Source organism: Hippopotamus amphibius, chromosome 9 (assembly GCF_030028045.1).
Source record: "Hippopotamus amphibius kiboko isolate mHipAmp2 chromosome 9, mHipAmp2.hap2, whole genome shotgun sequence".
NCBI lineage: Eukaryota > Metazoa > Chordata > Mammalia > Artiodactyla > Hippopotamidae > Hippopotamus > Hippopotamus amphibius.
The window spans coordinates 85,541,705-85,613,793 of record NC_080194.1 but is presented as its reverse complement, the minus strand read 5'-3'; the positions used below and the strand labels follow the sequence as shown (position 1 = coordinate 85,613,793).

Sequence of the window (72,089 nt, the reverse complement as noted above, 5' to 3'; positions counted from 1 at the left end):
TGCCAATTCACAGTCTTATTAATCCCATTAACTTGGGCCCATTATGCAGCTCAGAAATTGGAACCAAAAATTAGAGGGTAAAAAACACCAGGGTAGTAATGAGCATGAGAACCATCTCATAGGAGTGAGTACCTTTGAGATTAATTAATGAAAAAATTTTCTTCACAAGGATTCCTTTAGAGAAATCTTAAAGCTTGGCATAAGTGGTAAGAAAAGTTTTGTAAATGTGTTTTTTTTTTAAGCTCTTTATTGGAATATAATTGCTTTACACTGTTGTGCCAGTTTTTGCTGTACAACAAAGTGAACCAGCTGTATTTATACATAAACCCCCATATCCCCTCTCTCGCGCGACTCTTTCCCACCCTCCCTACCCCACCCCTCTAAGTCATCATCCATCATCAAGTTGATCTCCCTGTGTTACGCAGCAGCTTCCCACTAGCTAGCTATTTTATATTTAGTAGTGTATATATGTCAATGCTATTCTCTCACTTCATCCCAGCTTCCCCTTCACCCCCCCACCCCGTGTCCTCAAGCCTGTTTTCTGCATCTGCATCTTTATTCTTGCCCTGTCACTGGGTTCATCAGTACCATTTTTTTAGATTCCATATATGTGAGTTAGCATATGGTATTTGTTTTTCTCTTTCTGGCTTACTTTGATCTGTATGACAGACTCTAGATCCATCCACCTCACTACAAATAACTTAGTTTCCTTCCTTTTTATGCCTCAGTAATATTCAATTGTATATATGTGACACATCTTCTAGATCCATTCATCTTTTGATAGGCGTTTAGATTGCTTCCATGTCCTGGCTATTGTAAATAGTGCTGCAATGAACATTGTGGTTCATGGTTCTTTTTGAATTTTGGAGTTCTCAGGGTATATGCCCAGTAGTGGGATTGCTGTGTCATATAGTAGTTCCATTTTTAGTTTTTTAAGGAACCTCCAAACGGTTTTCCATAGTGGGTGTACCAATTTACATACCTACCAACAATGCAGGAGGGTTCCCTGTACTTCACACCCTCTCCAGCATTTATTTTTTCTAGATTTTTTGATGATGGCCATTCTGACTGGTGTGAGGTTATACCTCATTGTGGTTTTGACTTGCATTTCTCTAATGATTAGTGATGTTGAGCATCTTTTCATGTGTTTGTTAGCTATCTGCCTGTCTTCTTTGGAGAAATGTCTATTTAGGTCTTCCACCCATTTTTGAATTGGGTTATTTGCTTTTTTGATATTGAGCTGCATGTGCTGCTTATATATTTTGGAGATTAACCCTTTGTCAGCTGCTTCATTGGCAAATATTTTCTCCCATTCTGAGGGTTGTCTTCTAGTCTTGTTTATGGTTTCCTTTGATGTGCAAAAGCTTTTAAGTTCCATTAGGTCCCATTTGTTTATTTTTGATTTTATGTCCATTACTCTAGGAGGTGGGTCAAAAAGGATCTTGCTTTGATTATGTCATAGAGTGCTCTGCCTACGTTTTCCTTTAAGAGTTTTATAGTGTCTGGCCTTACATGTAGGTCTTTAATCCATTTCGAGTTTATTTTTGTGTATGGTGTTAGGAATTGTTCTAATTTCATTCTTTTACATGTAGCCCTCCAATTTTCCCAGCACCACTTATTGAAGAGGCTGTCTTTTCTCCATTGTATTTTCATGCCTCCTTTGTTGAAGATAAGTGCCCAGATGTGCATGGGTTTATCTCTGGGCTCTCTATTGTGTTCCATTTATCTATATTTCTGTTTTTGTGCCAGTACCATACTGACTTGATCACTGTAGCCTTGTGGTGTAGTTTGAAGTCAAGGAACCTTATTCCTCCAGCTCCATCTTTCCTTCTCAGGGTTGCTTTGGCCATTCGGGATCATGTGCATTTCCATATAAATTTAAAAATTTCTTATTCTAGTTCTGTGAAAAATGCCATTGGTAATTTGATAGGGATTGTGTTGAATCTATAAATTGCTTTGGGTAGTATAGTCATTTCCACAATGTTGATTCTTCCAGTCCAAGAAAATGGTATGTCCCTCCATCTGTTTGCATCATCTTTGATTTCTTTCATCAGTGTCTTGTAGTCTTCTGCATACAGGTCTTTTGCCTCCTTAGGCAAATGTAGTCCTAGGTATTTTATTCTTTTTGTTGCAATGGTAAATGGGAATGTTCCCTTAATTTCTCTTTCTGCTCTTTCATTGTTAGTGTATAGGAATGCAAGAGATTTCTGCGCATTAATTTTGTATCCTGCTACTTAAATTCATTGTTTAGTGCTAGCAGTTTTCTGGTAGACTCTTTAGGGTTTTCTACGTATAATATCATGTCATCTACAAAGAGTGACAATTTTACTTCTTCTTTTCCAATTTGGATTCCTTTTATTTTATTTTCTTCTCTGATTGCTGTGGCTAACACTTCCAAAACTACATTGAATAATAGTGGTAAGAGTGGGCACCTTTGTCTTCTTCCTGTCTTAGAGGCAATGCTTTCAATTTTTCACCATTTAGAATGATATTGGCTATTGGTCTGTCATATATAGCTTTTATTATGTTGAGGATCTTCCTTCTGTGCCAACTTTCTGGAGAGTTTTTATCATAAATGCATGTTGAATTTTGTCAAATGCTTTTTCTGCATCTATTGAGATGATCATATGGTTTTTATCTTTCATTTTGTTGATATATTGTATCACATTGATCGATTTGTATATATTGAAGAATCCTTGCATTCCAGGGAGAGACCCCATTTGATCATGGTGTATGATCTTTTAAATATGCTGTTGGATTCTGTTAGCTAGTATTCTGTTGAGGGTTTTTGTACCTATATTCATCAGTGATATTGGCCTGTAATTTTCTTTTTTTTGTGACATCTTTCTGGTTTTGGTATCAGGGTGACGGTGGCCTCGTAGAATGAGTTTGGGAGTGTTCCTCCTTTTGCTCTATTTTGGAAGTTTGAGAAGGATAGGTGTTAGCTCTTCTCTAAATGTTTGAGAGAATTCGCCTGTGAATCCATCTGCCCCTGGACTTTTGTCTGTTGGGAGATTTTTAATCACAGTCTCATTTTCAGTGCTTGTGATTGGTCTGTTCATATTTTCTGTTTCTTCCAAATTCAGTCTTGGAAGGTTGTACTTGTCTCAGAATTTATTTCTTCCCGGGTATCCAATTTACTGACCATAGCTGCTTGTAGTAATCTCATGATCTTTTGTATTTCTGCCATGTCGGTTGTTACTTCACCTATTTCATTTCTAATTTGTTGATTTGCATCTTCTTCCTTTTTTTCCTGATGATTCTGGCTAATGGTTTATCAGTTTCGTTTATCTTTTCCAAGAACCAGCTTTCCATTTTATTGGTCTTTGCTATTGTTACCTTCATTTCCTTTTCATTTTTTTCTGATCTGATCTTTATGATTTCTTTCCTTCTGCTCACTTTGGGTTTTTTTTGTTGTTGTTGTTGTTGTTGTTCCTCTTTCTCTAATTGTTTTAGATGTAAGATTAGGTTGTTTATACAAGATTTTTCTTTCTTCTTGAGGTGGGATCTTATTGATATAAACTTCCTTCTCAGAACTGCTTTCGCTGCGTCCTATAGGCTTTGGGTCATCGTGTTTTCATTGTGATTTGTTTCTAGGTATTTTTTTTTATTTCCTCCTTGATTTCTTCAGTGATTTCTTACTTGTTTAATAGCATATTGTTTAGCCTCCATGTGTTTGTATTTTTTGTAGTTTTTTTTCCTATAATTGATGTGTAGTCTCATGGTGTTGTGGTTAGAGAAGATGCTTGATACGATTTCAATTTTCTTGAATTTACTGAGGCTTGATTTATAAATATGTTTCTTATCTGGAACTTTCCATTACCTACTTTAGGAAACAAAGATCATTCTTGGAGTTTCGAACAATGATGTTAATAGGAATGAACATAGAAAGTGTATGCTATTATCAGTAGAACAAATCACACATTGGATATGAGAGGCATTAGAACAGAGCTGGGCTTGGAAGTGTCTTAGTTTTCAAGGACTATGGTGACAAAATAGTGCACCAGAAACTGCGTGGCTTAAATAACAGAAATTTATTTTCTCACAGTTCTGGTGTCTAATAGTCTAAGATCAACGTGACAGAAGGGTTCGTTTCCATTGAGAGGACAAGGGATTTGTTACAGCCTCTCTCCTTGGCTTGCAGTGGCCACCCTCTTGCTGCCTCCTCATGTGGTCATTCCTCCACTTGTGTATCCCTGGTGTCTCTTTGTATTTGCAGATTTTCTTTCTTATAAGGACACCAGTCACACTGGATTGGGGTCCATCTTAACAGCCTCATTTTAATGTAATTACTTCTATAATGATTCTATCTCCAAATACAGTCACATTCTGAGGTACAGGGTCGGGGGAAGGGATTAATGCTTCAACATATGAATTTGGGGGGAAAACACAATTCAGGCCATAACAAAGTAAGACAAACATAGGGCTGAGTGCTAGCTGAGGTACACACCACATGTATGGTTTTGAACAAGTTGCCAGGCTCTCAATCTCATTTTTTAAACCGTAAAATAGAGATAATAATGATAAGCCTTTACCTCATAGGGTCATTATGAGAATAAAATGAGATAAGAATGCAAAGAATCCAGCACAGTGCTTAACACATGATAAATTCTCTACCAATCTCAACTAATCACAACAAAAATTTACCTATTCTTGATATCTCAAACATTTCCTGGTGGTAGCTTCAGTTTATCCATTTCCATCGACAGTTATAGTTTAATGTCTATCAGCTTGCTTCTTTAATTCTTATTCAATCTAATGTAATGTTTAAGCTTCTATTTTTGCTTCTTTTAAATGGCTTTGACAAAGTCTCAATTTTTGGTAGCAGTTTTAAGCAGCAGCAGCATTTCTGATACTTCCTAAGAGTTTGTATCTTGTTTACCTTTTTTGACAAATTGGAAAAGGGGTCTTTTTTGGCTTTTTTTCTGTCTTCATTTACTTCTCTTTATGATTTGTTAGCTGTAGATAAAGTTGGGTTGAGATAAAATGTATAATTCCAATATTCCAACATTTATCATATATTTGTGGGACCATATATTTAAGGATTCAGCCTTTCAATGACTAAGTTAAAGAAAAATAATTGTTAAAACTATCACAGGAAACAGCCTCATCCAATTTCGCCTCAGTTCAAAATATTACATAATTATTAATTAATGTATAAAATAGTTTATGTTAAATTAAATTAAAACATTTTATGATACTCCATACTGGCTAACATTTACCATGTATTTATTATATGCTTAGCCCTACACTAAGCCCTTTACCGACAATACTCTTCACAGTGACCTGTGAATTGGGTACTTGTATCCTTCTCATAGTGCATTTGAAGAGCCTGTGTTCAGAGAGCCTGCCTAACACCACACGAATGACAAGTGGGAACTTAACCTCTGTCTGGCTGTAAAGCCTAACACACTCTTAAATACTGTTCTTTGCCCATAATATTCTTGAAGAATCGTATCCAAAGAAAAACTTTGTGAACTAAACAGTGCCTTTCTATAGCTTTTTAAGAATTATTACTTGAAATGTATTCCTTGAGAAACAGGAGAGGAAGATGATATTTATCAAATCCCTATTATGTTCAAGATAAGTGTGAATTGCCTTAAACAACCACTCAAGGCAATCTTTACAAGTCAGTGATTCAGGTTTAAATATCTCCATTTTGCTCATTACAATATATTAATTTAAATTAGCTAAGTAACTTGTTGCAGGTCATAAAATGCATACATGTTAAGATCAAATTAAAACCATCTCTGATTCTGTCACTTCTCTTAACACCAAGAAGACACTACAGTGTATTCTTCTCAAAGAAAAGCGTGACTCTGTTCCTAACAGATGCTTAATAGCATCTGACAATTGTGTAGACTTGCCATCAACAAAATGTCATCAGGAACTCACACTTTCATTTATTGTTAACAAATGAAGGGCTGGACAGTTCTGAACTGTAAATACTGTCTCCTTTTCTTCACTTCTCTGCATCTAGTTAACTGATACTCTTGAGGTTCACTTTACCAATCTTATTTTCACATGATTAATTGATGTTGTATGCCATGATGTAAAATTGGAACACAAAGAAATAAGAACTTAACTATGCCTGCGATAGGGACATTTCACATAGAAAATGAATATTTAACTTGGGTTTTGAAGGATGCATAGAAGTTTTTCCAACAGACAAATCAGGGAAGGGCATCCCAAGTGGAGAGAGTAACATTCATAAAGGCACAACATTGTGAATGAATTCGTTTTAAACACTTTTGGAAACCTTCTGCAACATCTGTGCAGGATTAATCATTATGTTTTACATATTTCTATTAAACATTTATTACTTTTTTATTTTCATCAAGTATATATTTACCTCCCATTCAGCAGCTCCCTCAGTTATGAGCTTCTAAAGAATAGGACTTATAGATCTTTGTAATTCCAGTCCTTAGCATAATAAATGCTGAATAAATATGATTTTCTTGAAAGAACAAGTCAATAAGTAAATGAAAAATGAAAGGCATGCCACTGGGAAATGGTGAGGACATTTTAGCTAAATAGTAGAGTGTGTGAGAGTGAGATGTGTGTGCTACTGGGTAAACATATGGCTTTGAGGAGATTATAGAAGTGGGTTGGGTCTGAGTGTTAGTTCCATCATACTATACAAAGTTATTGTTATTTTAATTCATATATAAGCAATGAAAACATTATTGAAGATTCTAAAGAAGCAGAGCAGTATTACATGGTTTGCATTTTGGAAAGATGCAAACTTTTGGAAAGTTGAAGAAGCAAATGAATTATGGGCATAGCATTTCTTACAACCTCTGTTCACATCCCTTCAGCCCACTCCAGAGGTCACCTTCAGACAATGGCCTTATATCCTTAGGACTCCCCACATACTCTGCCTGGCAGAAGTCTCTGGCCAAGGACTTTTTTGGTCTATATGTATGAGGCAGGCCATCATCCAATGTGGGGCAGGGGCTGGTATAAAAATACCCCAGCTTCCTTTGCACCCCAGTGGGACAACTTGGAGGTTGCCACACACCATTTTTTCAGAAACCCTCCAGTGTGGTTGAGCCCAGTTTCCTCACAGTGGTAAACTATTTACTGAGACTTGCTTAAGTGACTATACTTTCCTGCCTCAATTTCCCATTCCCTTATCCTGTTTCTTGAGATCATCTTCCAAATAAATTGGGTTGTACCCAAACCCTCGTGTCAGTGTCTGCTTTTGGGTAAATCCAAACTGAATAAAGTTTTCTATTTTCCCCTAATAGAAGGACGTCTTGTGGGAAGGCTGGTAATGGTGTTTTTGTGTTATATCTGTATATGTTGACAGGTATGAAGAAGACACGAAAACATTATGGGTGTTTAAAAGAGTTCTTGTATGATGGAAATTCATATTATTTATAGACAAAAACAACAGCAGAAAAATAAATGTTGATTTCTTCACACAATGGGATACTACACTTTGGCTAATGAATTACTTTCTCACACGTGCAATGACATAAATGTTGAAAAAGTAAAAATTTCAGTGAAAAAAAGCAAATTTCAGTAGAATTAAATTAATATAAAGATCGAAAAGTTGCAATATGGACACGTGAGGTAAAACTTTAAAACAAGGGAAAAATAAACCCAAAATTTAGGAGAGTGATGACTTCTAGAGGAAGTGAAGGGACGGAATCAGCCCAGGGTTCACTGGGAACATCCAAGACACAGACATCACTCTCCTCCTTAAACTAGGTAGTGGGACCCAGGTGTTCATTGTATCAAAGTTTTATATATTTTACATATTTTCCATTAATATTATTTTCTAATTGTTTACTCTTTAATAAAAACTTTTGAAAAAGACTTCCAACAGGACACTGAAGGATGTCTTGTTAAGGTTATTTTAGAATATTATTGAAACGTGTTAAAATATTATTTTTAAACAATGGAATGTAAAACAAAGGGATGATTAAATAATCAACTACATTGTTTTTCACATTTAGCATCCCAATAATCACAGACATTATTACTCCTCCTACCCTAAGTGTACTAGCAAAAATGGAAATAATGCTATTCTTTTAGCTTGTATAATTATTTTAATAAAAGTTATGCCAGTATTCTTCGCCAAAAAAATTGCAGCTTAAATGATAAAAACATTAATTTTTGACTATTTATTTCAATCAATTCGACTTAGAACAAACCAGTAGGGTTCCAGAGACAGCAAGGAATTTACAGAATGGGCCTCTACGTCTGTGATCAGTCCTTTGAAAACCTCTCTCCAAAATCCACCTCCCACCCCACCCCATGCCATGTAAGTAGCCATCATCTCAGCTCCACTTTTAGGGTCCATGTCCTAGGCTTCCACTTTAGATGCCCACATCATAGTTTCTCACTCTAGGGACTGTAGGTAAAACAAAATACATAGGTGAAATTCAGGATAGGCATGGCTTATGTAACAAATTTAGGGAGACACACAAAGGAATAGTGATTGGTAACTGTAGTGGTTGGGAAGTGTTACAAAGTGTCACGATGAACCTAGAAGCCTTTAAAGGAACTAGAATCTACCTGGAATCAGGTCTTGGATACCACTTTCTAGATGATGCTTGAATCTAATATCTCAGGAAATGCTGCTGCTGTAGCCACTCTGCTCAAAATGTACTCTGAAAATTTGCTTTAATATTCTTGTTCTTCTCTGGCCTCCCTGGTCTTGGACTTTTATTCTCTTTCTTTGTTCTGCTAGATAGTCTACCTGATTTGGGGTTTCTTCCACTGAGTTTTTTTTTTCTTCTGTTCTTCTTACATTGTTCCTTTAATTGTAGAACACGGAAAAGTCTTATCCCACTACCTAAGCCAGCCTGGGCCTCCACCTCCCAGGCTGGACCTGACATTCTGGGCTCCGTCTCAGGTGAAAAGAGAGCTCAGACACTACGTGGAGACATGAGAGCTGCCAGCATCTCTCTGGGACAAGCAGAAAGGTCAGTTTGTTTAAAGAGATGATAGAGTCCTTTTGTGTGAGCATTCCTTCAACCCAGGAACAAAGAGCTGAGCTGAAGGAAGAACCCTGACCACAGTAGTTATCCTGGGATGGTCTAGTTGGTTGTACATTTGTTTTCTCCAGCAGACTATGATGTCATTCAGGTAGGATCATGTATGTCTTCCTCATCTGTGCCTTCCCCACTTCCAGCATTGAGTTATCCATCAAATGACATCTTAATGAGTGAAAGTGAAAGGGAATTGGATCCCATCTCTTACTATTACAAATTGTTCTAGGTTGACCATCTGAGCAGCTACAAACAGGAAACTGAAGAATGGGAAGAGATCTTCAGATGGACTCAGAGAGACTTGAGGAGGGTTTGGGATACACTAAATTTGGAATCATTTGAAATGCACTTGTACCTTCCCCTTTAGGCTCTTCTTTACTGAGAAACAAGGGAGAAACAGCACTGAGAGGGGTTTTAGGAGCTTAAGAGAAGTGACTAGGCAAGAGTTTGTCTCCATTCCGGGAGAAAGTGCTAGCTCACCCCACTGCCTGCAGGCATAGACGCAGTGGTGCTGGTCTGGTCTGGAATGTTCTGTGGTTGTTCTCTGATTCTGAGAAGTACAGAAACAGGGGGAAAAAAAAACGGTCTCTGCCTCTGCCCCCTTCTCTTCCATCATCCTTTTTTCCAGTGCCCTTCCATTTACACATCACTGTTAGAATAAACTTCATAGCAACAAAATTCCCCAAGTGTGATGGTATGCTCAATGAATTCAGTCTTGAAAATGGTAGTTCACTGTATTGAAACAGCACATGTTTCAGCCTTAGCATATTTCAGCCAAAAAATAAAGAAATGTCAGCATGGAGACCAAACTCAAATCCTTTCAGTGAATAGAGAAGCCAAAGGTACAAAACAATGACAGCTTGGATGTAGCATTGCCTCGTGATTGTCCTGAACAATATGAAGGCAAGTTCAGATTTCCTGACAGGGGCATCACAGCATGGTCATTGCTCAGTGGATCCCCCCGTCTGCCCTTTCCACATCTCTATTTGCACGCTGCATGTCTACATCCAGGACTGCTTCTCAGATGAACCCAATGGATAGGGTTTGTAGGTGATACAGTGCACTAGTTCCTCTGCTTCACTCACAAGAGACCGGTCTCAGGACCCAGCCCTACATCCTTCTCTTCACAGAATGCTTTTATGTTTTTTAGGGTGCTACTTATAGCCTTGGGGATGTACCTGTCTCATTTTTTTAACAACTCCTAGACCAAAAAGGCTAAAGCTTATTCAAAGCAGGTATTGGAGGAGACAAACACTGCTGCCAGGATGAAGAAGCACCAGGGTGAAGGAGAAAAGAAGAGGAGGAGGGGATGCAGGAGGATGAAGAAAACAGATATTGAGAAGCAGAAGGTTCAGGTTGTTCTATCTACTGGGGTTATCTCCCTCCTTCTCTCATCAGCAGTATGATATCCTCAAGAGAACACAGGTCCCAGGGTCAGAAAGCCAATCCTTCATTCTGCCATTCACTCCTTATGTGTCCTTCAGCAAGTCACTTTAACTCTTCCAATCTTAGTCCCCATGTGGTGAAATGGAGGCAATTATAATAATAGTCATCCTTTCAAATTCAAAGATTTTTGTGAGAATCGTATAAAAATGTTTTATAAACTATGAAGTGCAGTTAAGTGTTTGCAACTGATCTCTCTCTACAACTGCTCAGGAAGGAAGCCCAGTTGATGCAGGACCTTCCTCAGAGATGATTTCACTTCCTTATTCCTGAGGCTATAGATCAAGGGGTTGAGCATGGGGGTGACCAGGTTATTCAGGATCTGAACAGTTGCATCTATCCAGGGGCTTGGGGTTGGCCTTAGGTAGATAAGGACGACAGGCATGTAGAAGAGTAGGATGGCAGTGAGGTGAGCACTGCAGGTGGAGAAGGCCCGCCGTCGGCCCTCTGCAGAGCGGATCTGCAGGATGGAGTAGACAATGTGGCTGTAGGAGGTGAGGATAAGGAGGAAACAGCTGAGGGGCATGAGGCCCACACTGATGAACCCCACCATCTCCAGGGCTGAGGTGTCTGCACAAGCCAGCTTCAGCATCACTGGGATATCACAGAAGAAATAGTCTACCTCATTGGGGCCACAGTAGGGCAATTGGAAGGTGAGAGTAGTCAGAAAGGTGGCCTGAATACAACCAAAAAATGAGGTCCCCGTGGCCAGGATGGCACACACTCTGTGACTCATGATGGCTGTGTAGCGCAGAGGGTAACATATGGCAACAAAGCGGTCATAGGCCATTACTGTGTATAGGAAACACTCAGTACATCCCAGGAAATGGTAGAAGAAGAGCTGGGACACACAGCCTGCATAGGAGATGGCTCGGCTGTTCCCTGCGAGGTAGAAGAGCATCTTGGGGGAACTCACAGAAGGAAAAAATATATCACACACAGACAGTTTACACAGGAAGAAGTACATGGGAGTGTGAAGCAGAGTGGAGGAGACAATTGCCAGTAGGATGAGCAGGTTCCCCATAAGGGTAAAGATGTAGAAGGACAAAAACAGGACAAAGAGTATGGTCTCCAGATCCTCTGTGTGTGGGATGCCCATCAGAATAAACTCGGTTACCACTGAAGCATTCCTCATAGCTGTGAGGAAGTCAGACCTTGAAAAGGGACCCAAGGCACCAGAGTCTGAACACTAGTATCGAATTATTAAGCTTTTTGCTGATAAATACGTTAGCTGTTTTTAACAAGCAACAACTTGCCTTCTAATGAATGGCGAGCTCTATATAAAAATATAAAAATATAAAATATAAAAATATAAAAATATAAAATATAAAATCAGGTAATAAGAAAAGATGATTTTAGAGCCAGTCTATTCAACTCCTGCAAAGAATGTTTTCTAGAGACTTATGGTTATTTGTGACAAGAGCAGAAGTTTTGAGATATATTCAGAACATTCTCAGGTTAAGTTAGAACCTTTTTACAGTTGTTTGATTCATGGATTTACTCTCTTTAGGCATATTTATATTTTGAATTCTTACAATATCTTTGAGGAGCAAACTTCCACTATGCATTACCTGCTGAAAAATATCAGGAAAATTTGTGTTAGAAATAGAACATTTAATTTGAATCCTGGATTTGCCACTTATTAGCTATAGTAGTTCAAACAACTTATACAATATCTTCCATGGACATAGTTTTATCATACACAAGATTAAAATAATAATTATCATAACAAAACCATCAACAACAAAGATATTCTGGTATCATAGTAAAGTTCACAAAATTTCTGTGAAAGTATCTGGCAAAAACATAAATCCTAATGAAAAGTGTCTCTTTTTTTTTACATTTCTTAAATGTATGTGTTTAAGTACCTTTCATTAATGTTGGCATTCTATAATTATTTGCAAATAAATGTTTTATGAAATAACATTATTTCAAATGTTAAGTATGAAATATGATATAAATAGACTTATATCATATCCTCTTGAGGTTACATCTTTCCAGACTTTCCCCAGCTCTATCAGGAGATGCTGCTCTGGTTCTTCCGGTCCTTTTAACATCTTCTAAGTGGACTTAAGGTGACTCTGAAAAATTAAGCAAAAGAAATAGTGGCAGTAAGTTAAGTATCAAATTCAGGTTACTGTGATGAAAAGAGGAATAACATAACCCACATAGCAGAACAGCTAGAACAAAGAACATCTCTAATGAGGAAGGTTAAACACAAGGATCTTTTCCTCTCATTACTCACACAATAAGAATGAAAATTTACTCTTCCAAGAACTGGGCTCAGCACTTTCAAAGTATGATTCATATTTTTCAATAAACCTATAAGAAGAAACTAATCCTATTCCCATCTACAGATCAGAAAATTGAAGCTTAGAAAAGTTAAGAACGTCACCCAAGTTTACAAAGCTAGTACGTGACAGAGAGAAGACCCAGACTGCTTTCATTCCATTCTGGATTAGGAAACCTGCCTTCTGTCTGCCTCTGTTTTCTAGGAGCCTGTTCCACTGCTAGGCAGTAACACTCTTCTAGGTGGGTTCATGTCACCATTTTACACGAAGGTGGGGGAAGTCTCCTTGTCTTACTTCTTCCTGGTCATTTCCAGTCTTGACTTTAGAGCGCACCTAGTTACTGCCTAATTTAGTTTTAGGGAAGAGACAACAGGCGTTTCCCATCCCTTTGACACTATACCTTAGTATCAACTCCAGCGTAAGAGCTTTCAGGTCACAGAGCCACATTCCACATGGGGGTTCCCATCATAAACGGTGGCAAATGCCACTGAAAAACCTGACTAAGAGAAAGATCAAGCCAAAACCAGTCCCTCACGTACCATCCGAGAACTGGGTCAAAGTGAAGACTGCAAGGGGAAAAACAGTGATGCTTTGGGGAAGAAATGCTGCTGACAGCCTGCTTCCTATCATTAATTCTTGCCATACCTGAATAGTGTCTCTGAGCTCTGGATCAGCTCTCCTTGGGCAGCATAGTCAGAGGTCTTTGGTCCTTGCCAATGATCAGAAACCATAATAATCTCTGATTCTGTAATACTGTTTGATTTTTAAGTCTGTTTAATGGAAAAGAAGCCCCAAGGACCAAGAAAGTCCCTTTGTGTGGGCCCCAAATGTGTGGGCAGCAGAGACTAATGGTGAGACATGGGCAGCCGTTTGAACACTCATATAGTCCACCCGAGAATGCAGTCACATTGTCCAGTGTTCTAACGAGACCTCACATCGACTGCTTTTGTGTGGAGCACAGTGTGCTCCGGCCAAAGGAGTTTTAATTCCCCTACTTATAAAAAACTGAGTCTCATAGGGTTTGTGCAGTCAAGACCTGTACACACTCAAGCTTCCTGAATTGCTTCCTTGGTAGTTTTTTCAGATCCCCTAAAGCCCTATTTTGGACTCAGTGATTGCTCTGAGGGAGCAATTAGTTTGTCAACCTTATTCCCCATCCAGCTACGAATTAATAGTACTGAGATCATCAGAAAGGGATGTTCTAAACTGCAAAATATCTGTGTTCCTCCAAGATTATTTGCACGGTAGAATGAGCTCTAATTTTAACCTTAGATCATGTGCAATGCAATCCCTTTTTTTGATTGCCTCATGCACCTTCAGTCTTTTGCTTGTGGTATCATTTGTCTACTGTTTTTGAAACTATCTTTACATCCATGCAACCACACAGTTATCTCCAGTAAACATCTCTACTCCAGATAGAAACCTAATCAGTTAGTTACTGTTTACTATGCATTTACTATCTTTATGTGTCCTTCAGGTCAATACTCCTAAAGAGAAATACACGTTCATAGGAGGGTGACCAGTTTAAATAAAGGGGTTGGCTGTGAATCTTCTCAAAAGAAAAATGATTGATTAAATAGCTAATGTTCAGTTAATAATTGATAGTAAGCATTTACCACATGCTACATGCTGGACTAATTCTCAACATTTATTATTACATTTAATCTCCAAAAGAAACCTTATAGAGTAGATGATGTTATTTGACAAAGAAACTGAAAAGCAGATTGAATACCAAAGATTGCACAACTAAAAAGTGACTGAGCTGAGGCTGTAATTTTACAGCCAGTTCTTTTAAGCTCAATGCTTTGATGAATTCCAGAGATTTGAGTTTTGCACCCAAAGAGAAACCAAGGTATAATGTGATTTTTCAAATGCTTGCATGGCTGGTACATAGATGTGTATGCACTGTTCCCTGTGGTGATTCAGGAATCATGAGCAGATCTGGTAAAAAGACAGATTTATTTTCAATGTAGAAAGTTTAATTATTAGAAAATGTACATCAATGAGATAAGCAACCCTTATGATGTAGTTATCTCTTTGTCTGGAAATATTCACGGAAGTGTAAAACTAATCATCTTCCAGGAATGCCATTAAGGTTATTCTCAATTTGAACAACTTGAGTTAAAGTTCGTAACTAATTCTGAAGTTATTTGATTTGATTTATACAGGAAACTTTTCAATGATATCTAACACAGTAAATGTGGAACTTCTATGCTGATAATTCTACTAATCACTATGCAGAAGAAATTATGAATATAAAAACATTGGTAACATACGTAGTGATTGTAATAGCAAGACTGTTGTAAAAACATATTTTAATTATTTATTTATTTGTTTGTTTATTTACTTATTTGGCTGCACCAGGTCTTAGTTGCTACCCTGGGTCTTAGCTGCAGCATGAGGGCTCTTAGTTGCGGCATGCGGGATCTAGTTCCCTGACCAGGGATCAAACCTGGGCCCCATGTATTGGGAGCATGGAATCTTAACCACTGGACCACCAGATAAGAAGAACAGGAGTCATGGAGGGAGTCCAGATGTTACTCAGACAGTGTTTCACAAGATGAGAGTGGCCTGTTGCCATGTGTTCATGAATAAACCACATATTTAATAATAACTAACTTTATTGTGTGTTTATTATATAGCAGAATTCTCCTGAGTGCTCTACTAGTATAATCTCTTTCAATTCTCACTAGAAACCTAATAGGCAGGCAATATTATTTCCCCATTAGTAGCAGAAAATTTAGTCTCAACGAGTTTAAGCAGCTTAACCAACCTAATAGAGTTGGTTACTGGATCCAGAATGATATGACTCTTTCCTTTGAGTTATAAAGAAAAATATGCTTATAACTAATTCTGATTTTCAGATATGCATTCATAGCTAATATCACCTTACATTTGTGGTGGCTTGAGTTTTTCAATGCACTTTTGTGTTTCTAAAGTTAATTTTCTCAATAACTATGTGATGGCTCTTATTAACCCCATCTTACAATAAAGACATTGGAAATGTTCATCAACAGATGAATGGATAAAAAAGATGTGGTACACATATACAATGCAATATTACTCAGCTGTAAAAAGCAATGAAACTGGGACATTTGTAGAGACATGGATGGACCTAAAGACTGTCATACAGAGTGAAGTGAGTCAGAAAGAGGAAAACAAATATCATATATTAACAGATATATGCGGACTATAGAAAAATGGTACAAATCAACCCATTTGCAAGGCAGAAATAGAGACACAGATGTAGAGAACAAACATATGGGGACACCGAGTGGGGAAAGCGGGGAGTGTTGGGGGGGAATGAACTGGGAGATTGGAATACCAAATTGTACACTCTAAATATATGCAGTTTATTGTCTGTTAACTGTATCTCAATAAAAGTTCTTAAAAAAAAAAAAAGACATTGGACTCAGAGCAACTGTGACTTTCCTAAATTGAGACAGCAGAGGAGCCCAGGCATCCCAGGCTTAGCTCTCTTTCCACTACATCATCACTGCTTTCCAAAATGACCCCATACAGAAAGCAGCTGTCCCTGAATGAGACGAGAATTATCAATAGATTCAGTTTAGAGTTTTGGAGGAGTCCTATGTACACCCTTTAGTCCTTACTGTTTTTATCGTGTATTGTATGACAAGATTATATGAGAAAGAGAGAGACAGACAAAGAGACAGACAGACAGATAGACAGAGAGACATTCAGTTTATATCCTATTTCACAGGGATTGAGTCCCAGAAAGCACAGTAGGCATTTCTCAAGAGAGTCTTGCTACAGTTCACTTGTGAGAAATTTTGCCTTATACTGGGATCATTCTTATTTTAATCAGAGAAAACAGTCTGCCTTGTTTAACACCTTTTCCCTCTACTCTAGAAATTCAAATAAGTCACTGGCATATTCTAGCAACAACTGGTTTTTCAACTAGTCATTCAGCATCACTTTCTGATTATAAATGGCAGGGCTAAGTCTAGGCATATGTGGCCAGTGACGGGTGGTTTACTGTTTGTTGGCAGGGCTGGGGTCTGGGGTGAGTGGCCTAGTGAAAGCGTCTTCTTTCATGTGCAAAAACTCAGTGGGGAAGAATTGGACTGTGAACCTAAATGGAAGAGTAGGATGATGGCTATTTACTGGATGATAAATTTCTTAAACTGTTATTTTCCTTCCTTCCTTCCTTCCTTTTTTTGCTTTTTTTTTTTTTTTTTCTTCTGGTGGGAAAGTGCTCACTTGCATGTTGGGTTTCCTCACAATTTAATGGTTTCTATGGAAGAGGTGCAACCCACTTAATGGAGGAGCTAAAGTAATAAGTATAGGAATGAAACACATTTTCTGCATTTTTATTGGGGAGAGATGGGAATGACAGAAATATCAGGAACTTGAATCCCTGGAAAGTCGCTTGAGTGACATGGTGTGCTCAGTAATCGCTAACTCCTCAGTGATTCCTCAGGCTTCTGTGTGGTCCTCACTCCCACTCTCAAAGCCTGTAAACTTCCAGGATATGGTTCAGGTAACTCAGCAGGCTACAATACGGAAACAGCCCCTGTATCTGATGGAACAGACCAGGTACTAGTGGGGAGATCTCTAATCTACTAGTTTTGAGATATAGCCCAGTCTGTCAAGCAAACTACACTGTTTCATTTCCGTGGAACAAGTAGAAAAGAAGGTCAAAGTCCAAGAAGAGTAAAACTTTTAGTAAGGAGTAGATATCCTAGAAAATGCAGTAGAGCATCCCTACAAAAGAAAAAAAAAACATGTCTAGAGAGATGTATCTCTGTGTCATATATGTATATAATATATACTCACAAGTATATACGTATACATATATACACATATATACATATATATATATATATATATATATATATATATGTATTTATTTATAGCAGAGATATAACCATACATCCTCTGGACTTGGATCCAGGGACCCCATGAAGGAGGATTCAAATAAATAAGCAGAACCCCAGTCCAGGAGGACCAAAGTCATGACCAAGTGACCTAAATTGGGATATAAGACCAGACAACAAGGGTAAGGTCCTTTCATCAGAGCTGCAGACACAAGGAGAGGGCAACATAACAGGAAGGGAATTGAAACTGAGGTTTAGGAAAAGTTGCTTTGAGGCCCAGTTGCTTAAAGCTTAAATGCTTCCTCCTACAGGGCAGCAATGGTCCTCAAAGCTGAGGCAGGGCTGTGTCTATTAACATTGTTCCAAGAGATCCAGCAGGAAGAAGAGGGCGGTAGAGCTCGGAAACCTCCAGAGTCAGTACCAAAAATATGGTAGGACTGTAACCAAGTCTGTCCTGCTCTATTTTATTGCACTGGATTAAATAGTAAATTCACCTTTGAAAGAACGTACTTCTGGAAAGCTATACAATTAACAATGACTATATTTGTTATTATATCAATTGCTTTTTTAAAGCTCTTTATTGGAGTATAATTCCTTTACACTGTTGTGCCAGTTTCTGCTGTACAACAAAGTGAATCAGCTGTATTTATACATATATCCTCTTATCCCCTTCCTCCCAGGACTCCCTCCCACCATCCCTATCCCAGCCCTCTAAGTCATCACCAATCATCGAGTTGCTCTCCCTGTGTTATGCAGCAGCTTCCCACTAGCTATCCATTTTACATTTGGTAGTGTATATATGTCAATGCTACTCTCTCAATTTGTCCCAGCTTCCCCTTGCCGCCCCCCCATCCTGTGTCCTCAAGTCCTTTCTCTACATCTGCATCTTTATTCTTGCCATGTCACTGGGTTCATCAGTACCTTTTTTTTAGATTCCATATATATGAGCTAGCATACGGTATTTGTTTTTCTCTTTCTGGCTTACTTTGCTCTATATGACAGACTATAGGTCCATCCACCTCACTACAAATAACTCAATTTCATTCCTTTGTATGGCTGAGTAATATTCCATTGTATATATGTGCCACATCTTCTTTATCCATTTATCTGTTGATGGGCATTTAGGTTGCTTCCATGTCCTGGCTATTGTAAATAGTGCTGCAATGAACATTGTGGTTCATGGTTCTTTTTTGGATTATGGTTTTCTCAGGGTATATGCCCAGTAGTGGGATTGCTGTGTCATATGGTATTTCTATTTTCAGTTTTTTAAGAAACCTCCATACTGTTTTCCATAGTGGCTGTACCAACTTACATTTCCACCAACAGTGCAGGAGGGTTCCCTTTTCTCCTCACCCTCTCCAGCATTTATTGTTTCTAGATGTTTTGATGATGGCCATTCTGACCGGTGTGAGGTGATACCTCATTGTGGCTTTGGCTTGCATTTCTCTAATGATTAGTGATGTTGAGCATCTTTTCATGTGTTTGTTAGCCATCTGCATGTCTTCTTTGGAGAAATGTCTATTTATGTCTTCTGCCTATTTTTGGATTGGGATATTTGTTTTTTTTGATATTGAGCTGCATGTGCTGCTTGTATATTTTGGAGATTAATTCTTTGTCAGTTGCTTCGTTGGCAAATATTTTCCCATTCTGAGGATTGTCTTCCTGTCTTGTTTATGGTTTGTTTTGCTGTGCAAAATATTTTGTTTCATTAGGTTCCATTTGTTTATTTTGTTTTTATTTCCATTATTTTAGGAGATGGGTCAAAAAGGATCTTGCTTTGAGGTATGTCATAGAGTGTTCTGCCTAAGTTTTCCTCTAAGAGTTTTACAGTGTCTGTCCTTACATTTAGCTCTTTAATCCATTTTGAGTTTATGTTTGCATATGGTATTAAGAAGAGTTCTAATTTCATTCTTTTACTTGTAGGTGTCCAATTTTCCCAGAACCACTTTTTATTTATGAAATATATAAAAACAAGATATTATTATACCAACATGGGATTTTACAAACAGTAATTATAATAATACGTAATATCTACTTATTAATAGATAATTATAATGAATCTATAAGTTCGAAAATTATTTTATTCAATACTAAAATTGGAAAGAGAAGAGACAGAAAACTATGCTTTAGTGTTCTGACCTCTTTTATCACTGCCACCATAAATTCATGGCATTTCAAACTACTTGTAGTTGCCAGAATTCGTTGTAGTATTTCATACCTTCATGTCATTGATCATCTTTTGCTAGGAATGCTTGCCTCCCTTTTCTTTGCCTAAATAACTTAAGTTTTAATTCATGTATAATTTTCTCTTTGAAACCTTTTCATATCAACTGGGTAGATTAAATACCATTTTTAGCATTATAATATTACCATCCTTCTTATAAGTCCAACAAATGATTTCCCTGGAAGCTAGGATCACATCTTTCCAGTTAACTACTGTACTTTTAACACCTAGCACAATTCACTGTACATTGAAGTGTTCAATAACAATTTATTAGATGTATGAATAATGAACTATCCTTCTCTTATCTCAAAGGGAACATCTGTGTCTTTTCTGGAAGAGTCCAAGAGTAAAATAGTTGTTAGATATTAACACTCTTCACCAATCTGTCTGCTTTTTAACTAAATTCTCTATTTAACCCACTGCAAACTTCTCCACCAAAATAGCTTTCCCAGATAACCAAAAAATTTCAGGTTGGCAAACCTAGTGATCCTTTTTTTTTTTTAATTTTATTTAAGTATAGTTGATTTAAATGTTGTGTCAATTTCTGCTGTACAGCAAAGAGACCCAGTTGTACATATATATGCTTTTTCATATTCTTTTCCATTATGGTTTATCACAGGATATTTTTATAGTTCCCTGTGCGGCACAGTAGGACCTTGTTGTTTTCCAGTGTTCAATTCTAATTCATCTTCTTATCTGATATATCCGAATGATGTATCACAGTAGTTCACTCTGTTCTTTTAACTATTTATTTGGCTTCCTGATACAAACTTTTTCTTGGCTCTATCTTCCCACCTCTCTTCATCGCATTATCCTGACTTCTAAATGCTGGAGTGCCCTGCGGTTTAATTGCTAAGCCTTTTATATTTATATTCATTCCCATCATGCTCTCACTCATTCTCACAATGTTAAATCCCATCTACACTCACACACTTATATTTCTATCTCAGACGCCTCCACTGAATTCTAGACTTCTTATTCTATATCTCCATGTAGGTGTCTGGATATTAGGCATCTCAAACTTTAACCAAACAGGAACTCTTGATGTTCCCTTTCAAAATTCTCCCACAAACACTTCTATCTTAGTAAATAAAAATGCTGCAGAAAAAACAAAGAGGAAAACTTGAAATAAGCCAGAGTGGGGGGAAACACTTTACCCATAAAGGAAAAAGGATAAGAATTACAGTAGATTTCTTGCCAAAAACTATACATGCAAGGAAAGGGTGAAGTGAAATATTTAAAGTGTTGAACTATTTAAAGTACAGGATATAGAATTCTATATCCAGTAAAATTATTCTTCAAAAATGAAGGAGAAAAATACTCTCAAACAAACGAAACCTGAGGAGATCTACTTCCTGGAGACCTATCCTGTAAGAAATGTTAAAAGGAATTCTTCAGAAAGAAGGAAAATGATATAGGTCAGACATTCAGATCTAAATATAGAGTGTCAGAGAAGTAATAAATAAAAGTGAAATAAATCTTTTTTCCTTAATTGATCTAAAAGATAAATTTTAAAAAATACTAATAAAGTATTGGATAATTATAATATATGGATGAGAGAAATGAATAACAGCAATGCCACATAGATGGGATAGAAGAATTAGGAAAATTCTGTTATCAATAACCTGAACTACATGTAAAGTGGGATAGTCTTATTTGAAGGTGGACTTGAGATTAGTTTTAAATATATATTGCAAATTCTATGGCAACAATTTAAAAATATGTAAAAAATATAATTGATATGTTAAGAGTGCAGATAGAATGAAATCACATGAAATGCTTAATTAAAACCAACAAAAGCAAAATAAGTGGGAGAATTTTTAAAAACAAATGTAACACATAGAAAACAAACATGGTAGATATTAAGCCAATTTATCAATAATTACTTTAAACCTGAATGATTATAAATGCACCAACTAAAATTTAGAGATGGTCAAAGTAGCTAAAAACAAAAGACCCAAATATATGTAAAATTGGGTACCAGAGACTTCCCTTATAGTCCACTGGTTAAGATTCAGTGCTCTCAATGCAGGGGGCACAGGTTCGATCCCTGGTCAGGGAACTAAGATCCCACATGCCCCACAGTGTGGCCAAAAAATATGTGTATGTATAGTGGGTACCAGAAACCCAATTTAATTATAAAGACATGTTAAAAGTAAAGGAATAGAGAAATATATCATGCTAACACTAATCAAAAGAAAGCTGGAGTAACTGTATTCATCTGAGACAAAGCAGATTTTAGAAAAAGGAAAATAATCGGGATAAATGTGAGTATTGCATAATGATAAAAGGGTGAAATCTCCAAGAAAATATAATCCTAAATGTGTATGTACTTAACAAGAGAACATCAAAATACATGAGGCAAAAACTGATAGAACTGAAAGGAAAAACAATACATGGGGTGTTGCATGGAATTTTTCTTATTTCTCTTCTTGTCAACCAGGTACTTCAAGCAGATGGACTTGTTTTCTTTTGTTTTTAAGGAAGTAATGGCTGAGTTGGGAGAGAAACAGCAAAGGCTAAATGATCCCCAGCATGACCGTATTAAACTTGGGGAAAACAGCAGTGGATTTAATAATAAGTCTACATAGAACCAAGTACCCTGCACTGAAGGCACTGAGCTCAGTTTGAGTAGGAGAATCTTGAGGCAATGTTATCTGCCTTCCTTCTCGTGGTCAAGTCTGCAGCAGCCAGGAAACAACTGCAGGGTGAGGACAACCAGTAGGAGAGAGCAGCTTCTCTCCTGGGCTCCTTGCCTGGATCATCAGTTCCTGAAAGTACAGATGGTGCTTTATATTTTCCCAAAACATAAAGCACCAGCCTTGAAAGCAGGCTTCAGTACAAGTGCCAAAATATCTTTGTTGATTATGAAGACAGACACTTGTTTAGATCTGAGGAATTTATAGCTGGTACAACATTTTCTAGCATGAGAACAGAAATGGAAAAATAAAACCATGCTGCATTAAAACTGTAGTTGATTTTGCATTTTAAAGAAGACAAAAGTTAGACTGTCCTTTGTGGTTTTTTTTTGTTTTTTGCTTTAGAAGTTCCTAAGCCCCAAGTCTGGAAGCTGAGGGTGAGAAAAGGGGATGTGAACAATAAATGTAATAATAAATGTCCCGCATGATAAATGTAAAGGGCCATCATTCTGAGGGCAGAGGGTAATTCTGCAAGTTTCATGGTCCTTAGGAAGCTGTCTCTTCTGTCATTATTACATCGTTAGGGACTGTCTAGATGACAAACTTGGATACAAAGCCCATTTTATGAGAAGACTAAGCCCTCGTTTCTCTAAGTTTAATGTGCATACAAATCACCTGGAGACCTTGTAAAAATGCAGACTTTGATACTGTAATTCTTGGGGTTGCCTAAAATGCCGCAGTTCTAACAAGCATCTAGGTGATGTCACAACCCCATTCCACAGGTCGCGCTCAGCCGTAAGTAAACTTGGAAGGAAGTCTTGGAAGGTCAGTCGCCACCGTGCAAGTCGGGCAGATCTTTCTAATGCCAGTTCATGGAACAGCTGAACAGAATCTAGCTCTGGGCCCCCCTCTACCTTAGTAAACAGATACTGAGGTCCTGCTCAGAATTCTTTAGTATTCAAGATGCAAGTAATAACAGACTTCTAGTTTAATCCCTCAGTTGTACAGATGGGAATTCTAAGCTCCTGAGAGTGGTATCATTTGTCCCTCATCACATAACTAAATGCCTATTCTATATAGGATGGATAAACAACAAGGTCCTACTCTACAGCACAGGGAACTACATTCAATAACCCATGATAAACCATAATAGAAAATAATATTAAAAAAAAGAATATATGTGTATAACTGAGTGACTTTGCTGTATAGCAGAAATTGGCACAACATTGTAAATCAACATACAGTCAGGATTCCAATAGTGGTTTTCTGGCCACCACCCTTTACTTGCCTCATATAAGACAGGAAACCAACCTAGAACAGAAGATATGGGAGAAAGGACACAGTGTGAACAGTGGAGGCACCAAAAAAAGCTGGGTAGAAAAAGAAGGGATAATAAAACCAATGCAGGTTCAATGAGTAAATCTATAAAAGACCAGATACAACAAAGTACAGTGTAGAGACAGCCATTTTAATATCAACATGATAGTATTTCAGGAGACAACACATCAAATAGGGTCATGTCCACTGGGACAGAGTCTATGGGACATAAAGTTCTGAAACATGGGGGGCTCCTTTCTTCCTCATGGGGTGAGTGGTCTAGGTTGAGGTCTCAGGCAAAACTGCCTTTCAACCTGCTTTTTTCCTTTATTATGTGAGGTCCAATCCTGACTTAGAAGCCTCGTGAGTTCAAGCTAGGATTAAGGATTATTGCCCCTTACTAAGATGTTTAATGATTAAGGAAAAACATGTCTCCATCAGGTATAACTCAGCCCCAAATCCCTGAGGCAGTGGAAGGAAAGTCACGTAGTAGAGGCTCGCAAAGGCCAAGCAGAACCAGTCAAGAAGGTCCCCAACAGTGCCAGCCCTCACAGTGGATCCCTTGAGTCTCCCTCTTTGTGACCTTAAGGTTCTATTCATCCCAGTGTGGGCTTTCTACCTCCCCTCTGACTCTTCCTCCTATCTAAAAATAGGAAACTGCATAGCTCATCAGTCTGGTCCTGATAACTATGTGAAAACAAAAATGAATAGACAAAATGCAGAGAATGCTCTAATCCAGGCATTCCCCGAACATCAACGCGAATATCAACGCTCCAACCGTTAGCTGGGCATCCATGTCACCTGAGTTTCACCTGATCACTCTGGAAAACCTAGGAGGAACATTACTGCCTATGAATGATTTGAACTCCTCCAAATAAGGGAACAGGTTCTGGGACCACTGACGCTTGGCTGAGAGCTCATGCGGGGGAAGGAAGAGCTCATCTGGAGGGAACCTGGCACACACAGAGGCAGGGTGGGGTGGGCGTCCACTACTTTCATGACAAGAAGCTAACAATATAGGTGTAAAATTCAAAAACGCATCAGAGCAGAAGAGAGGGTAGAGGAAAGGACAGTAGCATAGAAGAGGCACTTGTTCTTCTGGATGGTATCTTCAGAGGTCAAAGATGGCAGGATCCGCAGATGATTTCATGAAGGCAATCGCAGCTTTCACAAGTGCATGCCTGACAGAGCCTGTTATGAAGAGAAAACAAGAATGAGGGCTGAGGGACAGCGATGAGAGGACAGGCTCTTCTCCCAGTCTCCCCTAAATCTCCCTTCTCATTTCCCCTGAGCCCTGCTCAGCTTTCTTTGATACCGCTGACCTTTCTTTCCCTGCTGCCCAGATTCTCTTTAATCTTTTCCAGCTCCAGGAGTACTCAGCAGCATGGAGATGATAAACACCCAACGAGTAAGGGCTCCACGTCCAGTCCTACACTCAGTCCAGTACTGAGATGGTGAGGACAATGAATGCCACCTCACATCCTTCTCACAGCTTGCACGCCCCACCTGTGTTGCTTTCCCGCTTCACTCACCTTCCCTGCTCCCCCAGTTTGAGATTTCACCCTCATCTAAGGAAAGAACTAGCTGGGAGACCAAGAAAGGTCTGAACCAGGATGGTCAGGGGAAGGGATTATGGGGATGCTCTCTTGGTGACTCTCTATCAGGCCTGGAGGCTCAGTGCCTGGGATGATGGCTACTTTCCTAAGGAGGGAAAGAGATGGGATCTTAGGACTGTGTTCCTACCTGCATGGATGTGAATCCAGGCCACGGCCTTCCTTTCCAGAAGCTCCCACTCGCACTTCACATCCTTGCCACTGTCATGGAGCCAGAGTACCGCCAGGACTGTGGCCCAGTTTGAGGAATCTGCATCCTGTACAATAGATAGAGACTCCCCTGGGGCCCCCAGGTTGGCAGGAAGCCCCTCAAGGGGATGTAAAAATCTCCACTTACATGCCCCAAACAGCTACCTCATCTACCGGGCCCTGAATCTTGGGGCAATAATCCATTGAAACTTGGGAGAGAGGATCTGAATTTTTAAATCCAGTGAAGCCCCCAGGACAGTGCTTGCAACTCCTAAAACACCCCCAACTAGGATTACCCAGCAGTGATATGAGAAACACATGCAGATGCATAATTGCTTTATATTTTATAAAGTATCTCCAGATATTCTTATTTGAACCGTCACCAAAACAAATGAAAACATGACGAATTATCAATAACAGCATTTTGAAAGAGAGAATACTGATCTGTACAAAATTGAAATGATTTGCCCAAAGTCAGCCTTCTAGCAAACAACAGAGCTGGGTCTGAAGGCCAAATATTCTGATTTGAGTCACACTGCTCAACAGAAAGTCTCAGCCACAGAACAGGAAACAGCCTCTCATGGATTTTCACCCACAGCTCCTAACTTCAGTTTTTAGAGTCAACAGATCAAGAGAAATTCCTCTTTTATACCATGACTTTTAAGATTCAGAAACAGCTATCGCGTCTGCTCTAAGTAGTCTCGTTTCAGACCAAAATTCTCAGTTCCCTTAATTCTTCCTTAAGAGGACTCTTTATGTCGAAGCAGTAAGAATCCCCAAGCTTGTCCTCTTAGTCTAGAAACAAACATCACAGTGATTTTTAAAATATATCTTTTTAAATGGTCATGTCTGGAGGTAAACGTACTTTAAAAATTCTATGACTATAGCCCCCAAATACATCATACATCTAGTTTCTCTGACAGTCCTGTTGCCCTCCACTGATCGTGTTTCCAGTATGCTGACTCACGCTGTTTGTGGTCATCTAAAATCTGATTTTTATGTACAACAGCTCTTAAGTTATTTTGCTTATATTCTCTACTTTTGTATTTGCGAATTAAGAATCAAAACAGTATTTTGGAATCCTGATTGTTTTGTCTAGTACTATGCCCTCCCAGTTTTGTCATATACAAATAGAAAAGCATTGGTCTCCATCTTCCGACCTTCAGAGATTTCAGAGGTTGGTGAGTTTAAAAATGTTTCAAGTTTGAATGAATTTATTATTCAGTGTTATAGGTTTTCATCTAGTTTGTACTCAGTCCATAACCTCATCATTATAAAATTCAAATTCCTTTTTGAACCACTCTTCATTCCCTTGATGTCCTGACCCAGTTACCACATCAAGGAAGGAAATGTTAGTCTGACATACCTTGTTCTCAATGAAACCAAGTTAGAACTTTGTGATTCTCATATCTTCTTCTACTTATTTTTAAATTGTCCTTTAAATTTTTGTTCCAGAATAATATTTTTCAACAGAAATATAATGCTAGGCACATATATAATTTTAAATGCCCTAGCAGCCACATGTAAATATGTAAAAATGAAGGAGGTACAATTACTTTACTAATACAATATATTTAACCTAATATATTCAAAATATTATTTTAACATGTAATCAATATAAAAATAATTATTGATAAAATGGTTTACATTTTTTATGTTGCCTTTGAAATCAGTTTGTATTTCACAAGTATAGCCCACCCCTATTCAATGAAAATTTTAATTCCTTATTTGCATTTGTCGCATTTCAAGTGCTCAGTAGCCCCATGTGACTAGTGGATACTGTATGAGTTTGTGCAGTTATAGGATATCTGACGCTTATTTAATCACCTTCCACATTTTGAAAATTCAGAATGACAGGTGTCCTTCAGGCTTTTGACATTTGTCTCACATTTAACGATTTCTCAATTAGAAGATTTAGTAAATTACCTTGAAATTATTTTATGAAATTTGCCCTCGTCAGCATACTTGAACACATTTGAAATAACTAGGTCGTCCCTATTAATACTTCACCTATCCTGACTTTGGTGAAATTGTGTTAATTTCTGGACCACTCCCTTTAGTATAAAGAGAAGCAAGAATGTGGGTGCTGTCCAGCTCTGCCACTAACTAGCTGGGTAAACTTGGAGACATTATCATACTTCCCCAGACTTCAGTTTCTTCGTCTATTAACAACAACATGAGTAGGATTTACCATATTTAGTTGCTTGATGAATAAATAAGATCATGAATGTTAAGTGCATAGCACAGTGCCTGGCGCAAAGTCATTGCTCAATAAATATTAGTAATTATAACTAAGATGACTGGCAGAGAATGCCACCAAAGCAGAAGAGGGTTTTTGCTTTCCCTTTGTCATCTATCAACTCTAAACCATCAACTTCTACTACTAGACCAATTCCTTATTCTTTCTGCTCTGACATAGCCAGGAAAATCTTCAACCTCTATTTATTATAAATTAATTTAGTCTATGGACTCTTTATTGTCCTTCCCCAGATAAGTCATGATTTACCCCAATTCTCATTACTCACCTCAACCCCTCAAAAATATACATACTCTGTATACATGAGTTAGCATACAGTATTTGTTTTTCTCTTTCTGGCTTACTTCACTTTGTATGACAGACTCTAGGTCTATCCACCTCATTACATATAGCTCAATTTCATTCCTTTTTAAGGCTGAGTAATATTCCATTGTATATATGTGCCACATCTTCTTTATCCATTCATCTGTTGATGGGCAATTAGGCTGCTTCCATGTTCTGGCTGTTGTAAATAGTGCTGGGACACGGGGTTGGGGAGACGGGGAGTGAAGGGAAGCTGGGAGGAAGTGAGAGAGTAGCATAGAAATATTTATACTACCAACTGTAAAATAGATAGCTAGTAGGAAGTTGCTGTATAACAAAGGGAGATTAACTCGATGATGGGTGATGCCTTAGAGGGCCAGGACAGGAAGGGTGGGAGGGAGTCGCAGGAGGGAAGGGATATGGGGATACATGTATAAATACAGCTGACTCACTTTGGTGTACCTCAAAAGCTGGTACAAGGGTGTAAAGCAATTATATTCCAATAAAGAGCTTAAAAATATATATGCACATACTCTTTTTTCTTCTCTGAATCTCACCTTGTCAGGGAGTGAAGCCAGTATGTCTTCCAACTTCATACCCAGGACCAAGGCCAGATCTTCATTCAGATCCCAGGAACCGTCTGCCTTTTGGAGGGAAATCAACTGCACAAGGTGATCATCTCCAAAGACTTTGGGGGAGAAAAAAGAGAGGATGGGAAATTATGGCGCTACTGGCCCCTTAGCATACCTGAGAGAGACAGGTCTGAATTCAGAGACAGGATGTAGTGAGAGCCCAGTGCTAAGCAGATCCCACCAAGATCCCCCTTTCAATCTTTCCCCTAGGACACATGCACTTTCTCTGTGACAACGTAGGTCACTCAGGTGACATACTGACTATAGGGGAGCTGCACTTAAACATTCAGCAACAAGGGAAAGATACGGGGCACTAAAGAACCCAAATGATGGTGCTGTTTCAGTCTTAGCCAGTCCTGTTTAAATGGACCTTAAAACTTTAGGTATATTAAAAATTCTAGGCAAATATAGCTTAGATTTTAATTATCAAAATTTCAAAAGAAAGCAGATATAAAGGAAGCTGTCTGGGACTTCCCTGGTGGTCCAGTGGTTAAGACTTCCCCTTCCAATGCAGGGTGTGCGGGTTTGACCTATGGGGGTGGGAGATAAGATCCCACATGCCTAGCAGCCAAAAAACCAAAACATAAAACAGAAGCAATATTGTAACAAATTCCATAAAGACTTTAAAAATGATCTACATCAAAAAAAAAAAATCTTTAAAAGAGAAAAAAAGGGAAGCTGTCCACAGTCTACCTCAAAGAGTAGCCTAGTGTCCAATCCTGCTGGTATGAAAATTGCTTAAAGATCATACAGTTTCCATAGAAAGTATCTCTCATCTGGGTATTTATCATATGGGATGATGTACTTAGAGCAACTTAGAAAATTAGTAAGCAAGAAAAACTGTAACCAGGAAAACAGTTCTACTCCAGTGGGAAAAAAATATATCTAAGGCTGTGAATTTCAACAGTCTTAGTTTGAATCTCAGTGCTATTAGCACACAAAATGTAACAGTTATTAAACTAATGGGCATCTCAGCCTCTGTAAATTGGGGTCAGTAGTGCCTAACACATGAGGAAGAATGTAAAGTACTTGGAAGGTCACTAATTGGCTCCCTACAAATAGTAGTTGCTAATTAATTAATTCATAAAAACCAGCAGCATTACACTGCTGGGTAATTTTTCTTTCTACTTTGGTTAAAGGATTCATAAGACAGAAAGCTCAGAGCAGGAATATTCTAAGTTACTAAATTATTAGTAAAGCATAGAAAACCAACACAAACTGAGAAACTACTTATTCTGTGGATAACATTAGGAAGGTTCTTGTGACAACACCAGGAGGTGAGTATCTGTGCAGCTGAGGGAGCTAAGGCTCTGAGAAGTGAATTAATTTGCCTAAAACTCCACAGCAATTGGGAGTACAGAGATCTGAATTTACCTTGGACCTTGAAGTCCTCTCTGTAATAGTCTAAAGAGAATGAGTAAGTATGCAGAGAGTAAGTGGCAAATAAGATGTTTAAACCATGAAATAATTGTACAGCACAAACTCTTGCTACAAAAACTGGAGAGACTAGAAAGAAGTTACCTTTGAGTCTATTTTAGTAGAAAAGGCACCCCTTCATGGTGAAATGTACTTAGATTCCATGTGTCATGTGCATGAGAAGCCAGCTGCTTGGAACACAAGGCAGTGACCAAGGAACACCCTTTGGTGATAGACAGAGAGTCAATCACACAGCGTCAGGAAGATCTATCTGTAAACCCAGCTTGTAAAAGGATGACCAATGTAGCAGGGGCCCTAACATGGTGAGTTCTGCAGGAAGAGGGTGCCAGCCTATAGGCAAGGTGTGTGAGCTGAGATGGCAAAGTCTAGGGTTTAACTCGGACTCCACTGGGTAGGTTTCAGGGTCATAAATTGTAGACTAATTAAGCTGGACTGACCCTGGGAAATAAAGGTACTGGACAAATCTCACCCTCTGCCTGATGCTTTTTAAGCAGATTACCTCCTAGGTAGAGAAAGCCACAAGCTAGCAGAGTGTTGAAGATTAGTTCTCCACTCCCATAGATAAGAGGATAGAACTGAGGCCCATCTCACCTGGACGGTGAGTTTCCGAGTTGGTCCTTTTGCTGGAAGAACGAGGCCTTCCCATCTCATGAGAAGTCTCTTTGAAACACATGCGTGTCTTCATTTGTCTGTGACCAGGAGCCTTGGGTGTGGCTAGTCCAACACCTCTGGTAGACAAACACTTCCGAAAAAGACGCTCACCTAGGGAAAACAGGCGCTCATTAAAGAGATGAGGATGATGACCATCCCGCTGGTGTGACATGCTTTCAAAATGAGCGCCCATCAAGGACAGAGGTGCAGGAGCACGTAAGTAGAAGTCCTCTGAAGGAACTGGAAAACACCAGGACAGACAGTGAGACCGAGGAACCCTCTAATCTCTGTTACAGCCAAAAGTTCTGGATAACCTGAGACCCTCCTATCCACGTCAGTTCAGACACTATCTCTAATGTGCATTTTTTCTTCATCCATGATCCCACCTCCTGCACACGCCCTTACCCTCTGAGCCCTTTCTACTGTGTCTTCTGGAACCCTTGATGCATGACAATGATCTTTCCTGCACCTTTAGTTTCATCCTAGGAGGCTTCTTCCAACTATTTACCTTAACTTAAAACTATTTTTACTTCCAAAAAACTGTTCTCTCTCTACCTCTTCAAATGGCAGTTGCTCGAGGTACCATACCCCAAGTCCCCAGGTTTGGGAGGTATGGTTAGAAATCTCTTCAATCCCAATTGTTGCATCCAGATCATCACTCTGCCACCCTCACTGGGATTACCTTCCTCATATCCTCACTGCTGTCAACCTCCAACCTCTGTCACTTCCCCTCACCCACTGAAGTGTCTGAAAGCTAGATCACAGATTTGTACTTCATTGAAAGGTGTCACCACCTTGAGAGATTTCAATACTCATGTAGATAACTTATCTAACAGCCTAAATCAAAACTTCTTGACTTCCTCAAATGAAATGGCTTCAGCCTCCCTTCTACTTCACCACTCCCTCCCGCCATAATCTTGTTAACAAGCAGATTGTTCCACCTGTAAAAAATAACTTTAAAAATATCCTACTTTTAAAATAGTACCCACTTTTTCCAGCTTTCTAAGAGAGATTCCTATTTTCTATGGTCTTTGACCTCATCTGGATTCTACATCTTTTGTTTCCTCTATTTTTTCCCTATATAACAACTTCCTTCTATCTTTACTTTCTTCTCTATTTAGTCCAAATGTCAGGTCCAACACTGTACCACTCTCTTATAATATCGTCAATTCTATGTCCCTAATTTCCTTTCCATCACATCCGTCTGACAAAACCCCAGCCTTAACATAAAGCCAACACTCTACCCACTTCATTCTTACACCAATGCAACTGAGTACTGCTGAAATGAATCACATAAACTGTGGTTCCTTTTAGCAGTTTGGTGCCACTAAAAAATCAAGGTATCTAAACTAAACTGGACCCTCAACTCTCCTTGACAAATCCGCTGTTTCTCCCTGGGTGTTTCATTCTTCAGTTGTCCACAGGGATATTCCAAACTCTTTCCTCAAATTATCTACTCTACCACTTCTAGTCTTATACTCATTAGCTAATCTTGCTGTTGCTTTCATTAAAACTATAGAAAAACTATCATACAGAACTCTAAAAACCTGTCTCTCAGTCTGTGACCTAAAATCTACCCCCATCGCCTTTCCTCCACATCCTGGCAGCAGTGAGACAATGTGTTAATACTTCTACTATTAAGGGCTAGTCCCCCCCACTGCTGCTCTAGATCTCATTCTCTCACTTCCTCAAACTCCCTTTTCAATAAGCTACCCTTTTCTCCCCCAATATTGTCAACGTCAACCTCCTCTACTGGCACTTTCCTATTAGTATTACAACATCCTTAACTCTCTCCCATGCTGAAATTTTAGAGATATAACACACAAAAAATCCACCTCAACTCTACAATGTCCTCTATGGATACTACTCTTTGTTCCTTCTCTCTTTCAGCTTAACATTTATGAAAAGTGTCTTTACAAGCTGTCCCTCATTTCCCACCTCTCATTCATTCTTTTTCTAAGTTATTATATGTGTTAGGTGTACACCATTATTGTTCAACATCTATATATACTACAAAGGGATCACCACCACTAGTCAAGTTACCATGCATCACCATTCAGTTGACCCCCTTCACCGTTTCACCCAACCCCCAAGCCCCTTCCCCTTTGGTAACCACTAATCCATTTTCTGTATCTATGAGCTTGTTGTTGTTTTATTTTGTTGGTTAATTTTGTCTTTTTTTTTTTTTTTTTTAGATTTCACATATAAGTGAAATCAGAGAGTATACATTTCTCCATCTGATTTATTTCACTCAGCATTATACCTTCAAAGACCATCCTTGTTTCAAATGACAAATATTTCATTTTTAGGGCATATATATATACATGCTATCTATCTATCTATCTATCTATCTATGCTATCTATCTGCCTATATATATATACCAAAATTTTCATTATCCACTCATCCATCGATGGACACAGGTTGCCGCCATATCTAGGCCATTTTAAACAGTGTTTCAGTGAACAGAAGAGTGTATATAGCTTTTTGAGTTAGTTTTTGTATTCTTTGGATAAATACCAAGAAGTGGAATAGCTGTGTCATATGATACTTCTAGTCTTAATTTTTTGAGGCATCTCCATACTGTTTTCCATAGTGACTGCACCAATTTAGAGTCCCACCAACAGTGTATGAGGGGTTCCTTTTTCTCTACATCCTCTCCAACCTTGGTTATTTCTTGTCTTCTCAATAATAACCACACTAACAGGTTTTTAGTATGAAATTATACTAAAGTAAGATTTCATTGTGGTTTTAATTTGCATTTCCTCAATAATTAGTGATGCTGAACATCTTTTCATGTGCCTGTTAGCTATCTTATGTCTACTTTGGAAAAAAATGTCCATTCAGATCCTCTGTCCATTTTTCAATTGAGTTTTTTTGTTGTTGTTGTTGAACGGCATGAGTTCTTTTATGTTTTTCATACTGATCACATACCAGATATATAATCTGCAAATATCTTCTCTCAATCAGTAGGTTGCTTTTTTGTTTTCATGCTGGTTTCCTTTGTTGTGCAGAAGCTTTTTAGTTTGATATAGTCCCATTTGTTGTTTTTGCTTTATTATACTGAGGTACATTCCCTCTGTACCCACTTTGTTGAAAGTTTTTATCATACGCAGTAAAGTATTGCCAAATAATTTTTATGCATCTATTGAAATAATAACATTATTTTTATCCTTGATTTTGTTAATGATAGATGTATCACATTGATTTGCAGATGTTGAACCATCCTTGCATCCTTGGAATAAATCCCACTTTGTTGTGGTATATGGTCCTTTTAATATATTATTGGATTCAGTTTGCTAATACTTTTGAGAATTTTTGCCTCTATGTTTATCATGGATATTGACTTGTAATTTTCTTTTCTTATGGTGTCCTTGTCTGATTTTGTTATTAAGGTAATGTTGGCTTTGTAAAATCTGTTTGGGAAGTTCCCATCTTCTTTAAATTTTGGAAGTTTGAGAAGGATAGGTATTAAATCTTTGAATGCCTTGTAGAAATCACCAGTGAAGCCAACTGGTCCAAAGCTTTTGTTTGTTGGGAGATTTTTCATTACTGTTTCAAACTCTTTACTAATAATTGGTCTATTCAGATTTTCTATTGCTTCAAAGCCTGGCTGCAGCTGCTAAAGGGTCCTAGTGGGCAGGGATATCACTTGGACAGCTGTGAGGCCTAAGGCACAGGTAGGGCAGGGGTCTCAATGGAGCATGCCCACTGGTGCTAACAGGCTAGAGAGAGTATTTCAAAATTATGCCAGCCAGCACCAGCATTAGCAGGGTAGCCTGAGCTCACCAAAATGGCTCCTGTCAGGGTCTCAGTCCTGGGGGAGCATCCCTACTGGTTCCTATCTCTCTGGCAGACACTTCAAGATTAATAATTTGGTCCCCTCCATATATGGTACATGAGATTTTCTACCTGGTGTTTCTGTGCTGTTTCAGGAGTCAAGTAAGTCTGCACATGAGCTCTTAGCTCAAGAGTAGGTTTTCCCTTCCCTTCAGCTCTATAGTCTTCCTGGGCATATTCCTCATCAGTTTTCAAAGCCAGGTCTTTTGGGGACTCATCTCTCTTGTGGAGGATCTAGGGTTTGTGATGCCTGAGGTGTAGCTCAAATTCCTTGCTCTTCAGGGAAAAGATCTTCACCATTAGGATCCCTCTTCAATGTGGATCGTGGTGGCTGGGTGTGGATTTTGCCCTGATGAGCCGTACATATCTCTGCCTTTCCTACCTGTCTTGATGCTGTCCTGTCACCCTTTGTTGTGGAGACCCTGTTCATCCCGTTTTCAGGTCCCCTGCTGAGGGATTTACTCTGTATGTAGTTGCAGGTTTGTTGTGTCCGTGGGAGGAGGTGAGCTCAGTATCTTCCTATGCTGCCATCTTGAACGCTCTTCTCTCCTTTACTCTTTAGCATCTTGTAATATCGATTCTTTCCTGATCCAAGCCAATAAAATTGCTCTTAATTAGACTGGCAAGGACTTCTTTGATATTTACCCAATAGCCCCTTTTTCAGTTTTTACCTTGACTTCTCTGTAGTATCTAACACTTTGATAACTCCATCTGAATATCACAGTTTCCTTTTATTTTGAATATGCACTCACTTCTTTTCTTCCCACTTCATTTCTTTTTATTCTCATTTGGAAAATTCTCTGCCATCCATCCCTAGATACTGGGTTTGGACTCAGTGTTTGGATTTCGTCCCTCTTCTCATCTCACTTAATACCTGCCCTCTGAATGATCTCATAATTCTCATGACTTTAGTTATTACCTAGATGTTAAATATTGCTAAATATATATCTTCATCCCTGACCTCTTTTCTGAACACCAAATCTGTCTAACTCAGTTTCTACTGGACATCTTCATGTGCACATTCCATAGAGATGTCAAGTTCAAAATGCTCAAAAATTAATTCAACATTTAACTGCCTAAACTTGTTCCTATTATCTTGTTACTCAACTTAAATAAGTGGTACCATCATCCACCCAGTTGCCCAAACAAAAATCCAGGCTCATCTTGAAGCTTGTCTCTAGAACTAACATCATACATTCCCCTTCAGCCACAGAATTCTGTCCAGGAAATTTTTTCACCTGATATTTCTTCACCTCAAGCCCCTAATATCTATAACCAAGCTTGCTTGGCTTATGCCTGAGACACTCCTAGCAATCAACACCCATTCCTTAGCACTACCAAGCAGTTCATCAGCCACCTATGTAATCATTAGCCGTCTAATCATCAACGGGGTAAATCAGCTTCAAATTTAGACAGTGTGACTGCTCAGTGTTTGTGTGCACTTTCTGTTTTAATTTTCCTTCCTTTCTTCCCTTGGATTATTTTAAATCTCCTTTCCAATGAAATATATTCTGATTCCCTAGAAAAGTTAAACACCAGTGAGAAATCCTAGATATGGTGGGACTTAGGACCTTTCACAAACTTTTTCTTTAAATGTTGTGTTCAGATCTCCAGAGCCCCTTATTTTACATGAGTTTGAATGGGATAAAACTCACCAGCTCCAAGACTTCCTAGGTGGCACAGTGGTTAAGAATCCACCTGCCAATGCAGGGGGCTTGGGTTCAATCCCTGCTCCAGGAAGATCCCACGTGCCACAGAGCAACTAAGCCTGTGCACCACAACTATTGAGCCTGCGCTTTAGAGCCCATGAGCCACAACTATTGAGCCCATGTGCTGCAACTACTGAAGCCCAGTCACCTAGAGCCCATGCTCCGCAACAAGAGAAGCCACGGCCATGAGGAGACTGCACACCACAACGAACAGCAGCCCCCGCTTGCTGCAACTAAACAAAGCCCATGTGCAGCAGTGAAGACCCAACACAGCTAATAAATAAATAAATTTATAAAAAAACCCAAAAAACCTCACCAGCTCCAAGATGCCATGGCATTGCTGCACTAGCACGCAATAGAACTGGCCTTGGAATATCCCGACGAGCCAGTGGACCCTGAAGTGGCTTGTTGAGATCCTTGTTGATGGCAACAAAAGCTGTGTAGGAGCTTATGACTCCACATTCCAAGCTGACTTCCAACACCTCTTTTTTATCACCTGCTGGAGTCTCCCTTAAGCCCATGTCCTTGGTCTGGAGAAAGGACTTGGCTGCAAGTCGGTGAATAGTGAGGCTAAAAGAAAAAAATTCCTATGATTTAGGGACAAGCACACATGGGCCAGTCATGCGGGGCCTTCAAAAGCTAAGGATAGAAAGGGAGGAAAAGGCCAGATTAGGGGAAGAAGAAGAGCTAAATAGGTTAGAAAGGAGGAGTGATTGTACAGACACGATTGAGCCCAAAATTAAGAGAAAGAAACTAACCCTGAAAGACGGCAGAAACCAAAAAAAAGAAAGAAAATAGCAAAGGAAAACTGAATTCTCACTTGGCATCAAGCTTGGGTTGTAGAGAAAATTTCACCTTATTCTCAAAATTCTTGCCTTGGAGCATGTACTTGAGGCAAACTTCTCCTGTTGCCTCTGCTGGCTACAAATTAGAGAAGGGTTAGAAATGATAGAAGGACGAGATTACCAAAAGAAGGGTCAGAATTGGGGCAGCTCCCTAACCCAACACATTAAAATTTCTGCCCGGAAACCAACTAGCTCAGGAAATCAGACCTGAAATGATGGAGAAGGGGGCAGGCTGGCTCCACCTGGCAAGTGTACTCTCTTGATGAGACCCTACCAGCTTTAATGAAATTGTCCAGAGCAGAGTTTAGGGCAATAGCTATTCTGACTGGAGGAACAGACAAGAATGGGAACTCACCGGCATCATCCCAGTCAGTTGGGCATAGACGATTAATCTCTGACCCCTAAAGATGACAGTCTCTTCTGGGGAAAGCATTTTAGCAGACAGACCTTGAGGCAAATCCCAGCTCAGAGAAATATCTACCACAGGCTGCAGAGAAAGTTTCAGGGCTCTAAGAGCCTGGTGGAGGAAAGAGAACAGAATAAGTACAAAACATAATAATGGCAACAATAATACTATTAGCTGAATATCACGTAGTGCTATGCAACACAATCCATGCTATGCCTATTCCTTAATACTGTCCACACCAGGAGATGGGAATTACTACTCTTGCTTTACACATGAGGAAGCTAAAGCTGAGAGATTTAATAACACAATTATGATTGTAGGAAGGAAATGTCAGGGAAAGGAGACCCAGGAGAAGCAGGGATCAAATCTGGGAAAAGAGGGAGGAATTTAGAAATTTAACCAGAGGTGGAAGATGCCCTTCCCTTGTGTATACTAATCAAACAGACTATCAATCTAGCACTTCTTCCAGTCTACCAAATGTATTACTATTGTTCTTTTTAATTTGTATCATTTTCATGGAGGATGGGGTATAGTACCAGAAGAGGTCCTAAAGCAAACACCTGGAATATCAATCATGACATTCAAATTTCAGTTTCTCTGTTTCTGGTCTTAAACACAAAGCCCTAACCAATTCCAGCAACTTGCCTCTGGGCTTCCAATTCCAGATGCCATTTCTTCCAAAACTATACTGGGCCCCTTCTGCATAAGGCCAAACGTAGCCCCACTAAGTATATAGCCCAAGGCCTTGGGGATACAAGGAGATGAATCCTGGCAGCAAGTTGTCTGCACTTGCGGCATGCCCCGCCCCGCTCCACACTCTCTCTGGATCTCCACCTGTAGACATAAGGCCTGTCCCTCACCTTGGCCTGCATCCTTTCCTTGCCTGTGATAAATTCTGAAGTGCCCCGTGATACACGGGCAATGCCTTTTATTAGGCTGGTGGAGGCTCCTTCTCCAACGCCAAATGAAAAACATCTGCAATTGTAAAAGAAGAGGTTAGAGACAGATACTAAAAAATGAAATTATAAAATTAACACAAAACGGTCAAAAAAACATAGAGATATTTTTCTTCCTTGACCAAAAGTGTAATAGCTGTAATTTATTGAGCATATTCTGTATTTCAGGAGGCCAGATGCCTTAACTTAATGATGTAATTTAATCATTCCAAGGTTCTTAGGAGATAGGCTTATGCCTCATTTTTGCAGATAAGGAACTGAGACCCAAATAATTTCAAAAATATGTCCAAGATCACACACCTACTAAATGGTAGAAATGGCATTTGAGCACTAGCCTAACTATAAGATGCCCTTGGCAAACCACTATATATTACACTGATTCTAGAAGCAGAAACAAAAACAAAAACAACAAAATAACAGGACTACATCCTCATCAATTATTTTAATAATCAATCCAAAGAATGAGTTAAGGAGAAATCAGAAGAGTTAGGGAAAAACACACTGCCATCAGCGTTTGACTAACACTTTACCGGAACCACATCTGCCCTCATAAGGCTAGTCTTAGGGTGAAAAAAGTGCCTCTGCTCTTCTAACTGGAGGGTTCTCTCCCCACCCAAGTCCATGTGCACCAAACAGCTTTTTAATCACAGTCTGGATTCCCAAATAGAACTGTCTATAAACAGAGGTAATACAAATATAAGCATTATGACGAAAATAGTTTTCATGGTAACTTAATACACTTTAATTTTGGCTTCCGCACCCATCTCTTTTCAGTTAGTGTGAGTCATCATCCCCAGGTCTAGTGACATCCGCATTGGGATTAATGCTCTAAACTTGTACAGCTAAGAACCTGACTTCTAACTATAGTAACCTAACTGTGATGATGCCCTCTAGAGGCCACAGCCTGCCAGCATCTTGGTACTATCTTCAAATTTCCAACGTGATCTCTAAATTGCAGCCAATGTTCTTTATGTCTTATAACCGGCTTTTATGTGTATGCTTAAGTGTTTCATGTATAAAACTCAAGCTAAAGAATATTTGTTGATGATTAACTACATGCCTAGCACTTTCTTAACTGTTTCATGTGGCTGAGAGTAATAAAGATAATAACTACAAAAATGTCAAAATTTATATAGCACTTTTTCTGTCAAGCACAGTTCCTAACGCTTTACTTAGGCATACTCTTTTAACCTTCAGCGTAAACCTATAAGTACTATTATTATGTCTATTTTCAACTGATGCTTAGAGAGTTTAGTTGATTTGTGGAAACAGGTGGCGAGCAGAAGAAGGGAACTTAAATGGCTTATGGCTTAAAGTAAAACCCACAGGAGAGTCCTGCTCATAACAATGACACAGTAAGTTGTGTCAAGCCAATAGAGAACTAGAAAAGTTATATACAATATTTTTAATAAGCTCTTTGAAAACATCAAAGGGCTACCAAGACAGTAAGAATCTATGAGCCCAGACCTGGGAGAGGAAGGAAGCCAGGAGAGATGAGCATGGTGTCTGCTATCCCTTTACCTCTTAAAACAAGTGCCAAGTTCAAAACAGGTGGCTCAAAGGTAGAAACTCTAAGGGTTTCAGATCTGGACTTTCCAAAGAGAAGGTACCCTTATAGACACCTCAGTTTTTTTAACACAACTCTGTAGAATAAAATCCTCCTAGAACAAGAATGCCCTAGAAGTAGAGGTGAATCAGAAACAAACCAGGCATCAAATGGCTGAAGTTCATTAGATTCTACTTAGACTGATATCTGCTCCTAGTCCAGCAACTTGGCAGATGCAAAGAGTAAACCCTTTCAAAGGAAAGATCATCTAGACACAAAGAATTTCTTTAATATTTCATATAAAATATCTGACACCTAACAAAGAAAGAGAAAATCCCCAAATATTGGAAAATGATACACTATACTTCTGAAACATAGGCTTAAAAAAGAAATCATAATGATAATTAGAAAATACTCTCAAGTGGATGCCAATGGAAAACCACCTAACCAAATTTAGGATTCAGCTACAGATATGCTAAAATGTATATTTCTAATATACATATTAGAGGAAAAAAGAAGTCCAAAAATCAACTACCTGAGTACCCATCTCCAGATGCTAGGAAGAGAACATCCCCTGTATTTATACATATATGTATAAATACAGCTGATTCACTTTGGTGTACCTCAAAAGCTGGTTAAAAAGTGTAAAGCAATTATATTCCAATAAAGAGCTTAAAATAAATAAATAAATAAAATGTCAAGAAAAAGAAAAAAGAAAAGAAAAAGAACATCCCCAAACCCAAAGTACTTAAAAGAAAGACAATAATAAAGATGAGAGCAAACATTATTGACACAGAAAACAATAATACAATGAATGGATAAAGAAGATGTGGTACATATACACAATGGAATATAACTCAGCCATTAAAAAGAATGAAATAATGCCATTTGCAGCAACATGAATGGACCCCAAAGATTAAAGCAACATGAATGGACCCAAAGATTATCATACTAAGTCAAGTAAGTCAGACAGAGAAAGACAAATATCATACGCTATCACTTATATGCAGAATCTAAAAAAAAAGATACAAATGAACTTATTTACAAAATAGAAACAGACTCACAGATTTCGAGAACAATTTATGATTACCAAGGGGAAGAGTGGCGGGGATAGATTGGGAGTTTGGGATTGACGTGTACACACGGCTGTATTTAAAACAGATAACCAACAAGGACTACTATATAGCAGAGAACGCTGCTCAATATTCTGTAATAACCTAAATGGGAAAAGAATTTGAAAAAGAGCAGATACATGTATACGTATAACTGAATCAATTTGCTGTACACCTGAAACTAACAAAATGTTGTTAATCAGCTATGCTCTGATATAAAATAAAAAATTTTTAAAGTTTTATTGTAAGAGAAAAAGAAAATATTCATAAGCCAGAGACGTGAAAAAGACATAGGAGCAAGTTAAAAGGGGCTTCCACTGACCAAATCTGGGCATTTTGAGAATCTAAATAATATTAATATTGTTATTAATATTAAGAGTAATTGAAAGTAATAAATCTTTAAAAAAAAGTAAAAATAACAAAAGAATCCAAAAGTACATATTGATACAACAAAAGGAACAGAGGGAGGGAGGGAGGAAGGAAGGGAAAACCCCTCTTTATATCAGGATGCCACCTAATAAATATGGAAAAGTTGACAGAATTGAAAAATCACCCTTTTGTAATCACTTAGAGTAAAACCTGTGGCAATAATCGTCAGTGAATGCTAAAATGTTTACTCAGTAAACATTTGTTGAGAACAAGATGTTTACCAAATGTCAAAGTTATATGTCAGATACCACCTTTAACTAACTGATAAAATTTATCACCAGGCCTAAATTCACTTTGGAATATTTCTTCCAAAAATATTTAATATTAATCTAAACATGAATTTAAATAGTCAAACATAAATTGAATTTCTATGAAAATAACTAGCTAACACTCTTCTAAAATGTCAACGTCATAAAAGATAATGAAAAGCTGAGAAACTACTCCAGAGGAAAGAAGACTAAAGAGACATAATAACAAAATAAAATACTTGTTATCGGATTTGTTCCTTGAACAAAAACAAAAACAAACAAATATATATACAGGACATTATTTAAAAATTGGCAATTGGCCTATATTTAGATAATGGTATTATATAAAAATTAAATATCCTGAATTTAATAGTTTTATTGTGATTTCTCAGAATGTCCTAGTTCTTAGAAGATTGAATGCATAATAATTTGCATATGAAAGGTTATGATATCTGCAGCTTGCTCTCAAATATTTCAACAAAAAAAAATAGATGAAGTAAATATGGTACAACATGATACCCACATGTAAGAAAGAAAGAAAGAAAGAAAGAAAAAGGAAAGAGAAAAGAGAAACCTGACCTCTACCTCACACAATTCACAAAAATAAATTCCAGGTGAACTGCAGATCTAACTGTAAAAAAAAAATATAATAAATCTTCTAGAAAATGACAAAGGAAAATACCTTCAGGACCTTGGGTAGAGGAAGACTTTTTAACAGAACACACACAAAAAAATATTAACCATAGAGGAAAATATATTATATAATTTAACATAAATTGTTAAATTTAATATATTAAAATTAACAATTGTTAATTTTATATTAAAATTAATTATATTAATTTTACATTGATTTTATATTAAAATTATATATTAAAATTAACAATTATTAATCAAAAGATAACACCTTGAGAGTGAACAGAAAAGCTATAGCACAGAAAACTGTATATCTAGAACACACCAAAAAGTGCTTGTATCTAGGCCGTAGAATGAACTACAGATCAGTAAAAAAAGATCTAACAAAAAAAAAAAATAGGAAAGAGACTTAATATCACAAAAGGACATCCAAGTGTTCAATAAATATGAAACTTCATTAGTTATCAGGAAAATGCAAATTAAAACCATAATGAGATACTACAAAACTAGTTAAAATTTAAAAACACAAACAATGCCAAATTTTGGATAGGTAATGGGGCAACTGGAATCCTCATACAATGCTGGTGTGTATTAAATTAGCACAGTAACTTGGAAAACTATTTGGCATTCCCAAGAAATTCCACAACTGTTTCAGTGTGTTCGTGTATGAATTCTATATTGTACAAATATAGTTATGCATGCACTCATATATATGTACACACACATGTATATCCAAAAAATTGCATGCACAAGAATGCAAGAATGTTCTTAGAAGTATTATTTTTAATAACTAAACCAAAGTCCATCAGCAGTAGAATCAATAAATTAATTATGGTATAATCATCCTATGGAATATTATGCACCAATGAAAATTAAGGCTTCATGCAAAATACATATGAATCTCAACATACTGCTGAAGGAAAGAAGCAAGATACACAGAAACAAAAACACACTGTGTAACTCATTTATTTTCTTTCAAAAACAAGCAAAAATAACACATGTTGTTATAAGTCAGGAAAGTTATTTCCTTTGGAGAGGAAAAATTGAGTAGAGATTAAAAATGGTTTGTGATGGAAAAGGGTAGAGATGGAGAGATACTGGAAACATTCTGGTTTTAGACTTGTGTAGTATTACACATGTGTCACTCTGATAATTCATCCAGCTCTATACTTAAAGTTGTGTCATTTTCTGCATGTATTATTCTGATTAAAATGTTTACAGTAAAACAAAAAGTCTTACTGTTCAATTTTGTTTCCATTGTGGTTCAGAGAGACTATAGGTGAATGATTTTGTTGTGCTGTTGATGTTATTTAGAAAATTACTTTTTCCTTTTAGTAGGGAGGGGAAATTATATAGAAAAATATTGTCAGCTGGTGAAACTAAAATTCTTGAATCATTCTGCTCTCTGAAAGGAATGTCAATACTGGTATCAGAGGGCACTAGATTACATATGACGTTACATGAATCCAGTCACCCAGAAATCACATTCGCTTCATACCTGTGCCTTAGCCGGTTGCTCTTAACTTCTTTAATGACACTAAATGTGTTGGAAACTTCTCCGTCTGTGAAGACAAAAACCTGTAGAAAGAAAGAAGACATTCATCAAGTCTCTGAAGTTTATCTAAAGATACCAGAATTTGCCCTTGAAAAACCCAATTATTTCATTCCAGAGACTCCAATGCCCCTTCACACGGGCATGAGATTTCCACTGTTCCACTGTCACTTTCGCCACGCTCTCACATGGTCTGTTCACAACCCTGGCAATGTTCAGCATCTCCCCGACTAGTTTCATGCAAGGCTTCTGTGGCAGTTCCCAAAAAAGCTTCCGTATCTACTGTCCATAGCATGGAACTAAGGAAGAGGAATTCTATCAAATGCCTCTCATCTTAGTCTCTTTATCATATGATATAAAACTAAATTATAATACATACCACATTTCAACAATTCTGTAATGAAGCCCAGAGCTATGGATTCTTGAACACAGATTTCATTCTCTCTGTCCCTTCGGTTAGCTCTGTTCCAAGTCTTACCTGCAGCGGGTGGCCTGGGATGGAAGGCGCCCTATAAATGTGCCGGAGTGGTGTCAAGATTTCCGTGCCCCCTAGGTTAGCCTGCATAAGCTTAACTCTCCTCAGTGCCTCCTCCATGGTACTCTGTGTATACTCCACACTATTCCTGAGAAAAACAAACACCCCTAGTGAGTGATGGCTACCCAACATGGCCCAGTATTAAGTCCCTGAATTGTGAGGTAAGGTAAAAAACCATACCTGAAATCTTCAATGCCAAAGTCAATTCTGCAGTAACCCCTTTAACAATCTAGTCCTTTCTTTAAAGTAGTTTTTGGATTCTCTATGGCCCTTCTAGAAACTTACTGAAAGAATGCCTCATAAGAAGATCCAAATCCGTAGATGTTGAAATAACAGCCTAGAGGTAAACTCTTCAGAAGCAAAATCAGTGTTTCCTGAAGGAAGAAAGCATGAGGAGATGGTGAAAGAGGATCCTTTCAATCACACGGACCCTGCCAATCTAACTCTTGCGAAGGGGGTAACTCTTCTCACCCCCTTCTATTCCAAGGCTAGACTCAGAGTGGTCCCATCTCTAGCTCAGATGGGAAACAGACCCACAGCTCCAGATGGATCCTAATTTAATCCCCAAGATTCACTCCCACTGGAGCAAATGACCAGAAAAAGGAAGAAACTAGTTTTACCTTGGCTGCATCTATGCGCTGCTGAGATTTATTCTCTTTACTCATGGGGCCCTGCATACTTCCTGAGCGGTCCATGAGGAAGACAAATTCTCCACAGGTATTGGATTGCTGAGCTTCTGGGATATCCGGGTAGAAACTCACCATTGCAGCTGGATCTCCCATCAGACAATCTACTCAGAAAGGATAAGGATGCTGTAAGACAAAAGGGAACTCAAGAATCCTAAAGACCCCAAGAATCAATTGTAGTGAGTTACATAAGGAGCTGAGAAAATGCAAATCTAAAAAAAGTTTAATCTTTATATCATGTCTGCTGGCAAAAGGTTTGAGGTGAGTTATACATATATAAAAGATACAGAAGTAGCACAGATGTGAAAGAGAAGAAAGAGGGTAGAGGTTATCACATACAAGCAACAATTAAAATACTATACCTGGATGCTAATCTCCTAGCAGCTAGGAGTGAAATACATCAAGCTAAAATGTTCCAGCATTTGCTAGAGGAATCAAGCTAATTTATCTGCAGAGACACCTTCTTTTTGAATCAAATCAATGGGAAATTTATTATACGGGTCCTTAATTCTTAATTACAGCTTTGAAAAAATGGCACTTGTGTGGACAATGCTTATCTTGACAATTTACAACAGCTGAGAGTATAAGTGTCATACATGACAAGGAAATCCATCTGCTCTGGAGATGAAGCACTTACTGATACTCTCCAGAACAAAGAAAGATAACCACTTGAATGTGTGTTGGACTCTAATACTAGCATCATCCAAATAATAGTATGGAGGAGACCGTGGGAGCCTAGCCTGTGTTGCCAAGTTGTGAAAGCCATAGCTGTGACTCTATTTTGAGAAACAAGTGAAAACAGATGCAGGAGATGAAATGAGAATGTCTGGGTTATACAAACTCTAGTTTTACTGTTCAGAGAATATAAGAAGACATAGAATGAAATTCCAACATTGTATTTTTATAAAGTGATTCTAGGATTACAAGTTTAAAGGGTCAGTAGCCCTGGGATTCAGAATGATTACAAGACCTAGCTCAGTTTAATTTCTTACCTATGAGATACCTCAATAATCATATTGGCTTCCAAATAAAATGGGTGTGGCTCAATGAATATTTGCTAGAACATTGGTTCAAAAATAACTTTTACACAATCCAGAGCTTAATATAGGATAGAAGAGTAGCTTACATTTTTTTTTAATGGGCAAGGTAGATTTCTTTCCATTCTGAGAGACAGCTGGTTATAGTGGGACTGGCACTGTACTGAGAAATCAGAAAGGTTGCCACAACAGTGAAATGAGTTAATAGGTCTAAACTGCTTAGAACAATGCCAGACACATAGGGAACACTGTGTATGTATTATCTAGCATAATTCTTTTGTCATGCCTCAATATTTTCACCTCCAGGAGTCTCAGCTTCCTCTGTTTTCAATGAGGCATTTCAAACCCTAGCTCCTCTGCTTGCTAGCCTCAGTTTCCTCATCTGTGGAATCAAGTTAGTAATACCTACCTCAAGATTATTTTAAGGGTTAAGTGATATAACACCCTTAAGGAATTCAGTATAAGACTCAACTCAGATTAAGAATAGTCTCATAAAATTATCTATAAACTGTTTTATGTGACTATTTTTATTAAATTATAAATATGATTTTTTTAAGTATCATGTTCTTAATATGGAAAGTAGATCCTAGGATTTAAAAAAAAATATAGTGCTAAATGCCCACCAACAGATAAATGGATAAAGAAGATGTGGCACATATATACAATGGAATATTACTCAGCTATAAAAAGGAATGAAATTGAGTTTTTTGTAGGGAGGTGGATGGACCTAGAGGCTGTCATACAGGGTGAAGAAAGCCAGAAAGAAAAAAAACAAACACGCTAACTCATATATATGGAATCTAAAAAAATGGTACTGATGAACCCAGTGACGGCAAGAATAAAGATGCAGATGTAGAGAATGGACTTGAGGACACAGGGTGGCAGGGGGAGGGGAAGTTGGGACGAAGTGAGAGAGTAGCATTGACATATATACACTACCGAATGTAAAATAGATAGATAGTGGGAAGCTGCTCCATAATACAGGGAGATCAACTCCATGATTGGTGATGACTTAGAGAAGTGGGATAGGAGGGTGGGAAGGAGTTGCAGGAGGGAGAGGATATGGGGATATATGTATAAATATAGCTGGTTCACTTTGTTGTACAGCAGAAACTGGCACAACAGTGTACAGCAATTATACTCCATTAAAGAGCTTAATATATATATATATATATATACACATATATATGTGTATATATATATATATACTGTATTTCTGTCATGTGGTGGTATGCTTCCTTTGGTAGAACTATAAATTGTTTTAGTGAGTCAAGCAGTCAGCTGTCATTTGCTTCTTTGCACAGATGGTAATAGCAAGTCATCTGGACCAAACACATCATCTGGAAAGCATGATTCGAGCAGTTCTTCTGGAAAGGATTCTCAAGACTTGTAAAGGATGCCCCTGATGTCCCTCCATGGCCTGTAGAGCTTGAAATGAAAGGGCTTGACATCTCAACCCTTACTGTTTGAGATCCAACATTACAGAACTTTCTCCAGTGGATTAAAATAATCCTGATTAAAGACAAAGTCACTGTTGTGGGGAGGATTTCAGGGGCACATGATGGGCAACTCCCCAAAAGGAAAGGACAAAAACAGGTAACTAATGTACAAAGACAGAGCACGGGGCTTCCTGGAAGAGGAGCTGTTGCAAACCAGTTGAGGCTGGGACCTCCACAAACAGCTTTCACATTGGCAGCTTCCTCTAAGGAAAAATGGATGAACAAATGAGGGCAAATTAAGGCACTCCAGTTTGTGAGCTCGAGTATACAGCTACCTTGGCCAAACACTGACAATGTGCGAGAAGGATGGCCTATTGAAGACCAACTACAGGGAACTGTCTTCACAGCAGTTGTAGTTATATAAGAGCCTAACCCAAGCCATAGGACTTTGACTATGACTGTCCCCAAGGATGCTTCCATTCCACCAATGTGGAAAATGCTTCAGAAGTAGCAATATCCTTTAAGTCATGTGTTACAGCACCTGCAATCTGGTGGCCTGTCAGCCCAGGGAGGGCCCACAGAACAAGAGACTGACGTGGGTTATACCAGTTATAATTACAAGGAAAAGTACACAGATATTAAGGAAAACTTAGAAAATAAGAGAAAATAAAGAAATTAATAAACTAAGCATTAAAAAAACTAAACATAGTCTCAGAAATTAAGGAACTAGGACAAGATGAAAAACCTCTGGAGATGGACTGCGGTGATGGTTGTACAACAAGGTGAATGTATGTAAGGCAATGGGATTTTATACTTAAAAATACTTATAATGGTAAAGTTGATGTATATAAATTTTACCGTAATAAAAAAAAGAACCCCAGGTCAGATTACATGAAGGTCTATGAGTCAACCAACAAAAGCTATTTGTTAGATTTAAATAGTAGAAAAGTAAACTTAATTTTAATCTAATCACAATTACTACTTGCATACTTCCTTGTTTTAAAAAGGTTTTCCCCGTGCATAGGTAATTTCCTAGTGGTAATCTATTTATACAACTCACTTTTTCTTTAATACTCTTTGGAAGTCTTCTTCCCATATTATTTCAATCCGTCAATGTACATTATTTTAATAGTTGCATAGTGACACATCAAATATACCTAGCGTAGTAATTTAGCCACTGTAAGATATTTTGATTGTTTACCAATCTTTGATATTATTAAATTAAAAGGGCAAAGGACTTCTCAATGCATGTTTTTACTTATATTTAGATTTATTTTCTTATGTAAGATTCCCAAACCTGGAATTACCAAAAGAAACATTTATTTTGACACATATGGCCACATTTCCTCTCAAAAGCTTGATACCTAATTATTTTGCTTCAAGCAATCTCTGAGTGCCAAATTCATCACACCTTTTAAAGCTCAAGGCATCATCAGATTTGGAAATCTTTAATATGAAAAGTGAAAATGTCACATTATTATTTTTATTTCATTTTTATTTGCATTTGTAGAGACTGATCGTGGTCACATGTTTGTAAACCAGCTGTGTTTCCTTTTGTGAATTATTGTTCATGTCCTTTGTTCAATTACCTACTAGATTCGCCTACAAGACATAACCACATGATGTTCACTGAACTTAACCATTTTTGCACTTCATAGTGTAAGCTATTTCAATGTTTTACCCACTAGTGGATAGAAGGAAAGAAAACAGGGTAATTTGAAAGAAAATACCTGGCTTCGTTTTGGGTTCCCCCTTCTCCACAGCTACACTGGGGGTGTGCACCTCACTATAGTAAATCAGGAGTTCCACATCCCGATCAAACTTGTGCCCATCAGCCAAGGAAACCTGAGTTGGGGACAGGCAAAGAAGCCATGTTAGAACTATCACTGCTTGCTGCCTGGGGCTGAGGTCAGAGCTGAGGGCTACAGGCTTCTTCCAGGAGAGAGAATGGTCAGGAGCAGGAGCAAAAATGGAGAGAAGTACCTGGGGATTAAAGGGGGATGAGGAAGGAGCACCATGTGATTCCCTCTGGCTTAATAAGAAAAAGTAAGGAACACTTAGGAAGAGTTGAGTGAGGACCAAGGTTAGGATCTAAAGAAAAAGGGATACCAGCAACAATAATGCTCTCTTATGAATTACCTGAGCAAAAGTCTTATTAACTCCAAGGTACTCAATAGGACTCAAGGAGCAGGTGGATTGAATCCTCTCAATGCCGTGCGGGGAACTGATGGTGGCCACCATGCTGATTGTGTAGGGCAGGTCCTCCAAAGGGACTACAGGAGCCTTCACTGCAAGGCAGCTGTCCTCAGACTGTCCTACAAAAAAGTTACCTTTGTTCGGTTCCCCCTCCCGGCACGTTTTAGCACCCTACAAGCTTGAAGGGGTTTCCCCAACTATGTCACCCACCAATACTATTCAAAGGGAGAGGGGACGCACCAGACAGTTGGTATCGAGGATTCAGGATAGCTGGGAGCACATATCTCAGAGCCCCATCTGCTTCCAGGGGCAGCTCCTGCACGTACTTCAGGGTGAGTGCTGCCTTTGACCCCGGGAGGAGGTTCCCCACATTGCAACAGAAGACATCCCTGGAGGACATGTCCTCCTCTAACAGGAAGGCTTGGTGGCCCTGGCTGATGGCATTCTCATAGTTGGTTTGTGCCTAAGAACAGGGAAAAAAGGTGACATGGTTGATGAAGGCACGAATGGTATGGAAAACAAAGACAGGTATGGAGGGACTATGATTGGTCTTGCCAAGTTCACAGCTATACTTGGAGTGCCTATGATTGACCTTCTCTCTAAATGATTCTAGAAAAATAACAGTTAGATGGGTAGAAGAAAGAGCATTCAACATCAGCACTTTCTGTGAAGTTGCATTTGCTAGAGATCCTGAAAAGCATGCATTAGGGAAAGAAGGGGGGGGATAATGTACTTATCCCTAGTACCTGCATCTTTTCCTGTAATTCTGCTTTAATTTTCTTCCCATCCACTGTGGCCTCGAAGCTGTAGACAGCTGAGTCTTCATCCATGGGGAATACAAAGAAGGTCTCCAAAGGTACTTCCTCCTCATTCTCATAGTTTAAGGTTGCAGACACACCAGCCACAAACTCACAAATGGACAAGGTCACAGAGATGCTCTTCAGTGGCACTGGAGATAGACCAGAGTTCAGGAGTTCAACTGACTTTAACAGAATGCCTTCTGTAGGCCAGGCTAGGTGACAAGGATGCAATGGTAAGTAAGAGTCATGAATTAGACTTACCTGGCTCCTTGTGGCAGGTTAGGAGGCCACAGGGGTGCACCATGGTGACACAAAGTTACTGTGGAAAAGACACATCATGAACAGAGTGACATGTTGGGAATTATCCACTCAAGTGCCAGCACCTTATGTGCTTCTCTCTGGCATAATGGTGGAGGGAGGAAGCTAGAAAAACACTGGACAGGATAAAAAGATGCTAATAGTAAGGCACCTTCTAAATGCCAGACCCAGGTGGGGAAGCTGTAAGATTCACTAAGTACCCACTAAACAGTAAATCTCTGAAATACCCTGAGGCTTGTTCAAATGCTGGCTCCACTTGTTCAAATGCTGGCTCCACTTTTTCAAAAGCGTATTTAATACACCACTCCTTAGATATATTGAATAAGTGTAATTAGCTTAACCACTCTGAATCTCAGTACTCTCTTTCTAAAATGAAAACCATAATACCTATACATCACATATGCACATATGAATTAAAACATGTGAATCCCTAGAATAGTGCCTGGCCTATAGGAAACATTTAATCAATGCCGATAGAGAAGAGAATTGTTCCTGTTATTGTTGTTACTATTGTTAAATAGACCTCTGCCATTACTTTGGATCTTGCTATTCAGACACTTGCATGTAGGAAGCTGCCTGATCCAAAATGGACCCCCACAACTTGAAGCAATTACCTTGTAACTTTTCTTTTCATGGCTCATAATTGAAATCACTGTTGGTTTCCACTGTCTAAGACATATATATATATATACACATATACATATATATGTAGCATGTCCTCTATTTTAAATCAGGCCATTCTAAACATATCTTCCAAAATTTATTACAATCTTAGACAATCATTTCATGTGACATATTAACAAAGAGATAAACTTATGTACATAGATTATGATTCACATTATGATTTCTTTATCCAGAGCATTAATGGCTGCAGCTGGCTGTACTCATTGGACCTTACACCACTGGAAGCTGCCCTGGAACTATTCTGAACCCAAGCATTTGTGAGCTTGCTGCTAAGTATTCTGTCAAAAAGTGACTGAACTGCAATCTTCAGCAACAAGGAGGATTTTCACTGAAAATACACTCTAAAGGAGTTAAAATAGAATTGCCCAGTGCACAGAGAATGCTGAAGAAACATGATACTAATATGTTGTCCAAAATCTCAGGGGCAGATGAGTCACTGGGAACTCCAACCTTCACTCAGGATCCTAGAGGCTAGAAAAACCTTGGGGTTTTTGAGAAGGCAGCTTCCTTCCTAGAACAAGAATTCTGAAACTCTTGGCAGGGCTATTGCTAGGCCCTCTGTGCTCATCCCAATCACCCTTTAAAGCATCACACACTACCCCAATCCAGAGCAAAGGCCAGGTGGCCCGTGCCTCTGATGGCAACTGTGTTTCTTATACACTGTGCCCCACCTCACAAATCAGCACCAATAAAACAGGCTCTTCCTTCCCTGTCTGTTTTTATTTTGAGCAATTGGGTAAAAACTGAGTATGGCAAAATGGCTCACAATTTGACAGAAAAACACTGGGCAGTAGCAGCTGTAAGAGAGGTGAGCTTTCCAAGCAGACCCCTGGCTGGGGTAAGTGCCCTAGTAGAACAGGCTGGGGCTGGGAGAAGGAAGAATTTTTAATCACACCAGCAGCGAGCTTAAAGCCAGAAAAGGACACAGAGGGTGCAGCAGCTGAAGAAACTGTGTCAGGCAACCCAAGCTCCAAGGTTAGGCAAGACTCACCAAAGGTGGTTTTCAGATGGGGAGGAAGAAGTGTCTCCTACAAAGAAGCAGCCTTATTTCTTGATTCTAACCCCAGAACAAATTCCTGATTCAGGGAAGTTTGATTTTCTGCACCCTCTCCCTCACCCTTCCCAAGACAAAGGATGCTGTGTCAGAATTAGTTCTTCCTTCAAGAAGACACTTCAGAAGTGCACCCAGCAACAGGTAGGCAGACTGGCCACAGCCGCTGACCAAGGTCAAAGCCTTGAATTCGAGGCAGCTGGAAGACTAGGGTGTGGCTCACTGACTAAAGGTGGGGGGGCGGGCTGCGTGCTAGGTGGACCCTGAGGAATCCAGTAGTCCCCGAACAGCAGGGGGCAGGGAGGAGCGGCTGGCGGGAGTGGCTCTGTGGGCCACACCTCTGCAGCTTGCTGCAGGGGACAAGCGGAGAACCCAGAATCCGGAAGTGGGTGAAAAGTGGAGGTTGGATAGAAACGGAGAGTGATTGCATCTTTAAATGCTCAGTCCTAAAATTTTCAGCGTCCAAATACTAACAGAAGGGATCACAGGCGGTCATGAATTTCTACATAAAAAGTTGTAGGGACTGCAATCCGATCAGGGTTGCGGGAGAGGAGGCAGAAGGCTTGACGCTCCATTTCCTCAGCATAAAATTACATAAAATTGAGGAAACATCGTGTCCACATGAAAGAAAGGAAGAAAGAACGAGAGAAAGAAGACAAAAGTAAAGTGAAGTAGAAGGGAAGTAAAGTAGAAAGAGGGATTTTGAGATTATCCGGAGATGGCGAAATCCCCCTTCGACACCTCCCAAATTCCCCTAAACTGCCAAACCCTCAGAAACCCTCTGGGGATCGCACTCCAGGACTAAATTCCCCACCTCGGGCTTGCAGTTAAAACGAGCCCCAAAAAACTGATTTAAAGATAGGGAAAGGGAGCTAGAATAGGCAGGTCTTAGTCCTTAGGGGCAAGAGGTGTGATGCTGCCAGCCTGGTCACTTACCTCCCTCCAGCAGTTCCCAGCACTCAGCACTCAGCGCACGCAGGAAACTACTGCAGACACAATTTCCAGGAAGAACCGCCCCCTCCTGGGGATCGGTTATAATGTAGCAGCTATGTAACTAAGGGATCGACGAGAAATTCTCACACAAATATCCTAACATTCACTTTCCTCTGGATCAAGGGAAGTTCTTTAACCCTGGAACATTTGTTTTTTTTTCCCATTGCCTGGTCTCCTTTAGGGAACAATCAGAGGAGAGGCAAAGGGAAGGGATTTTTTTTTTCCCCCCAACTGAAAATGCTGTAACTAACAACATTAACAATAATATTTTTGTAATAGACTTAATTACCATAGTCTTACTGTGTATGAGGTCCCGAACTTTATTGGCTTTATATCATTGACTCGTGTATTTAAAAGATATGACTGGAAATCTACCACTATTGTTTACAATGCTGCCTATGAGAATATTGCATTCTTTTCCTCACACACTCTATTTCTTCATCATTGTGTTTTAAATATATTCCTGATTTTGAGCTATACTAATAGTGTTGTTCTGGAAGTGTGATGATATTACACAGTTAGGTTTCCTCATGGAAAAAGAATATGATAGAATATATTCTTACAAATATACAGGCCACTAAACTCCGGAGGTCAGAATCCCTTGGGGGGACATTCACTTTTATACTTCTAGACATAAAATGCTTGAACTGAGAGCAAAAGTCACAGATTCACTTAAACCTGCTGCTTCTTAGCGCAAAGAAGAAGAGGTACAAATGACCCACATTTACTCTGAAAGTGATGAGAACAGGAAAAGAAAAGACACAGCTAGTTTCAGAGGAGGAAGGTGAGTTTCATAGTGACAAAGTTCATATTGTATAGGTATTAAAACAAACATGTTCTAAAATTAACTCCTGATTTTCCCTCAAGCTAGAGGTTCTGATGTTTGCAGACCATGGAGCCATAGGAATGGAGGGACGAGTCATGTGTCCCAAGATTGTATCCCCTCAACAGCATGTAGGGGAGATGAGGAACCAAAAAAAAAAATGCACACAGGGACCAAGTCTTCTAGTCATGGGTCACTTATGGGTTTTTCATTGTGATTGTAAAATCAAGTTTTTGGGGCTAACAATGTAAGTAACTGAGAATATTCAGGACTTATGTAAATTTTGGAATTCAAAAGCAATTAGCAATTTATTTTTTTATGAATTTATGTATATATTTTTGGCTGTGTTGCTTTTTGTTGCTGCGCACAGGCTTTCTTTAGTTGTGGCAAGCAGGGCTACTCTTCATGGCGGTGCGTGGGCTTGTCACTGCGGTGGTTTCTCTTTGTTGTGGAGCATGGGCTCTATGCATCTGGGCTTCAGTAGCTGTGGCACACAGGCTTAGTTGCTCTGAGGCATGTGGGATCTTCCGGGACCAGGGCTCGAACCCATGTCTCCTGCATTGGCAGGCGGATTCTTAACCACTGAGCCACCAGGGAAGTGTCCAATTTAGCAATTTAAAAGGTAAGCTTTTTTTTAAAGGTAAGTTTTTAAACATTTCCATGCATCAGACAGTACTATTAAAACTATGACAATTGAAAGTATTTTTTCACATGGATGATTTATAATGTCCTAGAAGTCCATTTTTTAAAAAGCAAAAAACAAACAGCTGAAGTCAATTTAATGCTATAGTTTATTTAATTAGTATATACAAAAATTTACATTTTAACGTGTAATGATATAAAAATTCTTAGGTATTTTACGTTTTTGTACAAATCTTTGAAATTAATAATGTATTTACACTTACATTTCAAATCACACTACATTTCAAATGCTCAGTGGTCACACGTGGTTGGTGGCTACAGCATTGGACAGCACAGGTGTAGAATGTAATTTTTAAAAAATCGGACTTGATTGTCAGATAATTGCCCCCTTTTAAAGAAGGAAACCATTAACAGAGAAGTGGCAGAAAGAGCATTGTATCATGAGTCAAAATGTTTGTTTCAATGCCAACTCTAACACAGTGTAACATTTGACTCACCAGAGAGTCTCTCTGAGCTTCACATTTTAACCTGTAAAAAATAAAAGTACTTCTAAGGATTGTCATGCAAATTAAATAAGACATTTTGTGCATTGTCCATTCTGTATAAAAATATTCCTAGTATTATAATTCCTATTTTAGAGGCTGATGATTTCACAGATCAATTCACACTTTAGACATTAGATTACTGAGATCAGGTGAGTGGACAATGCACACCTGAGTCTAAGATAGGTGTCCACAACCTCTTCCCTCCATTCCTGTGGCTCCGTGGTCTGCAAACATCAGAACCTCTAGCTTGAGGGAAAATCAGGAGTTAATTTTAGAACATGTTTGTTTTAATACCTATACAATATGAACTTTGTCACTGTGAAACTCACCTTCCTCCTCTGAAACTAGCTGTGTCTTTTCTTTTCCTGTTCTCATCACTTTCAGAGTAAATGTGGGTCATTTGTACCTCTTCTTCTTTGCGCTAAGAAGCAGCAGGTTTAAGTGAATCTGTGACTTTTGCTCTCAGTTCAAGCATTTTATGCCTAGAAGTATAAAAGTGAATGTCCCCCCAAGGGATTCTGACCTCCGGAGTTTAGTGGCCTGTATATTTGTAAGAATATATTCTATCATATTCTTTTTCCATGAGGAAACCTAACTGTGTAATATCATCACACTTCCAGAACAATACTATTAGTATAGCTCAAAATCAGGAATATATTTAAAACACAATGATGAAGAAATAGAGTGTATGAGGAAAAGAATGCAATATTCTCATAGGCAGCATTGTAAACAATAGTGGCAGACTTCCAGTCATATTTTTTAAAGGCATGGATAAAGTTTTAATTTAGAAGATGTAAGAATAGTAGGATACTTTATTACCTCTAAAACCACAAAGCTACTCAGTGGTAAGGCCAGAATTTAAAGCCACAATTCTGAGTCCATTTTTTTAATTACAAAGTCTCCCTGGCAGATAAAGAGGAAAGTTAGAAACTTACACTCAGCTGAAAACAGCTCCATGCTTGTTTTGCTTTTGTGAAATATGCTTGCTGTGCAGAGAAAAACAGAAAAACAGGATGACCTAACAATTCAGTGTAACTTTAAGATGTTTTGCTAAAAAATGGAATGTTCTGCACCTGCTCTGTTTGGAAACTTCTATGCTCTGTAAACATGTGCACTATAAAAGTAAAGCTCACCCTGGGTTCGAGGCCCAGAACTTTGGAGCATTAGCTCGTCTGGTGCTGCTGGCTTAATAAACCTGAGTTCTCCAACCCTCCGAGTGTGGTGTTTGGTTTCTCAATGGACCGATTTCTGCAACACAGATAGTATAAATGTCAAAGTAAATATATTCAGGATCATTTTAAAAAATTTAAAAGATAAATAAGATATAATAAGATGTGGACAGAGGAAGAGAGACAGCATAGTGTGTTTGAGGCAATGAAAGAAATCCAGTTTGACCCATGGAAAGCAGCCTGCAATGAGACCAAAGAACTATGCAGAGAGAGGCTTTTGGGGAGTGCCTTTCATCTTAGTTCAGTAAAAGGTTTTTTTGGATTTTAGTACAAATCCTCTGACTCTGAGCTTAGTGCACACCATGACTGCTCATTCAAAGAATCTGAAAATGTTTTCTCCACTGTTACAAAGGCAATTCTGATGAGAAATAATTATCTGTGCCTAATAAATGATGTTGGACTGCAAAGGTTCAGTGTATCAGGCCAGTTCTTTTGGTTTCGAGGCACTGGTCTATTTCCTAGATGCCTGCCCAGCTAAACTTATTTAGGCTCCCCAAATGAGGACCGAAGTTTCTCCAAAGCGCCACAGATTTTGAATGGTCAGTCCCTTCCGTGATGTTAGGTAGCTGACATCTCAGATCAGTGATCATGAATTCTTTCTACATTTCACTGATCATATCTAATGTTCGTTAATCCTGGAACATATCATTCTAACATCTTTAGTGATACATGTCCAACTTCTTTCAGGGCTTCTAGTTATTCCTATATCAGATAGTTCTCTCTATATATGACATCATATCCCCCTCTATATCTGGTTCCTCTCTCTAGGCCTCTAGGTCCCTTGGTGCTTCCACGGCACTAGGTCTCAGGGTCAAGGGTCAGGCCCACATGATTCCATGGCAGTTGGCAGCTGTGATAGCAGGCCAGCCCAGATAGAGGTGTGGTGACCAGTGAGATTTATCTTCTCTGTTCCATAGGCTACTTCAGCTTCTGCCACTGCCAACACCTCAGCAATCAGTAAAAGTCTAGATTTTACCCTGCTTCCTATGACTAATCAAATCAGAGAAGAAGCATGTGAGATATTGGTGATTGCCTCAGCTCGAAATCCCCAATCACAATGGTGCATGTATCAGTCAGAAAGGTCCAGGCCACCAACATGTTCTTGTCCTCCTGGGTCTTAGTCTTCTTGGCGGTAGGAATCATCATTCAAGAATGGGCTGAACTGAAGTTGGATCCAAAAACGCCTAGGATAAACCACAGTCCATGGATATGCTGTACTTCTGTTTGGCCAGAAGGTCAGAGCTACACTATGGAAAGAGATGGGTGGAGAATGAGGGTTTATCCTTCCTTAACATCCATTCATCTCACCATTATTCTCTAGCGCAACCACCTGTGGTTGCAATGTGCCCACTTCCATAATCAACACAGTCAAGGCCAACTCTAAAAGCTCAGCATCTGCATGTTTTGGAGAAAAGTTTTGAAGTTCACAGACTTAATTGCTAGGCCTCTGAGAAGCCTGGCCAGTAGCAGCAGGGTGACTAGCACATCTAGAATGTGAGGGTATTAAAGAAAGGTAACTGGAAACAAGAAAAACAGGTTATATTGCCACTAGAGGAAGACAGGATGAATTGGAGTGTTTAGCAAGAAATCAATTTTGAGAAAATAGAAGAGAAAGAAGCTTACAGAGACACCAAGGTAGAGAGCAAGTTTTTTTGCTACTGTCTCCTATTCAGATCCCTACCTCTTTCTTTCCTCACCTCTGCTCTTTATTATTTAATCGAATCTTTTAACTCATTCACACGTTTACCTAGAGATTTGTGGGTCCTAGGTAGAAATTAGCCTGGAAGAAATATCTGTCCTTCTCTCAATACAGCTTCTGCTTTCCCACAGGTGGCCTGGAAGTGGTCAGAAACATGCTGATTTTGGTCTTCAACTTTTCCTTCCTTCATAACTTGCTCCTGGGTTTTGAATTCACTTATATGATTCCTCAAACTAAATATATTCTTGTTATGACTGCCTGCCTCGCTTTCCTCACAGGTAACTTCCTGTCTTCCCTAACATAAGCTTGGAGGCATATTGGTTTTGTGGGTCCAGACTGTAGTTTCTGACTAACTCAGCCTTCCCAGTTCTTTGGCTTAGATGTGCAGCTTCTGAATTGGATCTACCACTGAAGTGGGATTGGCCCTTGGGCAAGGTGCAGGTGTACGGGGGCGGGTTTGGAAGTCAGGCATATCTTGGGTTAAGAATTGAGTAGAAGAGCCAGGGTTCCTCAGAAGGGACTTTTTTCCCCTTTTGTCTGGACATCAGGCATCCTTCTGCTCTGTGCACTCCTACTGTATCAACAAATGCTACTTCAAGGTGAATCTGTGTACTACTCTAGTTACAAGATCACCTGGATCATTTTCACTGCGTACTTAAATGTTTTCTTCTTAATCATCTCTGGTGAGTGTCTTCAGGGACCTTGATGGGTGAAGAGAACCAATCCATGCCTGATAGAGAGGAGAGTGAAAGGTTGGGAAAGGGGGTTGGGGAAAAGTGCCAACCCTTACATTTTAAAGGGCTAGCGTGCGAGTGGACTCACACTCTGAGGACAGTTCCTACAAGGATAGCGATGGCGACTTGGGCTGAGTGAGATATTCAATATGCTTGCCTCCGAGAGAGCTCCTCATTTCCACCTTTTCTGTCTTTCACACCCTCCCCGCTTCAGGGGGGAGATAACCATTAGCTTTAAGACTAAGGAGAGTGGCTGATAGGGAATGTTCACTCATGTGGAGAGGCAGTGACCCTTGGGCAGTATGTCCTGCCAGCACAGCCTGAGGTCAGAGAGAAGCAATATCTGATGCTAAATGGCCACCTAAGAACACTGGAGACTCTTTAAAGAAGTCTTTAAAATTTCATTTGGAATCGTACCTCCTAACTCAGAAGCAAGTCCTTTCAGAAAGAATCCTCAATTTTGTTGAGTTGAGCAGCGTTAAAGCTATTCTACATATACTTCCAGTCTCCTCTGCTAAAGATCCCCCTCCTGAATGACTTGGGGCAGTTCAAAGGGGACCCCTGGGCTTTGGATTGGGGTCTCATGGATAAAAAGGAGGGAAGTGTTTCTGTGACTTTTCCATTGCTCCTATATCACCCTCCCCTGGCTTCTCTTTTTCCCCAGGAATCCTCTCTCTCCTACAGCACAAGCAGTCCATTGATAGCTCTGACAGCCTGACCACCATGACTAAATCTGCCAGAGAAAGTCAGGTTATGGAGCAATCTGGGGCATCTATCAAAGTTATTTCGTTACCAGCAGGCACTGCAATGCCTCGTAGTATTGTCCGTGTGCACTCTGAACATACAAAGGTTGCTCCAAAAAAACCACAAGTCCAAGAACGTCGTGTAACCTGGGCTCTATGATTTGACAATTTATCTTTCAGTATGTGTTCATCTTAATGGGAACAGTTTGTGCATATGTGGTGTGTGTATGTTCAACACTATTGTCTGGTTTCACATTTTGTGAATGACTGTGACTGGTTTGGGGTTCATAAGAAGATCCAGAAGGCTTATTTTTTTTTTTTTACCCTGACCAGCTTCTATTTGTTCTCACCGTCTAATAACATCTGTTATTAATATAATAAATATTATCTCATAGCTGATGTTTGCTGTATTATTAACTCTATACATCACAAAGATTTAGAATAATGTATACTACCTTTTGTCTCATTTATTTTATTGTAAAATATTTCAACCATTCAGAAAGAATACAAAACAGTATGATAAACACCTGTGTATACAACACCTAACTTTAAAATTAAATTATAAACAACTGAGTTTCCCTTAAATTTCTTTTCTAATCTCATTTCCCTCCCTTGTTTCTCACCACAAAACACCTTTAACGATTTTTTGTTGATCCTTTTACATTCATGTCATTTTTACTACAACTTTATGCATTCATAAAAATTATATAGATTAGCTTTCCAAGCGTTCAAACATCATTAAATATCATAATGCACAGACCGTTTTTTGCAACTCACTTTGTTCACTCAACTCTATGGCTTTGTGATTTATTGATAAGTTTTGTTCTACTTCACTTCATTCAAACTACTGTTAAGCGTTCCGCTGTAGAGATATATGAAATACTCTTTTTCCAGTTGATGGAAATTTAGTTGTTTTCTTCTACTCTGTTACAAATAGTGCTGCTATGAACCTTCTTATGCACTGTTCCCTCTGTCCGTGGAGCTAACCTTTCTCTTGGGTGTTTATCTAAGACTAAAATAGCTATAACAGAGAGTGTATTCATTTTGAAGTTACGTAAATACTGACAAGTGAACTAAAACACTGTTGTGCCAGTTTACACCTCTGCCAGCAGTGTATGAGGGTTCTAGCTGTTTTTGAGCCTTGCCAGCACTTGTGGGATCAGTTTTGCTTTGTTGTTATTGTTGTTGTTGTTGTTTAATCTTTGTCTACTGGAACTCTCACTACTGAGTTTTGAGCATCTTTTCATTTCATTATTGAGCTTTTGGATTTCTATTCTTTGGATTATTGTTTGACCATTTTCCTAATGGATTTGTTTATTTCTTAACTGATTTGTAGTTCTTATACATTGGAAACTAATACTAATTGGTTGTGTGTTGGCTTTCACCTTTGTTTATGATGTCTTCTTGTTTTATCAGGATATTCAAGTGAAATGTAATACAATGTAGCCACCTTTCTCTTTTAGTTGGTACTTTATTTTGTCTTAAGAAATCCTTCCCTAGTCTTTGCTCCAAATGAGAATAAACTTTGTGAATTATATAAGGTATGTATCCAGTTTTATCTACTTTCCATGTGGATGACTATCCAGAACATTTTATGGCTTAATTCCTTACCTTATTGATTTGTAACATAAATTCCACCTTGTATCACATATACACGTGAGTCTGTTTTCCATCTTTCTAGTGTATTCCATTGGTCTGTTTTTATATTCCTGCACTGTACCACAATCTTAATTACTATATAGTAAAAGAAAGCGTGGGTATTTAATAGGTCCTAGTCCTTGTTCTTGTTCAAAATTATCTTATCGCTTCTCTGCCTTTTGGCTAAGATCAAGTGTAAAATTACCTCAAATTGTTCTTGGCCTTTTGATCTCCATGTAAATAGCTTGTATGTGTTCATAAAAATCCCACTTACAATTTCATTCAGAATACTACTACTTTATTAACTAATTTGGGGAGAATTGATCTTGCCAGTAATATTTATTTATCCAATCCAAAAATATGATACTATTTATATGGGTCTTTTTTAATGTCCTCCAGTAATGTTTCATGATGGTTTTTTTCCCAGAGAGGTCTTTTTTAGGTTAATTCATAGGTAACTTGCACTTTTGTGCTTTTGTGAATTGGAATATTTTATAATATTTTCTAGTTGCTTATTACTGGTGTAAAGTTTTTGATTTTTGTGTCAAGAATTTTTTCCAAACTCTTATTTTAGTTCTAATAATTTATCTATAGAGTCTCCTAGATTATCCTTGGAGGAAAGCATAATTGTCTGCAGAAAAGGAAATCTTTATTTCCTTCCACCACTTATATCACTTGCTTCGTTTTATTGTGTTGTCTTATTCATTGCCTTAGACCTCTAGGATACACTTAAATGGGAAATAAGATAATAAGCAACCTTTCCCTATTCATTAATGAGAATGGCTCTAGAATCCTAAGAGATGATTTTATATACACTGTAAAACTTGGCATATTTGCTCATCAAATTCAAGGACTTCCCCTTGTATATCTAATTTATAGAATATATTTAACAAGAGTAAATGTTTAATTTTATTGAATATTTTTATGCATATATTGAGATATCAGTTGATTTTTTTCTATTCCAATAATAGGATGTCTCTGATTTATAACATAATTTGTGAGCTTGTTCTGTATTTTATTGTGTAATATTTCAGACAGAAATAAATACAAAACAATATGATAACCAACTGTGAACTCATTGCCTGATCTTACAAAATCTTAACATTATGCCCTATTTGTCTTAAATTGTTTTAAATTAAATTTGCTGACTTATCTGATGTTCCTGTACAAATTCCCCCAAACTCATTTTTCTCCCTTGTATCTCATTGCTAAACACTTTGCATACCTGGGAAAATTCCTATTTAGTTATGTTGTGCTTATTTTAATAAACTGCTGAAATTAATTTTCTAATTATTTTAAGACATTATTAACTATTATTAATTAATTATTATTCATTATTTTAAATCTGTCTTTATAAGTAAAATTTGGCTACAATTTCTTCCCTGCACTCTCCTTGTCCATTTTATTTTGTTTAACTATATATATATATACACACACATATATATATATAGTTTGGAAGAAAGTTTAAGTAAACTTTTTTGAAATATAAAGTGCATACAGAAAAGTTCACAAATGGCAAGTGTATAGCTTTTCAAATGTTCACAAAAAGAATACACTTACGAAACCAGTACTCAAATAAAAAAACAGAATCTTAACAGAAGTTAATATTAATATTAACTAGAAGTCACCCTCATGACATTCATGTACAGAGGCATTAACTATATGATTTCAAAAGCTATAGATTGATTTTTGCTTGATTTTAAATTTTATAGAAAAGAAGCCATATACATAAACAATTTTGTTGGTCTTTCGTCTAGGAAGGAATTTTTTAGTCATAGATTTCCCATGTTCACATTGAAGTTTGGGATACCATCAAATGATTATTCATAGTGGTTGTACCAATTTCACACTCCCAACAGCAGTATGTGAATGTTCTAATTGCCCCACATCCTTACTAGCACTTAATGTTGTCTTCTGCCAAGCCACTCTGGTGAGTGTGTCACAGTATGGCAAACACAAAAAATAAAAAAAATAAAAATAAAAATTATGGCTTTAATTTGCTTTTTTCTTATGACAAATGAAGTTACTTTCATTTGTTTATTGGCCACTTGGATATCCTCTTTTTTTTTTTTTTTTTTTTTGAGTATCTGTCCAAATATTTTCCCATTTAGCTATTTTCTGTCTTTTTATTATCTTTTACATAGAAGTCTTTGTCAAATCTATGTGCATTGAAAATAACTTCTTCCACTCTATGACTTACCATTTCATACTCATATTGTACCCTTTGAAGAACAGAATGATCTTATTTTGCTATAAATCTAATTTATTAATTGTTTCATTTTATGGATAGGTCAATTTTCATCCTATTTAAGAAATCTTTTTCTCCATCAAGGTTGTGAAGATATTCCCTTACGTTTTCCCATTGAAAGTTGAGTGTTTTGGGTATTGTAGAAAGGAATCTAATCATTCATTCATTCAATTATTCGTGTTTACGTTACTTTTTTTTTTATAGAGGCAGACAACTCAGTAAATATATTACTTAACAATAAACATTTCCTTTCTGTTCTTCTGCTCCATCGTGGACATGCTTCCTGAAATTATTTGTAACAAATGCTAAAATATTTATTTTTATGTGTATTTTTCTTAGACCATAAGCACCTAGAATGTATAGAGTTTTTTTTTTCCCCAATAACTCCTCAGTGCCTGAAAAAGTACCTCTCATGCATTAGACAAGATAAGTTGAGTAGATGAATTTCAGCTGCACTGACATTGACTACATACCCTAGTATCCACGTTCTCACCCCCCAAATACAGTAGGATGTACACTTGTGAGTTAATTGAAGCAGTGCCTCAAAGATCTGGCCCATGGTGTTAGAAAAGAAGGATGGAGGGCTTAGCTGTTTATGTATTTCATCTCCACCCCCAAAAATATGATTTAGTATTTGGTCACCAGAACACTTTGTTTTACCCAACTGATGTTTCCTCCCCTCAGCTATTAATACAAATGGTTTCTTTAGTTCACTACGTTGTCTTCTCTCCCCACTCCCAAGCCCTTTAGTGTGACTTTCTACCCTGTCATTTGTGGCTTCAAAGGTTTAGAAATTCTGGGTTTTCTTTTCTAGGTTATTGCTTCAGACAAAATGTAGATGAGGACCCAGTGCTGACAAAACCACCTCTAATTTTCATCACATTGAAGTTTGAGTCCCTCCTCTTATCTCTCTAACTGTAGGAGCTGAGGCAGAGAGGTTAGCAAAGTAAAACTTTTTAGTCTCTGATGAATTAGACACTGACAAAGATTAGAAAATATCTATTGAAAAAGGCAAAGAGAGAGATCTATACTGTGAGAAACTGAAAGGGCTTAAAATTATTAAAGAGAAAAAAATGAAAATCAAAAAAGAAGAAAAGAGAATAAAAGCACATGAAAGAATATTTGGAGAAAAATCCATAAATCATAGTCCCCTACAACAACTAATTCTAGTATCTGTTTACATGCATGCATGTTCTACATTGTTGCAATTAACATGTTGGTATTATACATAGCTAATAACATGAGCCGGTAAAATTTGTTTTTAAAATTATAACTTTAATGAATGCACAATGGTCCATTGTGTTGATATACAGAAGTGTGTGATAATCTTCTCTGTAACATTTAGGCTGTTTTCACTGATTGTTCTGGCATCATCTTGAACAGTGATGTGGAATCAGAGGAGCCAGATGGTTCACATAGCTGAACCCTCACCGTGTCTCTACCCCTTACTGTCTGCCCAAGATACCCAGTAGGTACATTAATAGCAGCAAACATGGACTTCCCTGGTGGCACAGGGATTAGCACGGGTTCAATCCCTGGTCCAGGAAGATCCCACATGCTGCGGAGCACCTAAGCTCATGTACCACAACTACTGAGCCTGGGCTCTAGAACCTGCAAGCCACTACTACTGAAGCCTGCACATGTAGAGCCCATGCTTTGCAACAAGAGAAGCCACGGCAATGAGAAGCCTGTGCACTGCAACAAAGAGTAGCAATTAGAGAAAGCCCACGTGCAGTAACAAAGACCCAGTGCAGCCAATAAATAAATTAATTAATTAATTTTAAAAATAGCAAACATATATGAAGCACTTTATATTTTATAAAATAATCTGTGTATATTTCTTCTTTTACCTCCAAAAAACCTTTAAAATTCAGACAGATCAGCTGTTAGAATTATTTTTATCTTATCAATAGAAAACCTTGGGTTAGAGAAAAAGATGGCGGCGAAGTAGAGAGACGTGGAGTGCATCCCTCTCCACAGATGCATTGGGAATGCACGGAAGGATGCAGTCATTCCCACAGAGAACCAGCTGAACACCAGCAGACGGCCTCGGACACCAGAAAGGGCTGCGAGGAGCCCGACATAGCCAGTACGGAGGCATCTACGAGGGCTCAAAGAGGGTGAAGCGGTGGAGCTGTGGCAGACGTGAGGGAGTGAGAAACATACGGAGGGTCCGCAGCGCAGCTCAGCGTTCCCGGACTGAGACATCGATCCACGGCTGAACGGAGGGTCCAGGAGCGGGAGCGTGGGAACCGGAGAGCTGGTTCAGGGTGAGAAACATTGTTGCTGGTAGGGTGACGGACCGAGAGGACAGGAGGGAGGAGGTCCCCGGAGAGGAGTGCCCGTCCCTGAGAGCTGCCCGGCCATGATGGCGGCTGGAGGCTGCAGGCTCCCGGGCGGGGGGGGAGGAGCCGCGTGCATAGCCTCTCCCTCCCTTTCGGTGCCTCTGCAACAGGCAGCAGAGAGACGCCCTGCGGGCCACCTAAGGCGCTCAGGGATAACAAGCACCCTCAGGCACTCGGGCGGGGCTAGATTAAAACTCCTTGCAAAGCCAGCAGCAGGGAGGCTGCCAAGAGAAAAAAAAAAAAAACCAGCATCAAAAAGGAAAAACCCCGAGAGAGGCCCAACTCTAAGACTTTCTGTGTACGCCTGAGCCACCAGCGCCCTCTGCAACAGGCACCTCCAAGCCCAACTGAAACAACAGTGCGCCACTGCTCACTGACTCCCAGGAGAAGGAGCCACTATTGTACCCTCTCCCTCCCCACACACCGAGGCTTACAGACGAACAATAAAGGAACCTCTGCTGGTCACAGAATAACGCAAAAAAAAAAAAAAAAAAAAAAAAAAAAAAAAAACCCAAGGCAAGGAGAAGGACACTTACAGCTGAGACGCTAAGGAAACAGAAATAGTAGTATCAATACCTACTGAACTGGTCCATTCTGGGATCGGTTCTGGATTTTTTTTCTTTTTTTCTTTCTCTCTCTCTCTCTTCCTTTTTTTTTTTTTTTTTTTTTTTTTTTTGATTTATTAAATACGATCTTAGCCCTAAGGGATCTACAAGTTTTACAACATAATTTTTTAAGGATATTTTTTACTCTTTTTTTTTTTTTTTTTTTTTTTGCCTTTTTATATACTTCTATATCTAGCTAAGTTTTTGGTAGTACAAACAAAATATCTTTCATACTTTCCTTTCATCCCTTTCTTTTATACACTTCTATTCCTTTCTTTTTCTTTGTATATTTCCAACCACATTACGCTCTTCTGTTCCCCTTTCTTCCAGCCATTTTAAGTGCATTTTATCTTAACATACTTATAAGCAACACTATCGGTCTGCTCAGACTCCTTGCTCTATTCTCCAGATGATGCACTGCCTTGGTATTAATATTAGGCTTTTGTCTATATCTTAGTTCTTAGTACAGTTGTCTAATTACATTCTGAGAATCTCCATTCTCTCTGGTGGTACTCCAGCTCATTTCTATATTTGATCCTAGCTTACAAAATCTCCCTGGATTGATGTTTGTATGTGTAGGGTGTTATTTGTTGTTTGTTTGCTTTTGCTTTTCTCTCTGATTTGTTCTGTTTCAGTTGTCAATTTCTGCTGGGTTTCTCTTTGAATATCTGATAGCACACTGGGGTTCTGTCAGGTCTTTCTAGAGCCTTATGTCCTAACAGATTCAGTAATTGTATGTCTTATACATGTATGTGTTTCCTAGGCTGAATATTCGTTTAATCCAATACTTGGACATTAGTCTGAGGCTTGGACAATCTTCTATAAACACCTCTATCGCCAGGACAAGCAACCCCAAAAGCTTGGACAATCATGAGGAAACAAAGAAACCCCATGCAGGCAAAGGAGCAGGAAAAAAACCCACAAGACCAAATAAATGAAGAGGAAATAGGAAAAATGCCTGAAAAAGAATTTAGAGTAATGATAATAAAAATGATACAAAATCTTGATAACAAAATAGAGAAAGTACAAGAAACAGTTCATAAGAACTCAGAAAAACAAACAGCAATGGATAACAAAATAACTGAAATTAAAAATACTCTAGATGCTATAACCAGCAGAGTGACTGAGGCAGAAGAACGAATAAGTGAGTTGGAAGATAGAATGGGAGAAATAAACGCCACAGAGCAGGAAAAAGAAAAAAAAATAAAAAGACTAGAAGACAGCCTCAGAGACCTCAGTGATAACCTTAAACGTACCAATATTCGAATTATAGGCATCCCAGAAGAAGAAGAAAACAAGAAAGGGTCTGAGAAAATATTTGAAGAGGTTCGAGTGGAAAACTTCCCTAACATGGGAAAGGAAATAATGAACCAAGTCCAAGAAGCACAGAGAGTCCCATACAGAATAAACCCAAGGAGAAATACACCAAGACACATATTAATCAAACTAACGACAATTAAACACAAAGAAAAAATATTAAAAGCAGCAAGAGAAAAGCAACAAACAACATATAAGGGAAAACCCATCAGGATAACAGCTGACCTTTCTACAGAAACTCTGCAGGCCAGAAGGGAATGGCAGGATATACTGAAAGTCCTGAAAGAGAGAAACCTACAGCCAAGAATACTCGACCCAGCAAGAATCTCATTCAGATTTGAGGGAGAAATCAAAAGCTTTCCAGACAAGCAAAAGTTAAGAGAATTCAGCACCACCAAACCAGCCTTACAACAAGTGCTAAAGGAACTTCTCTAAGTAGGACACACAAGAAAAGGAAAACACCTACAAATACAAACCCAAAACAATTCAGAAAATGGTAATTGGAACACACATGTCAATAATCACTTTAAATGTAAATGGATTAAATGCTCCAACCAAAAGACACAGACTGGCTGAATGGATACAAAAACAAGACCCTTCTATATGCTGCCTACAAGAAACCCACTTCAGACCAAGGGATACATATAGACTGAAAGTGAAGGGATGGAAAAAGATATTCCATGCAAATGGAAGTCAAAAGAAAGCTGGAGTAGCAATACTCATATCAGACACATTAGACTTGAAAGTAAAGACTATTAAAAGAGACAAGGAAGGGCACTACATAATGATCAAGGGATCCATTCCAAGAAGAACATATCACAATGGTAAATATCTATGCCCCCAATATAGGAGCACCTCAATACATAAGGCAAATGCTAACAGCTATAAAAGGGGACATCGACAGGAACACAATAATAGTGGGAGACTTGAACACCCCACTTACATCAATGGACAGATCATCCAAACAGAAAATAAATAAAGACACACAAGCTTTAAATGACACATTAGACCATCTCGACTTCATTGATATTTATAGGACATTCCATCCAAAAACGACAGACTACACTTTTTTCTCAAGTGCACACGGAACATTTTCCAGGATAGATCACATCTTGGGTCACAAATCAAACCTCAGCAAATTCAAGAAAATTGAAATCATATCAAGCATCTTCTCAGACCACAACGCCTTGAGACTAGATATCAATTACAGGAAAAAAAAAACTGCAAAAAAGACAAACACATGGAGGCTAAACAATTCACTCTTAAACAACCAAGGAATCACTACAGAAATCAAAGAGGAAATCAAAAAATATCTAGAAACAAATGACAACGAAAACACAACAACCCAAAACCTATGGGACGCAGCAAAAGCAGTTCTAAGAGGGAAGTTTATAGCAATACAGTCCTACCTTAAGAAACAAGAAAATGATCGAATAAACAACCTAACCTTACACCTCAAACAACTAGAGAAAGAAGAACAAAGAAACCCCAAAGTGAGCAGAAGGAAAGAAATCATAAAGATCAGAGCAGAAATAAATGAAAAAGAAAGGAAAGAAACCATAAGAAAAATAAATGAAACTAAAAGCTGGTTCTTTGAGAAGATTAACAAAATTGATAAACCATTAGCCAGACTCATCAAGAAAAAAAGGGAGAAGATGCAAATCAACAGAATTAGAAATGAAAAAGGAGAAGTAACAACGGACACCTCAGAAATACAAAAGATCATGAGAGACTACTACAAGCAACTATATGCCAATCAATTTGGATAACCTGGAAGAAATGGATACATTCTTAGAAAAACACAATCTTCCAAGACTGAACCAGGAAGAAATAGAAACCATGAACAGACCAATCACAAGTACAGAAATTGAGGCAGTGATTAAAAATCTCCCAACACACAAAAGCCCAGGACCAGATGGGTTCACGGGCGAATTCTATCAAACATTTCGAGAAGAGTTAACACCTATCCTTCTCAAACTCTTCCAAAATATTGCAGAAGGCGGAACACTCCCAAACTCATTCTACGAGGCCACCATCACCCTGATACCAAAACCAGGCAAAGATGTCACAAAAAAAGAAAACTACAGACCAATATCACTGATGAATATAGATGCAAAAATCCTCAACAAAATACTAGCTAACAGACTGCAACAGCACATTAAAAAAATCATACACCACGATCAAGTGGGGTTTATCCCTGGGATGCAAGGATTCTTCAATATACGCAAATCAATCAATGTGTTACATCATATCAACAAATTGAAGGATAAAAACTATATGATCATTTCAATAGATGCAGAAAAAGCTTTTGACAAAGTTCAACATCCATTTATGATAAAAGCTCTCCAGAGAATGGGCATAGAAGGAAATTACCTCAACATAATAAAAGCCATATATGACAAACCAAAAGCCAACATTGCTCTCAATGGAGAAAAACTGGAAGAATTCCCTCTAAGAACAGGAACAAGACAAGGGTGTCCACTCTCACCACTGTTATTCAACATAGTTTTGGAAGTGTTAGCCACAGCAATCAGAGAAGAAAAAGAAATTAAAGGAATCCAAACTGGAAAAGAAGAAGTAAAATTGTCACTCTTTGCAGATGACATGATATTATATATAGAAAACCCTAAAGACTCTACCAGAACACTGCTAGCACTCATTGATGAGTTTAGTAAAGTAGCAGGATACAAAATTAATGCACAGAAATCTCTTGCATTCCTATACACTAACAACGGAAGAGCAGAAAGAGAAATTAAGGAAACTCTCCCATTCACCATTGCAACCAAAAGAATAAAATACCTAGGAATAAACCTGCCTAAGGAGGCAAAAGATCTGTATGCAGAAAACTTTAAGACATTGATGAAAGAAATCAAAGACGACACACACAGATGGAGGGACATACCATGTTCCTGGATTGGAAGAATCAACATCGTGAAAATGACTGTATTACCCAAAGCAATTTACAGATTCAATGCAATCCCGATCAGATTACCAATGGCATTTTTCACAGAACTAGAGCAAGAAATCTTACGATTTGTATGGAAACGCAAAAGACCCCGAATAGCCAAAGCAATCTTGAGAAGGAAAAATGGAGTTGGTGGAATCAGGCTTCCTGACTTCAAACTATACTACAAGGCCATAGTGATCAAGACAGTATGGTACTGGCACAAAAAGAGAAAGGAAGATCAATGGAATAGAATAGAGAACTCAGAAGTAAGCCCAAACACATATGGGCACCTTATCTTTGACAAAGGAGGCACGAGTATACAATGGAGAAAAGACAGCCTCTTCAATAAGTGGTGCTGGGAAAATCGGACAGCACCATGTAAAAGAATGAAATTAGAACACTTCCTAACACCATACACAAAAAGAAACTCCAAATGGATTAAAGACCTACATGTAAGGCCAGACACTATAAAACTCCTAGAGGAAAACATAGGCAGAACACTATATGACATACATCAAAGCAACATCCTTTTTGACCCACCTCCTAGAATCATGGAAATAAAATCAAGAATAAATGAATGGGACCTCATGAAACTTAAAAGCTTTTGCACAGCAAAAGAAACCATAAACAAGACTAAAAGGCAACCCTCAGAATGGGAAAAAATAATTGCCTATGAAACAACGGACAAAGGATTAACCTCCAAAATATACAAGCAGCTCAGGCAG

The 72,089-nt window shown here is 38.5% G+C and overlaps 3 protein-coding genes across 5 annotated transcripts; 1 reads left to right on the top strand and 2 right to left on the bottom strand.

The window, feature by feature from the left end:
• Positions 1-10,644: 10,644 nt before the first annotated feature.
• On the bottom strand, positions 10,645-11,580 carry LOC130861574 (olfactory receptor 149). Its single transcript, XM_057750588.1, has one exon. It carries the CDS (start codon positions 11,578-11,580, stop codon positions 10,645-10,647), a length of 936 nt encoding a protein of 311 aa, XP_057606571.1.
• Positions 11,581-23,884: 12,304 nt separating this feature from the next.
• Positions 23,885-53,843, bottom strand: VWA5A (von Willebrand factor A domain containing 5A). 3 transcript variants are annotated; one of them, XR_009055504.1, is made up of 18 exons: positions 52,797-52,902; positions 51,065-51,122; positions 50,750-50,952; positions 50,244-50,466; positions 49,947-50,122; positions 49,538-49,652; positions 45,266-45,435; positions 44,931-45,019; positions 44,589-44,733; positions 44,057-44,136; positions 38,495-38,609; positions 37,584-37,745; positions 37,204-37,304; positions 36,700-36,953; positions 30,777-30,947; positions 28,674-28,804; positions 25,498-25,647; positions 23,885-24,945 (listed from the first exon to the last, which is right to left on the bottom strand). XR_009055504.1 is itself a non-coding variant. In XM_057749241.1 (18 exons), the coding sequence occupies exons 2-18, from the start codon at positions 51,105-51,107 to the stop codon at positions 24,866-24,868; spliced, it is 2,385 nt and encodes a 794-aa protein (XP_057605224.1). In that variant the 5' UTR covers positions 51,108-51,122; positions 53,793-53,843; the 3' UTR covers positions 23,885-24,865. The 3 variants fall into 3 exon arrangements, 2 of the variants coding, with proteins under 2 accessions (XP_057605224.1, XP_057605222.1); XM_057749241.1 differs by lacking the exon at positions 52,797-52,902 and adding an exon at positions 53,793-53,843 and having other exon boundaries at positions 25,498-25,624; XM_057749239.1 differs by having other exon boundaries at positions 25,498-25,624; positions 52,797-52,895.
• A 4,302-nt stretch (positions 53,844-58,145) lies between these two features.
• On the top strand, positions 58,146-60,424 carry TMEM225 (transmembrane protein 225). The gene is made up of 4 exons (XM_057747473.1): positions 58,146-58,323; positions 58,919-59,065; positions 59,336-59,470; positions 60,186-60,424. Exons 1-4 carry the CDS (start codon positions 58,146-58,148, stop codon positions 60,422-60,424), a joined length of 699 nt encoding a protein of 232 aa, XP_057603456.1.
• Positions 60,425-72,089: the final 11,665 nt, after the last annotated feature.

Excerpts from the sequence above, each read along its gene's own strand:
- LOC130861574 (XM_057750588.1), bottom strand. The coding sequence starts at position 11,580 with ATGAGGAATGCTTCAGTGGTAACCGAGTTTATTCTGATGGGCATCCCA.
- VWA5A (XM_057749241.1), bottom strand. The coding sequence starts at position 51,107 with ATGGTGCACCCCTGTGGCCTCCTAACCTGCCACAAGGAGCCAG. Across the intron at positions 44,137-44,588 it reads TCCCAGGCCACCCGCTGCAG|GTTTTTGTCTTCACAGACGG; the intron begins GTAAGACTTGGA and ends TTCTTTCTACAG. Across the intron at positions 37,305-37,583 it reads AACTGACTGGGATGATGCCG|CCAGCAGAGGCAACAGGAGA; the intron begins GTGAGTTCCCAT and ends TCTAATTTGTAG.
- TMEM225 (XM_057747473.1), top strand. The coding sequence starts at position 58,146 with ATGGTGCATGTATCAGTCAGAAAGGTCCAGGCCACCAACATGTTCTTG. Across the intron at positions 58,324-58,918 it reads TACTTCTGTTTGGCCAGAAG|GTGGCCTGGAAGTGGTCAGA; the intron begins GTCAGAGCTACA and ends GCTTTCCCACAG. Across the intron at positions 59,066-59,335 it reads CTGCCTCGCTTTCCTCACAG|GCATCCTTCTGCTCTGTGCA; the intron begins GTAACTTCCTGT and ends TCTGGACATCAG.